The sequence below is a fragment of the Silene latifolia genome, chromosome 8 (assembly GCF_048544455.1).
Source record: "Silene latifolia isolate original U9 population chromosome 8, ASM4854445v1, whole genome shotgun sequence".
Lineage (NCBI taxonomy): Eukaryota > Viridiplantae > Streptophyta > Magnoliopsida > Caryophyllales > Caryophyllaceae > Silene > Silene latifolia.
The window spans coordinates 33,375,490-33,447,578 of NC_133533.1; the positions used below are offsets into that span (position 1 = coordinate 33,375,490).

The following is a 72,089-nucleotide window of genomic DNA, read 5'->3' on the forward strand; positions in this document are numbered from 1 at the left end:
CTCTTATAAAGACAATTTCTTTATTCTTAGATATCATTTCAAGCGATTATAAATTTGTATTGTTTTTTCCATTTTTGAGTTGGAATGTAAAATATGGTAACAATTATAGTTGTATCAGGATTTGCCTCTTTTTTATGTTATTAAATAGAAAATATATGGTTTCTAAAGTATTTCATTTTTTTTGTAAAAAATATCACACGTTTGTTTTAATAATATCACACTATTAGTTTAACAATATCACAGGATGTGATAAACAATACCACACAATTGGCTTAACAATATCAAAAGATGTGGTAAATAATATCACACTACTGGCTTAACAATATCACAAGATGTGGTAAACAATATCATAAAATAATATCCCCCTTATTGTCTTTCAAAAAAAATATCAAATGATATGGTAAATAATATCAAGTTATTGCGCTAATAATATCACACTATGCTATTAACAATATCATATATCTATTTTTATTTGCTAGTTTCCAAACAATTATAAGAAACAATATATATCTTCATAAGTATCACGTCATATTGTTCTAGAAGCATTACCGAACAATATCAAACTTCACGCATAACAGTATCACACTTTAGCCAAAACTATATCGCATTCACAAGGAATCTTTTTGCTATTGAGAAACAATATCACAAAGATATAAGATAAAATATCATTGCTGATTCTAAACAATATCAAAAAATTACAACCGCAATATTAATTTATAACGACTACAAAGTGATTACTATCCTTCCAAAATTACATCAATCAAAGTGCATATTCAATTAAAGTTAATCAACACGGTCTAAGTACACAGATTAGTTCCTTTCTCTTCCTCTACCTTTACCAATTTCTTTTTATTATCCATTTTGACATCTTTTTCCAGCACAATCTTCAACTTCTTGCTTGACGTTTGTTCAACCTCATCTTGTTTTAAACACTAGTACAACCGTTTCATACAACCATTTCACGACCATGACTTAATTTAATGCAGCCACCTGACTGACTATCTACTCAACTTTCCGGAACTCAATTACATCCAACCATTAGAACGACACCAATGAAGAATATCATGAGACTTCATATTCCCTTGGAAAGTAACACTGATTCTTAGCTTCATTTATGACTTGGTTTTATCCATTAGCTTCTCTGGACGCATCATGAGACTTCATATCCCCTTCAAAGTGGATCTGCCATTCCTAGTAAGCAAACATGTGAGAGATATACAAGGATCCAAAGTAAAGCTCATCAAGAGCAATGAACCATCTTGTCTTTGTGGCGTCTACTTCCACTTCATCGATGATCCATCTCAAAGAAAGAAAAGGTGTCCAACACATTTACTCCGCAGGATTCTTCACCTTTAAGCCGCTTAAACAACCTGGTTTACGCAACCAACAATCTAGTGGGACAAAGTTCAACCTATTATATCAATAGAAGAAAGTGGATTAATCAAAACTCGAATCCACAAATGAATTAAGAGCACTCACAGAAAATATGAGCAAGGCCACAACTGAAATTAGACAAATCCGGTCTAATTTTTTTCAATACCTGATGAAAACAATGGAATCAGAAAAACCAACAACAATATCTTAAAATTTATGTTGTGCTTGCTGCTCAACAAGATGAAATGGTGATGGTCAAACAAAATACCGCAACTCAATAACCAAGCAGAATGTAAATCATAAACATATGATGACAGCTCAACATCAAATCTATACCAAAACCAAACATACACCAAACTTGGAGACTCATTTGGTAGGTAAATTAAGCCTTAAACCCAAAGTTTTTTAGGCCAATTTGGACCAAGTCATATCTCTGTCCAATAGGCCGCTCAAAGCTAAACAACTTTCACGATCTGACAAAAAATAGCACAAAAAAAATACAATGTAAACAAACAAGTAATAATTGATTTCTGACAATCAAAGTAACAAGGATGTAATAAAACAATATCACACAGTCTGCTAAACAATATCACATAGTCTGCTAAACAATATCACACTGGATACTTTAGCAGCAAATACGTGATATTTATAAGATGTCAAACAATTTAGAACCTAAATCGACGAAATGTATACTACTACTAGCTAACAATAAAGAGTAACAATGTAAAACAGATGTAAATCAATCTGACACAAATTTAAAAAGATTTGAAACAAGATACTACACATGTAAATTAGGTTTACATGACAACAAAACTCGAACAAAGTGAAATAATTTAAAATCGCAATCAAATAACAAGACTATGAATCAATCTCATCAAAAGTATAAATCGAGAACAAAAAAATCATAACAACAATGAGTTGAACAAAAAATTATCAATATATAACAAATTCGTAACTTGTTCGAATTAAATTAACCTAGATGTATGAGAAAAAGACAAATAAATCATATGAAGTCCTCACAAATTAAACCTAATTTAGGAAAAAGAGATACAAAGCATTGAAATCACGATGAGTAGCTACAAAATCATAATAAACGCAGTAAGATGACTAGTAATTGCAAATATATGTAGCAAAACAACAATCACATGAAAATAAAACTGAAATTAAAAACTAAAGATAAAGTAGATGTACCTGACATCGCGATTTCGATTGAAATAGTATGATCGTTGATAAGAAATAGAAGAATGACAAATGATTGAGCTGAGATTAAATTCGAAACAAAATAATCACGAAAACAGGAAAATTAGGGATTGCGTTTAGATGATTGAAGGTAGAGAGAGAAAGGCTTTGGGTGAGAATGAATGAATTAGGTTTGTTTCGATGGAATAAGGAGTATATATACGAGTCCGTGAAATTACCATATTACCCTTACTTATCCGCACTAAATCATGGATGTTGGATTTCTTAGATCTGATAGCTAGTATTAATCCTCAATCCTCAAATATATGAGTCATACTCACATGATCCCATTCCTATATATATATATATATATATATATATATATATATATATATATATATATATATATATATATATATATATATATATATAGAAGAGATCAACTAAGGCCAACATATGTATTTGAGTCCATAAGTCCTTCTAAGGGCCATTGGATCAAGGCAATGGAAGGCTAGGATTTGATGTCAATATGTGGCTACAAATTAATCCCTCCACCTTTTCTCTAATTAACTCATCAATTCAATAAAACAACCTCACTAATCATTCATCATCTCATTATCACAACTCCTCCTCCTCTCTCTACATCTCACTTTTCTCTCCTCTCTAAAAAAAACCCCAAAATCCCAAAAAACCAAAATCCAAATAAATCACCCACTCCTCTCATCTTCATTCACCACCACCCACCACCACCCCACCCGACACCAACTCACCACCCACCACCCCCGCCGCCGCTGCCTCAGTTTTTTTTTTCGTTTGGTGTTAATTTGTATGTTTTGAGTTGTTTTTTCCATTCATATTTGTTGTTGTCTTTTATTTTATTTTAATTGTCTTTTATTTAGTTAGTTCTCATTTTTTATTCATTTTCTCAAATCTCTTCTTGTTATACGTTTTTTTTAAAGATTTCGGGTTTTAAATCTCGTTTTTTTTTTGTGAGATACTTTTTTTTTCATCTAAGATCTACTAAAATATTTTTCATAAAATTTATTGTTTTAATCTTAGCTATATAAAAATTCTTATAATTTGTTGATTTTAATCTTATATTTGACATTTTTATATAAAAATGATATAAAATGACTAAAGTTATACAGAAAAGGACTAAAGTTATACAAAACTTGACTAAAACTATACAAATATGGACTAAAGTTATACAAATAAGGACTAAAGTTACACAAAAATGGACTAAAGTTACACAAAAATGGACTAAAGTTATACAAATAAGGACTAAAGTTACACAAAAATGGACTAAAGTTATACAAATATGGACTAAAGTTATACAAATAAGGACTAAAGTTATACAAAAATGGACTAAAGTTATACAAAAATGGACTAACGTTATACAAAGAAGGACTAAAGTTATACAAAAATTGACTAAAGTTATACAGAAAAGGACTAAAGTTATACAAAACTTGACTAAAATTATACAAATATGGACTAAAGTTATACAAATAAGGACTAAAGTTATACAAAAATGGACTAAAGTTATACAAATATGGACTAAAGTTATACAAGTTTAGTCAATTTTTGTATAACTTTAGTCCATATTTGTATAACTTTAGTCCATTTTTGTATAACTTTAGCCCATTTTTGTATAAATTTAGTCAGTTTTTGTATAATTTTAGTCCTTATTTGTATAACTTTAGTTCATATTTGTATAATTTTAGTCCATTTTTGTATAACTTTAGTCCTTATTTGTAACTTTAGTCAGTTTTTGTATAACTTTAGTCCTTGTTTGAATAACTTTAATCCTTATTTGTATAACTTCAGTCATTTTTTGTATAACTTTAGTCCAAATTTGTGTAATTTTAGTCCAAATTTGTATAACTTTATTACATAAGAGTATAACTTTAATCATTTTTTGTATAATTGTAGTCAAAATTTGTAAAACTTTAATCCAAAATTGTATAACTTTAATCCTTATTTGTATAACTTTAGTCCTTATTTGTATAACTTCAGTCCAAATTTGTGTAATTTTAGTCCAAAATTGTATAACTTTATTCCATAAGAGTACAACTTCAGTCATTTTTTGTATAACTTTAGTCCAAATTTGTATAACTTTAGTTCAAAATTGTATAACTTTAGTCGCAAATAGTGAATTTTTATATAAAAAAAAACAAAAACAAGTCAAAAATAAACCCTTAAAAAACAACTCTTAACTAAAAAACAAAAAAAAATAGAAAAAACAAAAAAACAAAAACCAAAAACAATATATACAAAATCTGAAATAAATGATCACTGAAGTTGCACATAAGGGCATTGAAGTTGTACAAAATGACCACTGAAGTTGTACGAAATCTGAAATAACAAAAAAATTTATATATCGTGTGTATAACTTTAATGCACGCAGTGTATAACTTTAATAGACAAGATGTATAACTTTAGTTCAAAATTTGTGTAACTTCAATTTATATAATGTATAACTTTTAGACATTAACAGTATAACTCTATTTTGATTGTTGTATAACTTTAGCCCAAAATATGAAACTTAAAAAAAACTTGAAAAATAACAAATAACCAAATAACCAAATACCAAATTCCAAATTCCAAATACCAATAATAAAAACCATATAACAAAAACAAAAATGTAACAATATCTAAAAACAAAAAAATTATGTAACAATAACAAAACCAAATTAGACCAAAAAAATTAAAAATGTTATCTATTAAGAAAAATTCACCCATAAATAATAAAACAATTAAATAACAATGAAATAACAATACAAATAAAAAAAATTAACAATGAAATAACAATACAAATAAAAAAAAAAAAAAAAAAAAAAACAAACGAACACAGCAACAACACGATACAAACACAGCAACAACAATCCAACACCAACTGACGACAACAATGAAAAACAAAAACCAAAAACAATGAAAAACAAAAACCCAAAAATCTAAAAAAAGCAACACATCAACGAATCTGAAAAAAGCAAACGAAATCTGAAAAAAAAAATTCAAAAACGAAAATGGTGGTGGTGAGTGTTGGTGCGTGCGGTTCAGAGGAGGTGGGCGGTCGTTGCGGCAGCAGGAGGTGGGTGGTTGCGCCCAGATCTTGTGTTAGGCGATGTGTGTGGGTGGTTGCGAGATGCGGTGGTGGTGTTTGGTGTCGGGATGGCGCGGCAGGGTGGTGTATGGCGGCTATTTCGAGGCTAGCGGGGTTGTTTGGTGATGGTGGTGTTGGAGGAGCCGAGAAGGAAGGAGGAAAAGGGAGGCGGTGACGGGATGGTGACGGGATGAGGAAGGAGGGTGGCCGGTTTAGCCGTGGGTGAGGAGGAGGAGGAGGTTGAGCCATGGGTGACGGGATGGTGGAGGATGGAGGATTTTTTGGTTTTTGGTTTTTGGTTTTTTTTAGTTTGGTTTTATTTGGTTTTTTTTTTGTTTTGAGAGAATGAGAGGAAAATGAGAGAGAAAGAGGGATGAGAGAAGTGTGAGAGAATGGATAATGATTGAGTGAGTTGGGAGAATTAGAATGAGGAAGGAGTTATACAAATTAGGAAGGAGTTATACATGATTAGTGAGGGAGATTTGTAGCCCTCCATTGAGATGTAATCTCATCCCTCCATCCCTTCCATCCTAAGGTCCTTATAAGGACTTAGGGACTCATAAGATGTAAGGGCCTTATGAGAACCCTTCTCTCTCTCTCTATATATATATATATGTAGTGAAGTTCAAATGAATCCTTCATATAATTTGTGTCCATGAGTCCTTTCCACAACCCTTGGATTATGCATGGTGGAAGGTTGAGATTGAAAGCAAGAAACACACTTAACACTAATTCATTCACTTCTCTCTCTAGTTTTAGTAATACATTCACTAATTCATTATCATACACAATTAACACCATCTTTTGTCTTATACTTCAAAGTTTATGAAAATTTTGTTAACATTTTTCCTGTTTCGGTTTTTTCGTTTTTTTTTTTCGAGACAGGTTTTCGACATTTTAGGATTTTACGAGTGTAATTCTAACTCAAAAAGTTTAATTTTAAGGAATGTTTACGAGAATTTTGTGTTTTACAAGTTTAACTTCAGTCTTTTTCGAGTGATTTTGACGAATAATATTTTGAATTTTTGTAATTTTATCACAAGTTATTGTAATTTTAGCATTTTACGAGTGTTATTTTAACGATAAAAAATGTTATTTTAGTTCAGGTAAGTGTAATTTCAGTCCAATAAGATTGTTATTTTAGTCGAGGAGAATGTAATTTTAGTCCAGGAAAGTGTAATTTTAGTCCACGTAAGTGTAATTTCAATCCAATGAGATTATTATTTTAGTCCAGGAGAATGTAATTTTAGTCTAGGAAAGTGAAATTTAGTCCAGGAAAGTATAATTTTAGTCCACTGAGAATGTAATTTTAGTCCATTGAGAATATAATCAGGTCCATTGAGAGTGTAACATTAGTCCAATAGAAGTAAGTGTAATTCCAGCAGAAAAAATGTAATTTTAGCAGAAAAAAGAGTAATTCTATCAGAAAAAAAAGAGTAATTTTAGCAGAAAAAAGACTAATCCTAGCAGAAAGTGTAATTTCAGCAGAAAAAAGAGTAATTCTAGCAGGAAAAAGAGTAATTTTAGCAGAAAGTGTAATTTCAGCAGAAAAAAGAGTAATTCTAGCAGGAAAAAGAGTAATTCTAGCAGAAAAAGGACTAATTCTAGCAGCACAAAGAGTAATTCTAGCAGAAAAAAGAGTAATTCTAGCAGAAAAAGTATAATTATTGCAAAAAAAAGTGTAATTTCAGCAGAAAAAAGAGTAATTGTAGCCGAAAAAAAAGTAATTGTAATTCTAGTAGAAAAAAGTGTAATTTTAAGATGAAAAAAAATGTAATTCTAACAAAAAAGAGTAACTCTAGCAGAAAAAAGAGTAATTTTAGGAGGAAAAAAATGCCCATCTAAGATGAAAATCAACAAATAACCTTAGATCTATTTATTATATCTAAGACTAAAATAAAACGATCTAATATAACAACAATTGAAGAAAAATGAGAAGACGACATTTTAAATATATCTAAGATTAAAATTAACAAATTATATGAGATGTACTTAGTAAATGTAAGAATAAAATAAAAAAATTCACAAAATAAAACAAGATCTAAAATATTTACTCAAGTAAACAAATTAATATACCTAATGTCATAATTTTTCGTGTAGACTTGTAGATCTAGGTTTCTGTAATTTTAGTAGATAAAAGTGTAATTTTAATAATAGAGAAAAATGTAACTTTAACCGAAAAAAATGTAACTTTAATAAAAAAAATATAACTTTAATAAAAAAAAAGTGTAACTTTAATAAAGATGAATATAAGTGTAATCTTAACTTTACTAGAAATAAAAATCAACAAAAAAGAAGTGTAATTTTAGTAGATAAAAATGCATGTAACAACACAATAAAATACAAATCTGAGAAAAATAAAAAAGCGAGAACAACAAATAAAAAAAATTAAAACGAGATCTAATAAAACACTAAAAGAAAACGAGAACCAAAAAACAAAATTGAATAAATGAAATCTGGAAAAATGAGTTTTGGATTCACAGACCAAAAAAAATAGAAAATAGAAATATGCAAAAAAAAAAAAACCACACAACCGAGATGAAAAATAAAATTAAAAAATAAAATAAAGCAGCCACCATTTTGATACATAAAACCGAAAAAAAAACAAAAAAAGAAGAAAAGAAAATACTCCCTCCACTTTTTTTTGTTCACCCCGTTTCTTTCTACACGCATATTAAGAAAAATTATTAAAGAATGAAAAAGTAATAAAAAAGTTGTAAATGGGGTAAAAAGAATGATTAAAGAATGAAAAAGTAATAATAGATATGTAAGTGGGGTGAAAAGAAATATTAAAGAATGAAAAATGTAGTCCAAATAAGGAAAGAATAGAAATGGGTTGATAATAGATAATTTGCCAAAAAGGGGAAATGGGGTGAAAATAGGAAAGTGAAGGGAGTATCAAACACAAACAGATCTGGAAAAACCAAAAAAAAAAGAGAGAAATAGAAGATGGGGTGGCAGCGTTTCTCAATAAAAAACAAATAAGAGACTAAATTAAAAAAGAAATCTGAACAAAAAAAAAACGAGAACAAATAAAAAAATGCATGTAACGAAATGTGGAATAACGAGACTAAATTAAAATCTGAAAAAACGAAATCAAAAACGAAAATAAGAACACGAGATCTCAGAAATTAAAAGAAAACAAGATTAGAAATAAAAAATGAGATCTCAAAATTAAAAGAAGAGAAGAAGAGCAGAGGACGGAAGTCGTGGTGCGTGGTGGAAGGCGGGAGTGGCAAAAAGAGGAGAGGAGGAGAGTGGTGGTTGCAGAGGTGTCGGGGTGGTGTGAGGTAGTGAGGAGGAGAGGTGTCGGGGGTGGTCTGAGGCAGTGAGGAGGAGAGGTTGAGGGAGGGAGGAAGCAGGCGACAGCGGCAGATCTGGGGTGGTTTCGGTGTGGTGGTGGGTGGGTGTGTGGTAGTCTCGGTGAGGGTGTGGGTCGTGAGTGGTGGGGTGGTGGCAGATCTGGGGTGAGGGTAGGCAGTAAGGGTGGGTGGTGGGGGAGGCGCCGTGAGGAGGTAGGGTGGGTGGTAGGTCTCGGTGGTGGTAAGAAAGAAGTGAGGAGGGTAATTTTTTTTTTTGGGTTTGTAAGTTTTAGAGAGAGGGGAGGAGGTATGAAATTGTGAGATAGAGAGAGAGAGAGAGAAACTGTTGAAAGAAAAACTATCATCAACATCAATATCAATATCAATATCAATATATATACTTAAAAGAGGAACTTTTCGTGCGATATTAGTGAATTCTGCTTTTGTTTAATTTCGAGTGATATTAATAGCTATTACTATTATTTAATAAATAATGTGTATTTAAAAATATACCACGGTTCTAAATAAGATAAAAATTTTAAAGATAAAAAAGATAAAAAATTACCTCATATGATATTATTAATTAAATAATAATAAGAATTACATATTAGCAAAAGACCTCTTTCCCATTGAATTTGTTTAGAATTAAAACACTAATTACAAAAGGTATATATAAACAAACGGATAAATATCACAATTGTAGTCAATTATAATGCAATTTCCTCCTTAGTTTTCATTATTTCAGTTTACAAACCATATGCTTCTAAGCTTCTTTGTTTTTTATGATCCAATTTTCTTATTAGCTTTACAAAATTTAGATTGTTAGTTTCCATATTTATTAGGTTTAATTTGCATTTAGTGCCTAACGAGTATTTCAAATTGTCATTATTATTACTAATGCAAACTCATTATTATTACTAATGCATGATACTCCGTATGCTTATTAGGTTTACAAACTCATTATTATTACTAATGCATGATACTCCGTATGTTTTTGTTTGTGTTCAGGTTATCAAAGTAATAAGATTTTCAACCCACGCCATATTAGCACAGTCTCCTTTAAAACTCTTATGGTCTCTGCGTATGCCGCATTACCATACTTTTGACTCCTCCCTTATGTCTAATTATGCTGTGGAGTATTGTTTAATAACATTAATTATGATGTATTATTGTTTGGTATGTATTTGATTTGTATCATCTACGTCCACGAAACTATACAATATGGGTTACGCAGCTAATTACCAAACATAATATTTTGGGGGTCGGCAATATTGGCAATTGGCTGATATTAACTAAGATTGACAATTAGTACCTTAAGATGGTTATTTCTATTTTGTAGGGTAAAACGGGTTAAAGATTGCTCTATATAAATATATGGGATAAAATTTTGTCATTTCTAGGCATTATTTTTTTTTTCTTTTTTGTGATCCATCCATTTATTTGACGCGTTTTATTATTTAAGACCTATATGTTCCTTACTATTTTGGAATAATTTAAGAAAAAGTGATGAATTAAATTAAAGAAGAGTTAACATATAAACAAGTGGTCAGGAATCAAATTCCTAACTCTTGCAAATGAAAAGGCCATGAGTTTTCTTCAGTATCCCGAAGGAGATTGTCCCAACTGTTAGTAGGGATACTCCGTGTCACCACCAAAAAAACTATTATATAGTGGCCGGTTATAGTGTTAGTCAGCTATATAAAGGCAATATTGAATAATTAAAGTTTTTAAATCTGAAGATAAAATGGACATTATAAAAGTCAAATAGAGCAATAAATTTAAAATTAAAAAATTAAGCTGAAGAGAGAAAGTTTACAAACATTAAAAGGTGAATATGTTAGGACACTATGCAACTGAAAATTCTAAACTAGAGATAACCACCGTCTTAACTGGCTTGCTAATAAAGGAGTGAATTCCAGTCTAAATCCTACACTCTTGGACCATCCACCTGTTGGATTAAGTGTCCTCCAACAATAATGCGATCACAACTGTTGATTATGATGATCATATGTTTAAATCTCATTTTTAAGAATACATGTGGGATGTAATATTTTACAGTCAACTGGTCCACACATATCGGTAATGATTGGCTGACTAGAGTTTGACATTATCGTAGTGCGGCGGTGGTGATCATTGATCCCCTTAGGTCATACCTATAGGGAAATACTCTTAATTGATTATTTAATTAATCGTATGCCGATACGAGTTAATTAAATTGCTTAAAATTGACGGATGATTTTGTGAGTAAAATTAACGTGTCTTATTGTAATTCGATTATATTAGATACGGTCTAAGTAATTGAATTGTTTTATTACTTGGATAAAATTATTGTTTACGAAACAATTGAATTTGAAATTGAATGAATAATTTATTATAAATACAAGACGTTGTATTTATAATTTGATAAGCCGTTTTGGTACAAATAATTACGAATTACTAGTCGATTTTGTAAATGACATATTTTATGAGTATGTTGATTTTTAATATGTTAAAAATACATTACAAATTCACATGTCAAGTAACATGTCACATATGTCACAATTGACAAATGACAAAATAAAATGGACCTTCCATTTTATTTTGTATGTACCGAAAATTGGAGGGAGTATTAGTGGAAAAATTATATTGATTATTTTAATAAGAGAAAACATAATTATTAAAGCCTAATCTCTAGCCATGCAACCCTACAAGCTTTTGTGACGAGCATCTTTTGCATGGATTGGCTCCCCAATAACCCTCCCTCTATAACCGGTTTTTCCACTAGGAAATAACCATGTTTTTCCTCTACAATTTTATTCACAACTTCAACAATATTTTTCTAGTGTAAGAAAAATTATTCTCTACACATCTTATGAAAATTCTAGAGAAATAAAAACCACAAAATCTCCTCCTCTTGGACCGAAATATTTTCAAGAGAACAAATAAATATTTTGTGTCAAATTTTAAGTAAAGACTTTTATTATTACTAGATCATAATAATATTAGTTATTAAGAGGTTTCCTTGGGTATTCACTTTTGGGAGAGATTCTATACTTGAATCTTTGTTCATCCATTATTTGGAATGCTCAAGAACTAACAAGAAGGAGATCTTGTTGGTGCCCATAAAACCGAAATCATTTAGTAAGGTTGATGATTTCTTCTCTACTTTTATTTATGTTTACATGCATAAGATTTGTAATTATTTTATGACTAAATAATTTCTCACATATATGAATATGTAAATTAATGAGATTAATGAATTCTAACAAGCGGTATCATGAGCGTTAGGTTGTTTGCATGTAAATCGGTTATTGTTTTTCCGAGTTATACGATTAACAAACAAAACTTATAAATTTGTGTTTATTATGATATATCACGAAATTTATTATGCATGTTGAAGTTTCTGGTCCTAAAATGTATTTAGGATATTTTGGTTAATTTATGGATTTTTATTGTTCATTTTATATGATAATGGCATTAAAAATGTGATTTTATGATAAAAATGTCATTTTTGGACTAAAATTAGCTAAACTTCGTTTTTTCCAGTGATTTTTGGATATGTTTTCACATATATTATTTTTAGATGACCTGTAAATTTTCATAATTTTATGAGTTATTATGCTCGAAATATGGATTTTTCATTATAAAATCGAATTTAAATGATAAAATAGGTTAATATGATAATTATTTCGAATCTGGTCATAGAAATTTAGTTTGTGGTCACATGAAATTTTACAAGATGTGTCTAAAATAATAGGCTATAATGAAGTGTTTATGCATGATTTATGAATTTTTGATGAAAAAATAACATAAATAGTGACTTTAATTAGTATATTTGCTAAAACATACTTCATGACTAAGAAAAAACGTCACATGTTGCATTTTATTACCTATTTAAGATCTCAAATTGAAAAGTTAATAAATATAATTTTTCTCATATTTTTATGATAATATTTGATAAATCCGATAAACCGCAACAATGTTTTTCCCGATAAATTTCGAAATTTTAACCTAAGTTTTTTGAACATTATGAGTGTCATGGTATTTTTCCAAAATGTTCATGAGTTTAAAATTTTAAATTTTGAATTTATTTGAAATTTTATGATTTATTTGAAGTTTATGGCTTTATTTTGTAATTTTGGGTCCATTAATGAACAATTTTAAGAAATATAAGTTAATTATTGTCAATATGTTAGTGGAGACTAATTTTGAGTCCTAAGTTGGTTAGGGTAATTAACTTGTGCATAAATATGATTTTATGTAATTTATTGTGATTTTAAAAGGTTAAATCACGCAAATCCGTAAAAACTGATTAATATACGATATTGGCTCCTTAAAGGCGATTTAGCATAAAATTGGGCATGTTCATACATATTATAATGCTGCATTTTATTTATGATTGTCATAATTTTATTTTATGTAATTTTTGAATTATGTAATTTTACTTAGTATGGCCTTAGTTTTTTAAATTGGTATTGCCCGAAATGTATGGAAATATCGATTCGGTTGTAATTTATTGTGATCTCGTATCACCGTTTTGTAATTTAATATATTTATTTTATTTTAATTACAAATGTATAATAGAAAATTATGTAATTTGTTATGTAATTTATTTATTCCAGAGATCCTTGAAGACGGTGCCACTCGAGAAGGCGATCCATCAAAGAATGTTGCCTTGAAATACGTGCCAAGACCGAAGTTCAAGGGACTAAAGGAGTTGGTTTCCGAATTTGTAATAGTTTATTAGATTTACTATTTTAGGAAGGCCATACTAGGATTTTATTTTTATGCTTTGCATTTTATTTATATGTTGCATGCATCGCTAAATCGCCATAACTAAACATGCATTTTAATCGAGTTTATCGACCGTGTCAATTACAATTATCGTAGTTCACCGCTTTAGTTCACTTAAAACGTGATAGATAATAAATTGACATGACCTCTCGCTAAAATAAACAATTGAGACTTAGCCTTACCAAAAAGTAGAAACAATGAAAACCTATTTCATGAGGGAGTGCGCTCGGGCCTACCGGGGTACAAACCTTGTTACGTAGGGGATGTGGGTGATAAATGTCTATCCACCGAATTCATGTTGATAAGGGATGAATCGGCCCTACCGTGCCCAAGTTGATGTGGATTTGGATCATGGACACATTTATTCGAAATTTGGATTGAGCGCAACGGAAGTATTCGTGACCATAGTCGCATGTGTTCTGGGCTAAAGATAAATATTAATATAATTTTATCGACCAAGAGTTCTAAAAGTAGAATCGATTAAAGAGTTAATCCACCGAGTTATATTGATAAGGGATGAATCGGCCCTACCGTGCCCAAGTTAATATGAATTTGGATCTTGGAATCATTTATCATAGTTGGGTAGAGGTCACTATATAAATGCTTTACTTGTTATTTACAAGTATTAATAAAACGACAAATGTTAAGTTTTCCACTATTCCGTTATCATATTGTTCTATTTCTTTACCTCAATTTGTACGATATCATTTCGATTTTAGTTCAAATCTCCATTAAAACATCGTAACTAAAGACAAATTTGAATTTTCTTCTAAAAAACCTCGTAATATCCATTATAAGGATCTCCTGTGAAGAGTATAGATTAAAGTTATTCATTATCAAACAGGCTTTTGATTCTTGACTAACACATCTACTTACAATGGATTGTTTCTCACATGCTTAATTGAATTAAGTACTTTGAAACGTTACATCATTTTGGTAACTAGATTTGTTTGAAATCAAAATTGACCAAAATACCGCAACCACTTCAATGAAAGTTTTAAGACTAAACAAATGAATTGAAGAGTAGTCTTCATGAAATTCAATTTTGCTTCTCTAAGCAAAGTGATGCGGGAGCATTGGAAGATAGCGAAAATGAAGTGCTCATTAGTCGAAATGTAACTCAAATTACAAAAGGTTTCAAAATGGGGTCGAGTTATGTGACGATGTTGAAATGGGAGAGCAATGAAGATGGCGGAGCTGGAAACACGCTTCCCTAAGCCGTGTAGGAGCACGGAATTCCAGCCATGTTAGGAGACACGATTTCCTAAATTGTGTTGGATTAGCTATTAGTTTATTTTACTGTTTTCAAATAAAATTAGGAAACTCTATATTTCCTAATCCAAATAAAATTAGGAAACTCTATATTTCCTAATCCTAGTTTTATTTAGCTTCCACAAATCTGATTTTTATTAGTTAATAATTATATAATAAGTTTCCTAGTTAGTTTAGGAAAAATAGCTTGGAAGATAAGTTGAGGAATTAGATCTCGAGTCAGATTGTGACATCGAGTAGGACTATAAATAAGGACCGATTGTGGCCTTATTTTTCAGAATATATTTTCAGAAATACAATAAAGTTTACAGTTCGTAAAACTTGTGTCAATCTTGCTAGATTAGATTAGGACTCTTCCTTGTGAGGCTGAGTTATAGCAAATCGAGCTATAACCTTGCGAGGTTAGAACAAGATTCGCTAATCTATCTTGTTCTTTGTTCCAAATTCACGTAATTACCAACAATATTTTCTTGTTTTCTGATCGTATACACGACATACTCAAACTAATCAATAATTCCGCTGCAATTTAATCTAACGTTACATTCTAACGAACGAATTCTACATCAAATTGGATACCAGAGCAAGGTTCAGATTTATTCCTTAATAGATCTGTCTTGGGAAGTTGTTAATTATGGTTAACGACAAAGATGGTACTCCAAACACATGGGAAGATGGTCATAACGAGTTAAAGACGGGGATGGCTCAGATGTCTTATGTTTTAAAGGAGATAGCAACTATGTTAAAGAATAAGGAGAAGAAAAAGAATTTGGACAGTCCGTCCGAATATGAAGAAGACGAGCAGCCAAAGGATAAAAAGAAAAACAAGAACGATGATGACAGAGGCCTTAAACTCGACATACCCGAGTTTAATGGAGATCTAGATGCTGAAAAGTTTCTGGATTGGATTCGTCAAGCAGAGAGGATTTTCGAATACAAAGACTACGATGAGCATAAGCAATTTAAGGTTGCTACATTAAAATTAACCAAGTACGCATCTTTATGGTACGAAAATCTGAAGAAGCAACGCAAGAAAGACAGAAAACCTAAGATTGAAACTTGGGAAAAGTTAAAAAAGCATCTTATGAAAAGGTTTTTTCCTAGAGACTACGAGCAAGATAATTACTTAAAGCTAACTTCTTTAACGCAGGAAAGCTTGAGTGTTGCTGATTATGTGAAAGAATTCGAGAAATTGAGCATTGTTTGCGATTTGGAAGAGAAGGAAGAATTGAGAACTGCGCGTTTTATTCGTGGCCTCAATTCGAGCCTAGCACAACGGGTGGAAATCCAGAATTATGATGGATTTAACGATGTTTGCAGGCTAGCTCTTAAATTCGAGAAGCAAGATAAAGGCAAGAAATCCTATGCTCGTGATTATTCGAGGAATTCGAGCACTTACTCGAAACCAGCAGCTACTACGACCAGTAGCAAGGATGTACGAAAGGAGGATCCAAAAGATAAGGGCAAGGGTACAATGGTTGAAACAAAGGATGCGAGATTGCGATGATGTTTCAAGTGCCAAGGATATGGGCACATTGCCAATGAATGTCCGCAAAATCGAGCTCTAACGATTCAAGAATTCGTTGATTTAGTTCCAAACTTTGTGCTTCCAGAACCTGAATCCAAATCTGATTTGCAAGAGGAAGAGAGTGGCGATGAGGTGATACACGTTGTTGAACCCTACAGCGACGAGGAGAAGGAGGTGTTGGTGCTTTGAAGCCTCCACACCGAGGCTGCTCACGTTGAAGATGAGCAAAGGGAACGATTATTTCATTCTCGTTGTAAGGTAAACAATCAGATTTGCACTCTTATTGTTGATAGCGGTTCTTGTACCAATGTCGTATCTAGAGACTTAGTTGATAATCTGAAGTTGCCAACTAAAAACCACCCTAAACCATACAAATTACATTGGCTTGACGGGAATAATGGGATATTAGTTAAGAAACAGGCCCTAGTATCGTTACAATTGGGACCGTATGAAGATAAGGTGTTGTGTGATGTAATCCCGATGAATACTTGTCATATTTTACTGGGTAGGCCGTGGCAATATGATCGAAAGGTAGAACATGACGGGAGGAGCAATGTTTATGTCGTGACTAAAGGAAAAGCTAAATATCATCTTAAACCGTTGTCACCAAGTAAACATAAGAAACCTGTTGCAAAGGAGAGTTTGTTTTTAGAAGCAAGTGAAGTAGAGGAGGTCCTTGCTCAAGGAAAACGAGCTTATGTGCTGGTTGTCCGAGACTTAGAGTCCGTTGGTGAGAGTAATCGCCGAGGAGTGCAGGGGTTACTTAATGAGTTCATGGATGTGTTTCCCGAGGAGTTACCATATGGGTTACCTCCCTTGCGGGGAATTGAACATCGCATTGACTTAATTCCCGGAGCTGCATTGCCTAATAAACCAGCTTATCGGTGTAATCCCGAGGAAGCTAAAGAATTACAGAGGCAAGTTCAGGAATTAATTGATTGAGGGTATGTACAAGAGAGCTTGAGTCCATGTGCAGTACCAGTGTTATTAGTGCCGAAAAAGGAGGGAACTTGGCAAATGTGTATTGACAGTAGAGCGGTGAACAACATTACAATCAAATACCGCTTTCCTATGCCAAGGCTTGACGATATGTTAGACGAACTTTCTGGTTCGTGTGTTTTCTCTAAACTTGAGTTACGGAGCGGTTATCATCAGATGAGAATTCGAGAGGGAGATGAGTGGAAGACCGTTTTTAAAACGAAACAGGGGTTATATGAATGGCTCGTGATGCCATTTGGTCTATGTAACGCTCCTAGCTCGTTTATGAGGCTTATGAATGAAGTGTTAAGGCCTTTCCTTAACAAGTTTGTGGTTGTATATCTCGATGATATTCTGATTTATAGCAAGAATGAAGAAGAGCACAAACAGCATTTAAGATCAGTGTTCGAAGTTATGCGAAAACAGAAGCTATTTGGCAAGCTTGAGAAGTGCACGTTTATGGTGCCGAGTGTAGTGTTTCTTGGTTACATTGTGGGCAAAGATGGCGTGAGTATGGACCCATCTAAAGTCGAAGCAATTCAGGCCTGGCCGGTTCCTAAATCGACTACGGAGGTGCGGAGTTTCCATGGGTTAGCATCATTTTATAGACGATTCATTCAAGGATTTAGTTCGATCATGGCTCCAATTACAGAGCTGACCAAGAAAGGGGTTTTCGTGTGGACTACTAGTGCTCAAAAGGCGTTTGAAGAAGTGAAGGGTAAGTTGTGTTCCGGACCTGTTTTAGCACTTCCTAATTTCGACAAGTTGTTTGAGGTCGAATGTGATGCGAGTGGTGTTGGAATTGGTGCCGTATTGATGCAAGAGAAGAGGCCTATTTCGTATTTCAGCGAGAAGCTAGGTGGCGCAAGGCTGAACTACTCAACTTACGATAAAGAATTCTATGCCATTGTGAGAGCATTAGACCATTGGAGTCACTATTTGCGACCAAAGCCATTTGTGTTACATTCTGATCACGAGGCTCTTAAGCATATACATGGGCAGCAAAAGTTAAATCAAAGGCACACTAAATGGGTCGAGTTTCTGCAATCTTTTACTTTCTCATCAAAGTATAAGACGGGAAGTTCGAATGTTGTAGCTGATGCACTTTCCAGGAGGCATTGTTTGTTGGTTGAGCTCGATGCAAGATTGTTGGGTTTCGAGCATATTAAGGAGTTGTACAAGACTGATCCGACTTTTGCTAAAGAGTTGATTGAGCCTACTGGAGCTTATACATTGCAAGATGGATTTTTATTCAAGGGAAATCGACTTTGTATTCCACAAAGTTCGATTCAGGAATTACTTATTCGCGAAGCTCATGGAGGAGCAATAGCTGGTCACTTTGGTTCTAATAAAACTTACGACATTGTAAGTGAACATTTTTATTGGCCAAAGATGATTAAGGATGTTCAAGAAATCGTGGCTAAGTGTGTCGTGTGTCAAAAGGCGAAGAGTTCATTTACTAAAGGGCTGTACACGCCGTTACCAATTCCGAAACAGCCTTGGAGCGAGGTTAGTATGGATTTTATACTCGGGTTGCCAAGAACTCAGCGTGGTAAAGACTCAATAATGGTTGTTGTTGATCGGTTTTCGAAGATGGCTCATTTCATTCCTTGTTATAAAACCGATGATGCTACTAATGTTGCTAATCTGTATTACAAAGAAGTGGTTCGTTTACATGGAATTCCACTTACCATTGTATCGGATCGAGATGTAAAGTTTCTTAGTTATTTCTGGAAAACGTTATGGCGTTTGATGGGAACTAAGTTACTATTTAGTACTTCACACCATCCACAAATAGATGGTCAGACGGAAGTAACTAATCGCACTCTTGGGAGTTTATTGAGAGGATTGGTTAGCAAGAGCACAAAGGATTGGGATGTTAAACTCGCACATGCCGAGTTTGCTTACAATCGAACTCCATCTCACATTACTTGGGAGAGCTCCATTCGAAATTGTGTACGGAGTCAATCCATTTCTGCCTATTGACTTGGTTCCAATCCCAAAGAAAGATCTCATGAGTTTCGAAGCAAAAGATAGACAAGCGACATTTCTTCGTACTTGTGAACAGGTGAAAGCTCAAATAGAGAAGGCAAATGCAAAATACAAGGAGAAAGCGAACAAGGATAGAAAACAGCCTATGTTTAAGGTAGGAGATCTTGTGTGGCTACACTTAAGGAAAGAACGATTTCCGTCTAAGCGCAAGAATAAACTAATGCCAAGAGCTGATGGTCCGTTCAAAGTCCTAGAATGTTATGGTTCGAGTGCTTACAAGCTGGATTTGCCAAGTGAATATGGAGGAGTGAGTGCAACTTTCAATGTGGGCGATCTATCACCGTATCTTGATGACGAAAATTTGAGGTCAAATTCTCAAAAAGAAGGAGGGAATGATGCGGGAGCATTGGAAGATAGCGAAAATGAAGTGCTCATTAGTCGAAATGTAACTCAAATTACAGAAGGTTTCAAAATGGGGTCGAGTTATGTGACGATGTTGAAATGGGAGAGCAATGAAGATGGCGGAGCTGGAAACACGCTTCCCTAAGCCGTGTAGGAGCACGGAATTCCAGCCATGTTAGGAGACACTATTTCCTAAATTGTGTTGGATTAGCTATTAGTTTATTTTACTGTTTTCAAATAAAATTAGGAAACTCTATATTTCCTAATCCAAATAAAATTAGGAAACTCTATATTTCCTAATCCTAGTTTTATTTAGCTTCCACAAATCTGATTTTTATTAGTTAATAATTATATAATAAGTTTCCTAGTTAGTTTAGGAAAAATAGCTTGGAAGATAAGTTGAGGAATTAGATCTCGAGTCAGATTGTGACATCGAGTAGGACTATAAATAAGGACCGATTGTGGCCTTATTTTTCAGAATACATTTTCAGAAATACAATAAAGTTTACAGTTCGTAAAACTTATGTCAATCTTGCGAGATTAGATTAGGACTCTTCCTTGTGAGGCTGAGTTATAGCAAATCGAGCTATAACTTTGCGAGGTTAGAACAAGATTCGCTAATCTATCCAGTTCTTTGTTCCAAATTCACGCAATTACCAACAATATTTCGTTATTTTCTGATCTTATACACGACATACTCAAACTAATCAATAATTCCGCTGCAATTTAATCTAACGTTACATTCTAACGAACGAATTCTACATCACAAAGACTTATTGAATTGAGTGGGAGCATTCTCTTAAACCGTTAAGAAAAGGGCGAAGTTCAAAGAAGTAAAATTAGAATGGAATTGATACAAGGTAATGTTAAAAGTGAAGTTATTGAGAATAACGATACTAAACCTATCAATCTCGACCGATAAAGTTTCCATTGTTTTAATTGTTGGACGCTAGAAAGGAAACTACCCCAAATTATTAAAGAATCAACAAGTTAGTTGTGGGACATCTAATGGGACCTTCTTCTTTAAATGTTTATTTGATTAACATAAATTTTGCTAGTACTACTTCGTCAATATTAGAAACCAGTGGAGGTTTTCATCATTGTATTCGACACATAAGATGATTAAAATATGACGACTAGCATCAAATAATGTCGAGAGATAGAGTCATTGTGTAATCAATCTAGTTTAGGGTTTATAGTTGTACTTAATTGTGACTATTAAGTGCATAAACTCTAAATAAGAATATAAACTTGTTAAGATATAAAAGAGGTCTCACTTTTGTGATCCTATACACCATGATTTGATGTATGGCTAGCCCATTATCAAGGTGTATATATATTCTAAACCAAACTAGAATGATACGTCATGAAGATGATGGAAGATTCAAATTGGTATCACAAGATTAAACCTTAGATTTTGGAATGATGAACGCAAAGAGTTATCAAGTACTCTTGAAACCATTAGATCTTATGGTATATGCGTATCTCGTATTCAAAGCAAGATGTCTCGTGCTTTTTGGTTGAAAAGGAGACCGAGGTTGTAAATCATTGATCCAAATTAGGTTGATCATTTTCTTTTACCAACGATTTAAGTTGACGCTAATGTGTTCACTTAATTAGGTAAATAGAGAAATCTTTGAAGAAGTTCAAAGAGTTCAAGGAATCACGATTTAGTCGTGATGAGATTATCAAAGTGAAGACTTTGATATAAGCCAAATGAAATGTGATATAGTATCACAAGTTAATCTCTCTTAACACACATTATGGGATAATGTGTGGTTGGATAAAGAAATCAAACGCTATTCGATATGGTTTGGACTTCGATCAAGTTACTTTGAGTTACTTGATCATTTTGGGAATTTTATCATTTTGTCTAAATTATTTTTCCACTAAATCTAAAGCGAAACATATGAAATATGAAATGGTAGGGTACCATGGTTGTAAGTTTTCAAAAGAAACAAATGCTCATTTTTCCTTATTATAATCACGAGTACAACGGGTTTGTGGCTTGTGAAGCTGTCTTTCTAAAATACAAGTTTATTTCTAGAAGATAGAGTGGGAGAAATTATTCAAGAGCCACAAAGAATGTTATGTCGCAAGAAACTATTCAAGAGCCACAAAGAATGTTATGTCGCAAGAAACTGGTCTTTCTTGGCTACATGAGACGTTTTGTGTAAGACGTTGTTTTTTCAAAACCTAGGAGGTTAAAGTCGTCACTTGTTGAAGATGATGAATTCATGTTACTTTTAAGAAAGTAAAGAGCTTACAACTTACAAAGAAATTATTTGATTCAAGTTGATTACTTCTGGAAAGTAATGAACATATGACTTACATGAGAGTGTTTAAGTCACAACTCAATACAAGGCTTAGAGCCATGAACATCCGAAATAAAAGGCTTGGTTAGTGACAAAGGGTTTTGCACTAATAAAGAGAGATTTCAAAGCTTGATTGTTTGCAAAGGGTTTTGCACTGGTTGAAATGCTTAAGTCTATTTGGATCTTCTTAGGGATTGTGTTCCATTATGATGATATACATATAGCAAGTGAATCTAAAACCCACTTCTTCAATTAGAAGGAATGTATTCAATACATGTCTTGAGTTTTGTAGATTCTTGCCATCCTAAGATAACGTGAAACTTAAGAGAGGATCTTAAGTAGGACATCAATGAGTTGGAATCAATGTTTTGATCATGTGATAAAACTTTTCTCAATAGGTTGAGAAGTTGTGTTTATACATGAAGTTTAGTGGGAGTTACGGTAATTTTAATAAGTCTTATATGTGGATGACATATTGATCGTTGGGAATGATTTAAGACTTTTGGAGTATTATAATACATCTTTAATATTCGGATTTATGGAGATAAATCTACTCGATATTAATGTCAAATAAGGAGTCTTATGTTGATAAGATTCATGACTAGTTCAATCAAGTTGAACATATTTGACTGATTCCATTTGCTTCCGCTGCCTGATCAATTAAATAAATAATGATGTATAAACACTTCATATACTTTGAGTATGATGAATTGTTTCAAAATCGAATTTAAGTAATCTTTACCAAGTAAGCCATAAAGATTACCCTTAAGTGCTTGCAGAAGCATTAAGGATGTAAAGCAAAGTGTTTTTGATGCAATTTTGTGTAAGGGTGTTACACAAATGACAATTGACAATTGAGAGTGCGCATGGTTTCCGACAAAACCATAATCAAAACACATTAGGATGGTGAAGATACCATTGTGGCTATGTTATATAAAAAAAACAGATTTTCTAGAATCGTTCTAGGCAATAAAGAACAATGAGAAATATTTACAATGGAAATTGAGTACACTTGCAATCATGAGATGTGCAAGAAGGATGAGTCCCGCACACTGTGAAAACAGTGGGAGCTATTCTAAGGCTAGAGGGCCTATGTCTTGATTGGATCTCGACACGTACTCAGAAAGTTTTGTAATGCAAATGTATACATTACAATTGAAAGCGAGTATGTAGTAAGGTTGAGTAAGGTACAAGAAGTTGATAAAACCTACTAACCAAAGCCTTCTCATAGGCTTAACATGATGAGTCATGTCATTTCAATTAAATTGAGATGAACAACTACATTCAAGATCAAACTGGATTATAGAATATGAAGTAGTAATCAGGCATTGACTATTCATATGTAATAATCGCATTTGTCGTTCGAGTTTTACTTTAAAACTCTTTTATTATACTTTGTTACATCCAAACGGGTTGTATGACAATATTGAACCCCGTTAAAGTGAACCCGGATTAACATAATATTCGCCCATAGTCACATGTATGAGGTGACGTCTCGAAGTGACTAAAGTGTGATGCGATTGATGGCAAGTTCAGTGCCATACAGTCATGTGAGATGACTAGTCGATCACATAGGCAGACTGTTAGGAACACCTTGTCGGGCCTTATGACCGCTTATAGAATTCTGGCAAATTTATATAGCCTGGTCGTGGCGAGAGCTACTATAGTATTCTAATAAGTCGATTCTTTTGATTAAAGACTGTTCGCGTAAGATGGCACAGTTTCAGATTAACTCTGATTTGTGTTACTACGACCTTCGTAAATGGGGTCAAATGGGCATATTTTGGGTTATGATGGCTGTGGCTAGTCAAAGGGAATAAGTGCAATAGGAATTGTCCACCCCTTGTCAAGGTTATAACAATATCTCAGGGCCACTCGAGGAGTAATGAACTGGAAATGCGTGGCCACGCTCGGAAGGTATCTATGGTAGATAACTCCGGTCAATCAGTTATTCTCCAGATCGAGGAAACCACTCTCGATATGTTCACTTGCAAGTACGACCTGAAAGACACCTTGCATTGAGTGGGAGATAGTAATAGGACAAGAGAATTGGTGACGCACACTTGTCGAGGACAAGTGGAAGATTATTGGATTAAGTGTTCTCCGACAATAATGCGATCACAACTGTTGATTATGATGATCACATGTTTAAATCTCATTTTTAAGAATACATGTGGGATGTAATATTTTATAGTCAACTGGTCCACACATATCGGTAATGATTGGCTGACTAGAGTTTGACATTACGTAGATGCGGCGGTGGTGATCGATTGATCCCCTTAGGTCATACCTATAGGGAAATACTCTTAATTGATTATTTAATTAATCGTATGCCGATACGAGTTAATTAAATTGCTTAAAATTGACGGATGATTTTGTGAGTAAAATTAACGTGTCTTATTGTAATTCGATTATATTAGATACGGTCTAAGTAATTGAATTGTTTTATTACTTGGATAAAATTATTGTTTACGAAACAATTGAATTTGAAATTGAATGAATAATTTATTATAAATACAAGACGTTGTAATTTATAATTTGATAAGCCGTTTTGGTACAAGTAATTACGAATTACTAGTCGATTTTGTAAATGACATATTTTATGAGTATGTTGATTTTTAATATGTTAAAAATACATTACAAATTCACATGTCAAGTAACATGTCACATATGTCACAATTGACAAATGACAAAATAAAATGGACCTTCTATTTTATTTTGTATGTACCGAAAATTGGAGGGAGTATTAGTGGAAAAATTATGTTGATTATTTTAATAAGAGAAAACATAATTATTAAAGCCTAATCTCTAGCCATGCGACCTTACAAGCTTTTGTGAAGAGCATCTTTTGCATGGATTGACTCCCCAATAACCCTCCCTCTATAACCGGTTTTTCCACTAGGAAATAACCATGTTTTTCCTCTACAATTTTATTCACAACTTCAACAATATTTTTCTAGTGTAAGAAAAATTATTCTCTACACATCTTATGAAAATTCTAGAGAAATAAAAACCACAAAATCTCCTCCTCTTCGACCGAAATATTTTCAAGAGAACAAATAAATATTTTGTGTCAAATTTTAGTAAAAACTTTTATTATTACTAGATCATAATAATATTAGTTATTAAGAGGTTTCCTTGGGTATTCACTTTTGGGAGATTCTATACTTGAATCTTTGTTCATCCATTATTTGGAATGCTCAAGAACTAACAAGAAGGAGATCTTTTTGGTGCCCATAAAGCCGAAATCATTTAGTAAGGTTGATGATTTCTTCTCTACTTTTATTTATGTTTGCATGCATAAGATTTGTAATTATTTTATGACTAAATAATTTCTCACATATATGAATATGTAAATTAATGAGATTAATGAATTCTAACACCACCATCGGAGCTAAGATTGATTATGCGTGAGGACATTATTGGGGTAGCTATTCCCCGTGTAATAGCTAATTAATATTCGGGGTTCGCCCCTCTTATGTACCAAAAACAAAAAAAACAAAAAAAAATGTTTGCAAATATGAGTTGGTTGGAAAGACGTCGCTATTTCATAAAACAATTATACTCTTTACCCGTCAATAAGCATAAATAATCTACGCTTCTGTTGTGATATTACCCGCGCAACGCCCGGACATGAAATTTTTAGTGGGCGGGGTCCACTGCAATTTCCCTTCTCTTCTTTTCATTTCCTCTTTTTCCATGACATAATCTTCTTGATTTCATTATTTTCCCGATATTTCTAATCAATCAATCAATATCAATCAATATATATACTTAAAAGAGAAACTTTTGAAGCGATTTTATTTGTTATTGCTTTGTAGCGATTTCATTGGCTATTGTTTTTTTGGCTACAGATTTTATTGAATAAATTATGCGTATAAATAGATATACATTAAACTTACATATATTTTTCAAATTGGAAATTAGATTAATTAGCCAACTAATTTAATTTGTTTAATAAATTACAGCTTTTATTGAATAATTGTCTATATAAAAAAATATATATTAAACTTACAACTTTTTTGATAGAAAAGATAGAAATTCATAAGAGTTTGAAAGCCAAAGTTTAATACAAATAAATGATACTATGTATCATTATAAATAGGTTTCGAGGGCTAAAGTTTTTAATGTAGAGTTTTCATGTTTTCCCTTTTATAGTTCCATGTCATGGTTTCTTTGTCACATGTAGTAATTAATTGTGTGCTTTTAACGTGTAGATGAATTTGATGTTTTTATTTTGTATTTTATTAAGATCTAAATCATGTTTTTTTATTCTATGCAGTTCAAGCCGGGATTTATTTTACAAGGATAGATCAAGGGCATTACTTGTGAATATTAGATTTGATAACGTATTTCAAGAGTGTTTATGAGAGAGACATCTCATATCATGAGGGTGGTTATTAATTTTGAGTTAGAGTTTCTTTTGATCCCATTAAAAGACATTCTTAAATTAAAAAAGCAAATAATTGACCGGGACAATTCAAAATAAAATAGATAAATAAATGACGGAAACGGAGGGAGTAATATGAAAGGTTAATATAACCCTTCGTCTAAGGAAGAAATTAACATATTGACACGAACTTATTACGATAAGTAATAAAAGTAAAATATTTGATTATGTTAGTTGATCCACTTAGTTTCTAAGAGGAAAATACTTGATTTTTACTTAAGATTTTTTGAATGCTATTTATCTGTAGTAGATAGGTTGGTAATTTAAAATACTTGAGTTGTATATGTGAGTTCTTTTTTGTTTGCTACATTTTTAATAATTTTTTTTCGTAATGAGACTATATTACAAAATAATAATAATAGTAGTAATATACAGGTAGTTGCTAATAATTTTGCTATATTTGAAACTTCACGCACTCAATTCAAAGAGTTTATACTACGATTGAAACTTACTTTGAGTGCATATAGTCAAAACTTCATTCGTTGATAAAATTGAATGAATATATATTGTGAATGATTAATAAAACCATAAAGAGTCATCAGTGTTGTGAATGAAAAACTATAAAAAGTCTTCAGTGTTGTGAATTGGTATTGACCATGGCATTTGTTATATAAAGAGCATAAAAGGCGCTTGATTTATAGAGAGCATAAAAGAAGAACATGTGTAAGTTTATAATAAAGCGTAGACGACTTGAGTAAATTTTTATCCTACAACTGTTCAGAAGGTGCCTGGTTTACCATACTAAGGTATCGAGCTTTAGGTTTAACTTTATAATAAAGCTTAGACTCACGATCACCGTATCATGCACATTATTGTTGCGGTAGAAATTGGTACAACATTTTCAAGTTACATTTTACTCTCCCATAGTCCCATTAATAAAACATACCATGCAGTGCACACTCAAAGAAAAGAATTGAAAAGAATGGTTAGAAAAAAATGAGTCTCAATTTTACTTTAAAAAGAGATTGCTAAAAATATACTCTAAAGGGTTCTACTATATAGAATATATGGTTGTAGATTAACTTATTCCAGGTTTACAACGACCTAATAATTTTAAATACTAAAATACCCCAACATTTGTGATACTTTCATAGTGATTTTATTAAAAGTCTATAAAATTGCAAATAAAATCGATAAATAAATAGTTGTGTACTATTTAATCAAAATACGAATTGTATTAAGACTCCTCTCCCTAAATCTATTTAATTAGGACTTGAAAAGTTGTAGATCAATAATACGCCGACTGGAATAAAATTTCAAAGATTTAAGTTTTTTTTTTTTCTTTTTTTTTTTTTTTTTTTTTTTTTTTTTTTTTTTTTACTTTTTCAAAGTTTTTTTATACCGCGATCTGCTAAGTTCAACTATACTTAAATCAACAATTATGAATGACTTTCGAGTTCTTATATTAAAAGTTGAATCTTCCAGCAATACTAGAAAAAAAATTGTAAAATAGTACAAATTTTACTTTATCTTTATCATAAAAGTTTCTAAAATAAAAATCTATCCAAGAGTTTGTATTTGAGTTGGAAAGAATAGTTGGTGACTATTAAGAGAAATTCAAGTGCTCATCAACATCTTTCTGCTGTTTTTCCCATTTTATATATCTATAATTTTCATAATATATACTACATAATCTAAAGAGCTTATTATATAGTATCGAATCAAGTGAGTTAATCCATTTCGCTAAACTTTTATTTAAGGATAACTTCGTGATAATTACTTTGAAATACTGTTTGATATGACCCGGGCAACGCCCGAGCATGAAATCTAGTATATATTAAATTAGAGATTGATTAAGTGGGTTAGTAATTAATTAGGTTGAATAGAGAGATAGGGGATTAATTAGGCTAATAATTATCATTTTTACCTTTTAATCTCAACCATCCATCTTCCTCATCCAATGGTTTGGATGAGGGCACACATTATATTAAAAAGCCATAAGAGGAAAGATTCTCTGGATAATTTCATTAAAGATGGCAATAATGAATTAATCTCTAAATTTATTATGAAATTATCCTGAGAATCTTTCCATTTATGGCTCCTTAATGTGTGCCCTTAGGCACACGCTAGAAAACCCTATATATATATATATATATATATATATATATATATATATATATATAAATATATATATATATATATATATATATATATATATATATATATATATATATTGAGAGAGAGAGAGAGAGAGAGAGAGACTTACCAGATGATGCCACATGTCCCTATATAATTCTAATAAACACACATTTCCTGTCATACTCAATCATTAACTCGTTCATTTACCATGTCCGCTTTCTCTCTCTTCAACCTTGAGCCGAGCTACATCTTCGCCATTATCAGAGAGCTTTTCGATCGCCATTGTCACAGAGCTTTTCGACCGCCATTATCATCTGAAAATTACGTATTTTCCATCAACTAATTTTAATTTCATTTCATCCCTCTTTCATTCCGTATTTTTCACACTAATTTTCATTCGACTTATTTAATTCGTTAAATTATCATGTTCTTATCCAGGTTTTGATCGTTTTCTGAGCATAATCGAGCGCAGTAGGAACGCATTAAATCAATTGAAGTCGATTTCTCTAAGCGAAGAAAATTCCATGGTAGATCGATTATCTCTCTATCAATCGTCGTTATAGCGCATTATTTTTCGATTTCTTGTTATTTTCCGCGTTTTCGCTCAGATTAGCAGGTGATTCTCTCCTTCCTTTGCTTTAATTTCGCAAATCTCGTCATTTTTACGACTTTGATTTGATTTTCGGTGTCAATTTATTTTAACTTCACATGCCTTTGTTGCTTTATTACGGATCGAACATTGTTTAGATTTGTTGCATTTAAGTTGTTGATTGTATTTTTATGATTTTATTTCTATTTTACTCACTGATTTACTTGATTTTGTGTGTTTTCGATCCGAGCTTGTTTTCTCTAGTTCCTTTTGCATAGTATCCTTGGACGACTTATCATTTTCAGTCTCTCTCATTCTCTTGTTTCTAAATTGTATGTTGATCATTACCTCTTCATTGCAACATTTGCTATCTTTTATGATTGACTGATTGAGATGTGACTTGGCTGCTTTCCAGTTTGTTCAGCTTGTGTATCACTACAAGTAGGTACTGGTAGTAGCCTGTGTATCACGACAATGTTGCGGTAACTGGTATAAGGAATGGATTTCTGTGTAACAATGGGTTTTAGGTAGAGTTGAAACTTGAAATGGAGTTGAAGATGATGATATAATTCTGTTTTTTCTCCTCACTTGGCTAATGTGTTATGTGCAGAACCCACGAGACTGGCAAGAAATTTTGACCTACTTCCGTGGGTCTGAGCTTCAAATTTATTTCACTCGCTTACTGCAAGATGGTGTGAAGGTGCTGTCTTTCTCTAAGTGATTTTTCTCCTGATTCTCTTTGTACTCTCTGTGTCCCCAATGCAATGTTTTTGTGTATGAGTGTGTGCGCGCGCGATTCCTTTGGCACCTGGCTCCTTGCCTCCTTGGGAACAATTGCTACTCTTTCTAAATTTGACAGGCGACCTGATATGCAAAGTCGCAAACTCAACCTGATCGCCCATTTCCCGTTTTAAGGGTAATGAGCCTGTAAAAAATTGACCCATGACCTGAATGATCCGCAATTTTACTGTTAGGGTTAGGGTTTAACCACAAATATATTGATCTGACTTGATGGACCCGATCATTTTGACGGTTTATCGTTGTCTTTGCATCATACTGATTTATTTTAATTAACAGGCAATCATCAAGCCTCAGTACGTGGATAATATTCCAAAGGCAGTCCAGGGTAATGTCGGAGAAGTGTTAGATCAGAAAAATGAGAGAGATGTGAAGGCTGAAATATTGTCTGATCTTGAACTTAACAAAGTAATGTTGTGGGTATTTCTACGGATAGGGTAGGCTTATTATCGGAGGTGTTTGCAGTCTTAGTTGACTTGAATTGCAGTGTGGTGGATGCCAAATTGTGGACGCACAATGGTTGAATTGCATCTCTTATATACATTAAGGATTGTGATTCCGGGTCCTAAATTGAGGATTCACATCGGATTAGGAAAATTGAGTCAAAATTGAGGTCAGTGCTTAAAGGGGACAATGACATTAGGAGTGCCAAGATGAGTGTTTCGATGGCTGTAACTCATACTAAACGAAGACTTCATCAAATGATGTTTGATGATCGCGATTATGAGAGAACGCCATCAATTAGCTCTTTAAAAGATAATCCTGAGGTCTCAGTTCAGAATTAGAATGAGAGGAGGTACTCGGTTGCCAATGTTCAGTGTAAAGATTGGCCTAAGCTCTTATTTGATGTTGTTTGCACCTTGACGGATATGGACTATGTCGTATTTCGTGCAACCGTTGATACTCGAGGAAGGCGTGCTTCTCTGGTATACTTTCACGAATTTTTGCTCATACTGTACGGAAGATTAATTGTATTTTTCGTTGGCTGTCAATTAGTCTTTAAGAGCTAGTGTCATATGGGTCAGTGTCATAATACAGTTTATCATGAAATGGTTTATATGACAGGCGTGTTAATATGCATTCTTATAATTCTGTTTCAGGAATTCTACACTAAACACTCAGACGGAACCCGAATTAGTTCAGACGCTGAAAGACAACGCGTTGTTCAATGCCTTCAAGCTGCAATTCAGAGAAGAGCATCTCGGGTATAAATTTTTTGTCATAATTAGTTTTACATTACATTATATTGGGACAGAAACTCAGGGTGGCTTTAGGCTATGTGTCTTTACTGATTCTCAGATTGTGGTGATGTTGGGTGAAAATGGGACGGGGAAGACCACATTTATTCGTATGTTGGTAACTGTCTCTCCTAACTTACTGTATGGTGATAGTATGTGAGTATAAATATACTGAAGTTTGCTTACAATGAAAACTGAGTCAATGTCGTCGTAATTGTCAAAATTCAGGCTGGTCTGCTAAAGCCTGACAATGTGGGAGACTCTGATGTGGAAATGCCGAGCTTCAATGTTCATACAAGCCCCAAAAGATCAGCCCAAAATATCCCCCACACTGTTAGATATCTGCTTCATCAGAAGATAAGAGAGTTCTATACGCAGCCTCAATTTGTCTCAGATGTCATGAAGCCTTTGCAAATAGAGCAGTTAATGGACCGAGAAGTTGTTAATCTATCTGATGGAGAGTTGCAGAGAGTTGCATTAACTTTTTGTTTGGGAAAGGTCTTTTGTCAATCTTTTCTTGCCCTCCCTCCCCCCTGCCTGTTTTTACTGTGTTGTTTGGGAGTAGTACAGTCTTTGACATTTACCTTTTTTGCTGATCTAGCTGGCAGATATTTATCTGATAGATGAACCAAGTGCATATCTCGACTCAGAGCAGCGTATTGTAGCCGCAAAGGTGATTAAGAGGCATACTCCATCGTCAGAAGACTGCCTTTGTTATTGAACATGATTTTATCATGGCAACATATCTGGCAGACAGAGTAATTATTTACGAAGGGTCATCGTCAGTGGATTGTACAACAAACTCCCCTCGCCCAGTTTCACAAAATTTGGTCCTAGATTTACAAAATTAAGTCCAGCATTCACAAGATAATCCCCAAGTCTAAAAATCAAGTCCAAGATTCACAAGACAAGGTCAAGGGTTCACAAAATTAGGTTCAGGATTCACAAGATTAGCTCCAAGATTGACAAGATTAGGTCCAAGATTCACAAAATTGGGTTTAAAGTTCATAAGATCAGGCCCGAGATTCACAAGATTAGGTCCAAGGTTCACAAAATAAGGTTCAAACATAGACTTTATTTTGTGAAATCCGGACTTGATTTTGTGAAGCTTGGAGTATATTATGTGAACTCCAGACTTGATTCTGTGAAACTTGATTTTGGCAAACATAGACCTGATTTTGTGAAACCTGGAGTTGATTTTGTGAAGCTTGGACTAGATTATGTGAACCATAGACCTGATTTTGTGAAACTTGATTTTGTCAAACTTAGGCTTGATTTTGTGAAATTTAGACTTGACTTTGTGAAGCTTGGACTCGATTATGTGAACTTAGGACTTAAATTGGTTAATTTTCTAGTAAGAAATAACTATATGAGGTTGATGAATCATGTTTCATGTGTTTGTTATTTTTTGATGCATTGTTTGTACTTATCATCTATTAGCTCAAAAGGTAGAGCATTGTGCTATTGCGCAAGGTGTGGGTTCGAGTCTCACATAGATGAACAAATATAAATATACGATTATAATATATTTATCAATGTTAATATATGTCCAATGTCACTTTTTTATGTGTTAGATTCACAAAATCGGGTCTAGGATTCACGAAATTAAGTCCAGGGTTCACAAAACCATGAAGTAATTTGGTGAGGCCGGCCACCTGGCCATAATTAACGGCCTCACCGGATCCGGACTATATATATATATATATATATATATATATATATATATATATATATATATATATATAGAAAGAAAGAGAAGAGAGAGAGAGAGAGAGAGAGAGAGAGAGAGAGAGAGAGAGAGAGAGAGAGAGAGAGAGAGAGAGAGAGAGAGAGGTGGGATCCGGTGAGAACGACTATTCGGTGAGAACGGTGAGAACGAACTAGATACATTAAAATAATATAAGTTAGATACTTTTTTTTTACCAAAACTTACATACACTTTATATACTTGTAGGCACACTTTTTTCATGAATTCTAGGTACACCTCATAACAATCCAAATGCATTTTTTTTTTCGAATTTGTTTACTGCTATTAGATGCATTAAAATACATGTTAGATACGATTTTTTTCATAAAATTCTAGATATATTATATGACGATGTAGATACATTTTTTTTCTATACTAGATACACTTTTTACATAAATTTAGATACGTTTTATAGCGATGTAGATGCATTTTTTCCCATTCCATATACACTTTTTCTAACATATCTAATACTCGTAGTATAACTATACCCAAAATTTATTAACAGGTACACAAAATTTATCACCACCTCACTAACAGCACACCTAACACTCTAACAGCACACCTACGACCACCAGAGTTGAGCTAAATAAGATCGTATACTATAATGGTGACGGAAAACATCTTGGTAGGCACCGGGATTTCACCTCCGTTAGAGCACCGTCGCCGCTTCATTTCACTCCCTGACCCGCACTTGTTCGTTCATATCCATTGAACGTCCTCTTCAAAACACACCCAACACAGCCACATTACCCATCAAGCAACTGCCATCATTAACAACCCCCAACAATATAGTCCATAAACCACCACTAACCGCTGAAATTGTCGACCTCCGACACTAACCCCTGACGGCCAGCCGCTCCACCACTACCGCCATTATCGACCTCCTCTGATGGCGCCTAATTCTTTATTGACCATATCCGACTACCAGATTACTCATAAGAATAATGAATCAATGCCATTTTATTGACCAACCGACATCAACACCATAACTACCACAGCACCACCACCAACACGCACCCCATCGCCAGAATCAACCATCGTCCAACTTACCCGAGTTACCACCGCCAACTAACACTCACCAATCACCTCCACTCTTGCGTCATTTCTGCCGGCAACATTACTGAAGCCCTTAGGCAGCACGCCACGTACATATTTCGCCGGAAAATCGAGATTTGAAGAAGGATAATTGAGTTCTGGAGGTCGTAAACTGGCGGTTTGAAATATTGAATGGATTCCATGGAGTTGCGTTCGACATTAGGGAAGTTCGCGCGTCGGAGTTTTTGGCGATCGTCGCCGGCGATAGGTGGCGACGAATTTGAAAGGTGGTTAGGGTTTGAGAAGGGATATGATTAGAATGGGGAAATTAAATTTGGGGAAAAGAATGTGGGTTATACGTATGAGGATATGTGGGTTGCGTGTATTAGGCTCAGTCGTTGGATTGTTTATAATCCAATGGTTATATATCGTTCTCACCATTCTTACCGAATGATCGTTCTCACCAGATCCTAAATATATATATATATATATGTTTTAGCAGGATTTTCCTGAAAGGATCCGGCTTAATTATAGAGTAGTCAGGGTATCTAGTTCTATAATTTTGGTATGTTGTAAATGAATAAAAAGGAAAGACTAGGAGAAAAGAATAGTGTTTATATTATTTTGATAAGCTGAATACAGATTTTGTTTAAGTAAGTGAATGCTAATAAAATGACGAGAAGATAAGTAATAGACTAATTTCGCACTAATGAATAATCAATGCCTTTGCCAATGCTAAAGTTACAGTATTTATAGCCATAAAAATGAACGTTGTACTGGTCTTCAACGTCCTTCTCTTTTGTCGGAGCTGTTACCGGATTAATAGGGCATATTCCCTATTAATCCGGTTGACTCGTTCTTATTTGATTGATCCTCTTCCTTTGCACGTCTAGGTTCATGAGCAATATGGTTTTACAAGTAGACTTAGTCTTCCTTGAAGATAGGACACGAATATATATCTTTATATAACCGTTTTGCTTCTTCTTGACTTAATTTAGCTTTGCTTTAATACTCTGCCAGGCTATTACATTGCTTACCACCAGGCTTCTCTTCCAGTATAAGGCAAGCTGATTGCAATAATAGCTAGAATTGTCCGGTCTTCGTCTTCTTTAGTCGACCTTGTAAAGTCGGGCCAGGTTATGGTCGGGCCAGGCTAATGGGCCTAACAATTGCCCCTTGACATTTTACCCGTCTTGAACCAGGCCGGGGTGAGATGTCAATTTTTACCGGGTTGAATAATAAAGAGAATTATACTTAATCAATGACTTTTAGACTCCTAGTTACCGTTGGACACTTTAACGGCTAGGTGATGTCATCTTTGAGAGTTTTGCAATTTCTAGGGTTTTCACGTCGTTGCTCATCTTCTATAAATACGGTATCTGGGACGAGATTATTCTCCACCAATTTTCCTCCACTTTCTTTGCTAAATTTTCTTCTCAAATTCTTCCCTACTTCTCGGCAATCTGTTACGCTAGTTTATACTCTTTAAATAATTTAACTTCATCATAATAAATCGACAATAAAAGACATGGGAGCCAACGTCCTCATCCCGAAAAGCTGCTGCTGCTGTTGAGCTGAACCCACGGACATCCAAGAGGAAGAGGTGAGGGAAATTGATCCTCTGCTCGTCTTTGTGGCTTTCAAGTATCGGGATTACATTTTTACTTGCTCTTCAATCTCTGGATTCTTCTTTCCCTGAGGAAAACTTGCTAAAAACAAACTATGACAAGATTCTAAGGAGAAGAAAATAATTCCCGAGTCAACGAGGTATGGATCCCCGAGTCTTGTCCGGTCAGGGCTAACTGGGTATCACCTGGCTGGTTCTGTATTTTTGAATGGGCGTTCAAAGCGGTACATAAGTTACCTTTTACTCCCTTAATGATTGACACCATTCGTGCTATGGAGGTATCCCCTTTTCAGATTATGCCAATGGTTTGGAAACTTGTCCATTCTATTGAAAATTTATGTGCTAAACACAATCTTGTAATTACTATTAATGATATCAAGGCAGTATATCATATGAAAAATTCTATTGATGGTCGCTTTAATTTGAGAATAAAATCGAAAATGTCTCCATTAATTACTAACCTGGACTCTGGAGATGATAAAAATTGGGCAAAGACTTTCCTGTTTGTCCGGACTGAGACTTTGGGATCAGGCTTTGATTATCTGAGATATCCTCCCTTGGAGAGTGGTAGGTTCCCTGTACTTTTTATTTTGCAATATACATTACATGAAATTAATGGATTTTGATTCTTACCTGTGTAATTTTGACGGTTTTTGCAGCTCCTGATTGGAGTTTTGATCCTCTTGATGAGGAAGCTATTTCCAGGATAGAGGCTTTTCTTGCTATTCCGAGGAGGAGAGGACCTGGCCACTAGTTTGGGCGGGGAGTTGTTGCCCCAGTATATGAAGACCAAGTGACCGGGGTCGAGTATCCAAAGGCAAGCCTAGTTCTACTGCTCTTTCCTGTACGTCTTCTGTATGTTTTTATGTTAGCCGTTATCTTCCTGTCGTTTTTTGTTTGATGCTCACGTATATTTTTTATATATTCAGTATTTAGGTCTTCTGCTAGGCTGGCCAGCTTTTCTGCAAAGGATTTGAAGGCTGGGGTGGCTAGGATTGCTGAACAGTCCAAGAGCCAAGAGGCTAGTGGGAGTGACAAAACGCTTGTGTGGACAGCGGGCCGCCCACGGGGGCGCTTGGTGAGAAGCGGGGAACAAGCGTTTGCATTTTGTAGGGAGTCGCCACCAATTTTTATGGGAAATTAGAACCGTTCGAATACCTCGTGTCATGTCAAGACACAAAGTAGTGACATGAACACTAAGCAATCGTTACCCTTAGCATTCTATGTCTAGAATGACTCTCGTGGATGCCAATGAACACGGATGCTCACGGAGATCTGGAGTAAGGGGTGAGGGTACGTATTAGGAAGCTCTTTTGATCGAACACCTAATCCCGCCCGCCTCGATAGCGGCCTCTACTAATGATTAGGGAAGTTATTTATACTTGATATATCGTCGGTTATATGCATGCAATGCAACATCCAAGTTTTAATCCTAGCATGTGAGAATTAACTAAGTCGGTGAAACACGTAGTTAGCATACAATTGGTCGAAGTAGGATTTAATGCTCATTTACATGTGAAAGCATACAAATGATAAAAGAAATACAATAACTATGAATTACAATAAATATAAATTACAATAATTACATTGGATTAGGCGATTTATGTCGAAAATACCGCTAAAACGGATGATTTGAGAAAAAGAAATAAAAGAATAGAAGAATAAATTAACGAACAGGAATTAGCGTGATATTACGGATAATAGTTAGTTAATACGTAGACTAATTAAACTAGGTCAAAGCAGAAAAGGAGTTCGGAGAGCGAACTCATCACTGAACAGCGCGCGAGAGGCTAGCCCTGCGGAAGAGGCGCGGCGATTCTTTGCGTCTGTTCCAAGGGTGAGTTCGGCCGTCTTGAACTATCGCAAATCGTTAGGACAATTTGGTAAATTAATGGATTGATTGATATAATTACTCGGATGAAAGTGATTTAACAGATTATTTGGCATATGAATTAGTCATAAAAAACATGAGAACATGAATGAGGCGGATGCAAACGGATTAATTACATGAAGGGGCGATGTTAATGAATGATTAATTAGTGACATCGGTGAATAGAACAAACTAAACATGATGAATTAATGACAAATTAATGACGAACACGTGAATGAACAGATGAAAACTATATCAATGACGAATTCCAGAAACTCAATATGAACAAATTGAATCTCTAAAATCCGGGTTTGAATTTAATGACGAAAACCCGCGAATATGAATTATTTGGGATTTAAGTCGGATTTATGATGATTAAAACAAGTTAATGATGATAAATAATATACATGAATTAATTATGCTATCATGTGAACGAATTAAAGACAAATATAAGAAATAAATAACAAAACACACGAATTACAGAGGACGAAGAAGAAGAAAAGAAGCAGGAACTGCGGCAGCCTTACGAAGAGGCGCAGCAGGAACTGCGCTCCTTCGAAGAGGCGCGCGGCGATTCTGCGTCTTTTCTCGATTGTCGATCTCACGGAAATCCGCAAAAACGAGTTTGAAAGACGGTTTTAGAAATCGATTTTAACGGTGTTTTCGACATAAATCTTACATGAGTGATACGATAATTAAAAGTACAAAAATACAATAAATAAAAGAGGATTATACACCCTCAGACTTACATGTTGACGAAACGAGATGAACTAAGAATCGACTAGTGAATGCTCGACGCGAATGAAAGGAAAGAGTGCCCTCGTAAGAGGAAAACGATTGATTAAATTAAGTTGATTGAGTGTAGTTGGTCAAATTGGTCGGTCATGCAACGGAGAGGCTGGTACCCGGAAAGATCCGAGCTTACGTGGTCGGAAGTCCAAGCACGTAGGCGCCAATTAGTAAGAACGAAGTCTAGAATGCAAAGGGAGAAGAGAAGGGCGGACACTCGCGTGAGAAATATGAGGAACGAAGGCTCCTATTTATACTAATCACGTGAAGGAATAGGGTTTCGGAGACTCTTTGGAAGTGAATCTCGGAAAGATATAAAAAGATACGTAAATCATGCAAAGAAGGGCACTGGGAAGAGGCGCGGCGATCAACTTGCGTCTCTTGGAAGAGGCGCACACTGACTGCGTCATTTCCCGAGAGGTTTCCTCTGGCAAGAAAGATTTCGCGTTTGAGTTATGGTAGGACGGAAATAATTCGATTACCTTATGAGTATTACGGGATATTATTTGCCAAAAGATAAAATTTATGAAATATGGAATAGAAATATCCGGAACATTCCGAACATTTCGACTCGGGATTTAACACTATCGAAAAATGGAGACGGTTTTTGACCCGGACTCCGAATGTACTCTAATTACTGCCAAAACGACCGTATCAGGGCGTAGATGACAACTAAGAGGTTGACATTAATATTTGAGCAAACACTTGACGATAATCTTACGAATTGTCACAAATCGTTCCGCGAATCAAACATGCGGCCCAATCATCATTGGGTGGTTTGCGGGAGGTGCGAAACGAGGTGTCTCTGAGCCCCCACTTTGACGAGGCTTGGACAAGGCGAAAGTCAAAGTATAGCCATCAGGTCAATCGAAGATTACAACCTGACGACTATGGCGACGCGAGGCGGCTCAAGGGTGCGAGCCAGGACACATGTCGTCGGGAACATTTTAGAGTCTGTCGACTATCGGGGAGGGTCGTTTAAAGTCCATTAGACTACGTAAAGAAGCTCGCCAGACCATAAGAAGAGATCATACCGAGGCTCGGTCGAACTTCGCGGGAAACAAGAAATATTGAAAGCGGCGGGACGTCGGTAGAAAGCTGGCCGAGGAATCCGCTTGCGTCGGTCTCAAACGAACTCTCGCGAAACTTGAGGTTGAATGCGCTTTGCGTCGGTCTCAAACAAACTCTTGCTGGGGAATATATTGACGACTAGGAACATCTTGATCGTCGTGAGAGGAATCTTGAGTGAGCAGTACTGCAAAATACTACTGCGCCGGGGACAGACGACTAGGAACATCTCGATCGTCGTGAAAGAAATCTTGAGTGAGCAGTACTGCGAAATACTACTGCGCCGGATAAAATGAGTTGAGCAATACTGCAAAATACTGCTGCGCGGGATAAAATGATCTGGGACAATACTGCAAAATACTGTCGCGCTGGATAAAATGCGGACCGGAACGAAAGAAAATCGTCGAAACGGACCAAAAGAACATAATAGCATTGAAGAAGAGGCGCACCCAAAGATGGGCCCACTAATAACGAACTCATAACGGATTTTTGAAAATTCGTATGGAGGGAACACAAGGAAGAGGCGCGGCAAGAGCTGCGTCTCTTGGAAGAGGCGCGGCGCTGCTTTGCGTCTTTTCCCAATTTGGCTATTTCCGCGTAAAAACGCGAAATCAGAAGGGTTATATTTCATTATTTCGAAACTCAATTCCTTCAATTTCTCTCTCAAATCTTCACCATTTCCGTCAAGGTTGGATTCAAAAGCTTGCATTAAACATGACTAATCGAGGTATGAGTCTTAATCTTGCATTAATCATCTACATTTGTCGAATTTTTGAGTCATGAGAATTAGGGTTTTCGACCCTTTTGATCGAAAATTTGGGGCTTTTCCCCCAAATGGATTTGTTTTGCCAAATTGATGTTAGAAATGGATAGTAGGCAATGTTAGGAACATAACCATGTATTTGCTTTGAATTTTCATCGAGTTTTGAGCCCTTGAGCGAATTTTGAGACGGTTTTACAGCTGAACTGTAAATTGCTTCGAAAATAGCCTTAGGATTGCCCATTGGCGATGAAATTTGATATTTGGGATCCTTGGATGATGGGTAAACTCCTTGCCATCTCAGAATTTTGGTTTGTGACAACTTTTTCGGGGCACCTTTCTAGGGCATAATCGCCGTTATAACGAAATGCTGCCGAATTTTCGACTTGAACCCGGAACTAGGCTTTGACTTGGACTTGACTGGACCCAATTTATCACATGAGTGATTGGGTTGGTGGGAATATGGCCAAAGATGGCATGGAAAGGGCGTTTTCAGGGCTCCGGAGGCTCGAAAACTCCTTAACAAAGGCTTGTCGTCATGTGACGCGGCCTAAATTTACTTTAATGTTGCAGGTGATGAGGCTTCTACTTCTGGGAGGACTCCCATGGAGGTAGACGCTGCTGTTGAGGAGGCCTTGGAGCAGGTCTTCACCGACGCGGTGATGGCCACTGGAGGCGAGGCTCATGAGGAGGAGGCCCCGAGACGGGCCAACGTGAGGCGAGGAGGTCGTCAGCTGAGGGGAGCTCCTGCGTGGGCTGAGACTTGGGAGAGTAGGCACCTCGTGTGGGCTGCAGAGGGTCACCTGTCCTACAGGACGGTGAAGAGCTTGGTAAATAAGAATTCACTACTCATTACCTATTCTCCCTCGTTCTTTTTGTCCAAACTTCTTGCAAATTTCATTCAAAACTAAAGATAGCTTTGTTTCAAATCATAATAGGAGGCCGGGAACATCAGGTCGTTCTCGGGTTACACGACAGCGATGGAGCACTATGAGCGGCTGTCGGCGGAGGAGAGGGCCATGATCGAGCGTGGAGCGTTTGGTCCTCTGGTTCAGGTTTGGAGGGATATCGTGAAGAGGAAGTTGCGGGCTAACCTTAGCCTGGTCCGTGCTTTCTTGGATCGATTCTGGGACACGACTTCCACGTTTCACCTGCCTTTTGGTGAGGTGGGAGTTACTCCGGAGGATTACGGCATGATTTACGTGCCGTGTGGGGCCGAGGAGATGGTGTGGGCTGGGGACCGCTTTGCTATGAGAGCGGATTCGGTCGAGGCGAGGAGGTTGATCGGCTGGAACTTATCGCCGAAGGTGTTGCGATCTTAGGGCTTGGTACCCGTACCTACGTCCGAGACTACTTTGCGGGAAGACCCGGAGGCCGGTGACGATCGATGGGAGGGAGACTGCTCCTCCTCCTTATCTGGTGAGCAAAGAGCTCAAATGTCGTGGCTTTGGTGGTTCTTGTCTTCGATTTACCTTGGAGACAAGGGCGAGAGGCTATCGACGAAGCTTCTTCCCTTTCTTTCGACACAGGTTCCCTAGGGCCTGGGGCCGGGTCACTGCTGGTTTTGCGGTCCTCATCCGCTTCATGAGGGCCATGGTTCGTCCGGAGTTGATGAAGAAGGGGACTTCTCCCGGCGCCTTGGACCGGACTACTTTTGGAGGTATGAACCTTCCTTTAGACCAAAGTAAATTCTTTTCTTTATCGAATCACGAAAGATCGTTATTGATTATTCTGTTTCATAGGCATGGGTGTACTCCTACTTCCCGAGTTTCGCGCCAAGAGGACGAGGCACTGGAGAAGGCCTATCCGTGGTGAGGGATTGGGTGATGTCTTGGACGAAGAGCAAGCGCTCTTCTCCCAATGTCTACCGGCGGGAAGTGAACGCCCTTCAGCTGAGCAGCGTAAGTATCCCACTCGTATTCACTTATATTTCTTGTCCTTTGCTTTTAATTGATCATAGGAATGATCTTTGCCTTATCTTGTCGCAGTGGGTGCCCAGACCTTGGGCGGAGTACGCTGGAGCGCCTCCTTTTGTTGCTGAGGTCCTTAGACCTAGGAGCCCGAGTTGGCTGCTGGTGTGGACGTCGATGGGTCATGTGTGGTATCTGGGCGAGCGCTTGGCTCGTCAGTACTCTCGGGGCGCGTTGACGGTTCCCGTCGATCCTCCCAGGACGATGTTTAGGGAGCCTTCTGAGGCTGAGAGGGAGCGGACTTGGGCTGGTGCCGGTGGCGACGACCTTCTTCCGCTTTGGCGAGGACTACTCGGCGTTCTGTACGGGAGGTTGGCGTCGGCCGGTAGTGGTGTGTATTTTTATGTTTCTTGATTTGATTTTGAGAATTATGATGAAAGATCATCGATTAACGAGAACCATTTGTCTTTGCGGGAGGTCGAGGCGGCGGGCATCGAGCCCCCGGTGTACCAGAGACCCTTGAGTACACAGCCGACGCGGGGAGGACGACGATCTCCGAGTTGCGTGACTTTGACGTAGGCTGTGACGGATCTTGGCCTGACGATGCGACATCGATTCGGAGAGGGTGAGCCTCCAGCTTATATACCTTTCGTGTAAGAACACATTTGATTCGAACTTGTTCACTTTGCTGAGAATTTCTTTTGACATGTAGGTCGCGCCATCTCGGTTCGTGGCACTATGGAGGGTGGCCAACCGGCTACGAGCTACCGCCATCGAGGCACTCGTCGGTGGTCGAGATCGTCAGGTATAGACCTCATTTGACTTCTCTTGATTTTTTTTTGGTTTTCAGTTTTGTTTGAGTTGATTGACAGGAGCCAATTTCTTGTTGTCCACAGGCTGGTCGTGAGCTGGAGCGAGAGTTGACCCGATCTCGGGAGGAGACGGCTCGCTTGTCGAGGAGCTCGAGTTTCGGGGACGCCGAGATTGCTGCTCTTATGGCGATGGTTCTTGAGTTGGAGGGTGCCCAGCGATAGTGTGCGTAGTTACGTAGGCTCGTACATTTGGTTTTGAACATTTTGGACTTTGTTTCGGGGTGCCACCCCCACTTACTGGACTTTGGAACTTTGTTGGGCGCAAGCCCCGGTTGCTTGTACATTTGTATATATGATGGCACGAGTGCCTTTCTTTCTTTGGGTTGTGTTGCTTGTACTGCGGGTTAGTTTTTGAACAGGTTTGGTAGACAACGGTTTACGCCGTCATGCTGCCGAAATTTACATAGAAATCACGCCAAAGCATACATTTTATACACATATGGCCTTAATTAGCGCCAAAAATGAGACTCAAAAGGACAAAAATGCAAAAAAAAATGCAAAAATTTGTCGGAAATGACCGGACAGTAGGGAGGGTTACCCCCTAAAAAAGAAAAAAATAGAAACCCGTAAGTGTAGAAATGGAAATCTTGAAATGAAAACAAAAGAAAATTATTTCCTGAAAAAAGTTTGCTTCCTAAAAATAAAATAGAAAGATAAAAGAAATAATAAAAAAAAAGAAATGAATAAATGAATTAAAATAAAAACAAAAGGAAGAATTAAGTGCGATGAAAAATGGCGAATGTGTCGACGTCGCCTCGAAATGCGTGCCCGCGAATTTAGGAAATAGAAAACATGGTAAATTGCTCGTATTTACCAAAATAAAATCCCGTAGGAATAGGAAATTATTCGTTATAGAATTAGGAAAGATCCAAACGCGGGAATCGCAGAAAGTTAGTCTGGGGAAGAGGCGCAGCATGAGCTGCGTCGCTTTGAATAGGCGCAGCAGAGCTGCGCTGTTCTAAAGCTTGTCTCTTACGCGGATTTTGGAAACAGCGATTAGTATAAATAGAAGCGTCGACGAAGCTTTAAACCACATAATTCTTCCGTCTCTTCTCCGTTAATCCTCATAAAAACTCCCAAAATAAATTTTCAAGAGAAAATTGTCATCATGAATACTTTGGAGATCCGCTTGAAGGAATGGACTAATGAATTCTCGAATATTGAGAAGCACGACATGGGTGCTCATAATCTTGGGTCTCTATTGAGTTTGAAACTCATCAAGGTTGTAAAATCGTTCCTGGATGCTTGTCTTGACTACTGGGACCCAAATTATCATGTTTTCGCGTTCCCAGGAGGTGATATTTGTCCTTTTCCGGAGGAAATTGCTGCTATTGGTGGGTGGGACCCCGAGCATTTACCTGCCATTCCTTCCACTTCACAAGGGTATAAGACAAAATTCAGAGACCTGCTCGGATTGACTAGACTTGAGGTGGATCGCTTGGTTACCCCGAAAGGCGTGAGAATGTTGGACTTTGTAGATCGATTCATCAACAGGGCTGACCCCACTGTTTCTTATGTTGCTAGGAGGAGAGCATTCGGCTTTTGTTTGCTGCATGTGTATGTCTTTCATGGGCACGTTGATGAAGATTTGCGAGGTGATCCCCGTCTTTTGGGTCTTATCGAGCAAATGGAACTGCGCAGGAGCCCGGCTTGCTTGTGCTTAGGGGAGATTATCTTGGGTTTGGATAATAGGAAATCCAACCGCGATCTTCCATTTTTGGGGAGTCCCGTCATCTTACAGGTAAAAGACACCTTTTCTTTTTTTCTTTTTTTTTTTTTTTTTTTTTTTTTTTTTTTTTTTTTTTTTTTTTTTTTTGTTTTTTTTTTTTGGGTGTCTAATACCTGCTTTTGGTAGGTTTGGCTTATGGAACGGCTCCGACTGCTCGAGCCCCCAGTTCATGCACTTTCCTATCATTCCCGTATGATTGCGATGAGGACGCGGTTGTACATGGTGGACTTCACTCGGGTCTGCGACTATTGGAAGAACAAGCTGAAGAATGATGATGGCCCGTTGATTAGGTGGGTCGTACCGTGGTGACACCTCAAGTCTGTTACTGGAGTGTCTTCTTTGGATCCTACTAGGTCCGTGCGCATTCCGGGATTGGAGTTCATGGTGTGCATCTTTCCGGAAAGGTTGATGAGGCAGGTTGGTTTGAAACAGACTATCCCGAGGCTTGATACCGTTCCATGAGACTGTAGCGCTTACCACCGAGAGCCGAAGAGAGTGGGCTATCAAATGGGCCCAAAGGAACATGTGGTTCTTGAGCTTCTCCGCCAATGCTTTGTGGGTGTCGGATTCCTATCGAGGTGGAGAAAGGCCAACTTCGGAAGAACGCGAGAGATCGAGGAAACGCGAGCACAGTTGACTACAAGGTGCGCGAGGGAGAGAAAGAGAAGGAGAAGCATCTGACAGAAGGAGAAGAAGAAGCTGGATTTCAGGTCATTCGTCCTTCGAAGAAAGCAAAGACTACTCCTGTTGCGGAAATGGTGGTTGGCAAGAATGGAAGAGTCAGGCCTCGAGAAAGACCGTTGGTGATTAGGTCTGAAGTGGTGCAAGAACGCCCGGCTCGAGGTCGTGACAAGAAATATGACAAGAATGACAAGGGCAAGGGGAAGATGGAGGAGTAGCCCGAGTCTTTATTTATTATTTGATTATTATTATTATTGTTGTAATAAAAAGGAGGGATTTTTAGAATCCTAGCCTATTCTATTTTTTTATTATGTATCGTACTATTATGAATGAAATAAAAAAGGTTAAATGGTTAAGAAACCGCTGTGATTTTCTTTTATTATTCTTGTCGAATTTCAAATGCAATGCAAATGTCCTTCTATTTACATTTTAGGTATATTGGGTTGAATCCGGTGAAGGATTGCCTACGTATTCACTTAAAAAAGCGAAATCAAACCCTTGCGCGTAGTTCGAGTAAATGTAAAAGAATAATTGTTCGAAGCAAGAGCTTGTAATGAACATAGAAAATAAGCATGAGCTTTTGCTTGTTCTCAAGGTGCGAATTCGGTTTATTTGATGATGTGAGGATAACAGTCTTGTCAAAATGCAAGAGCATAGTGACACTTAGCTTATTTCAGCTTGGCCAGGGGCCGTTTATTTAGTGCCACAAGAGCGACACATGGGTTTACGCGAGGCGCGTTTTTGTCCTATTCTAGGCATAGTATCGTTTCAGTTGGTCAAGGTTTGTGGGGTTTGAAAACTCATTCCCATCTAGGTCTGTGATTCTAACCGCACCCCCTGGGAGTATGGATTTGACTAGATATGGTCCGGCCCAATTAGGTTTGAATTTTTCCCCTTGGGTCGACAGGTAGAAGAGCTCTAACCGATTTGAGTACTAAGTCTCCTTCTTTGATGTTTCTTGGCCTAACTCTTTTGTTGAAAGCTCGTTTGATACGGGCTTGATATGTTTGGACATTATGTAAGGCACGTAGCCTACGTTCATCCAGGAGGATGAGTTCTTCATACCTATCCCTCTTCCAATCGGCTTCAGGGATTTGACTTTCTAGTAGAATACGCAAGGATGGTATTTCTAGCTCGACTGGTTGTACGGCTTCCATGCCGTAGGTCAAATAGAAAGGAGTAGCCCCATTGGGCGTCCTAACTGATGTACGATATCCCTATAAAGCAAAGGGTATCTTGCTTGGCCAATCTCTGTAGTTGTCAGTCATTTTCTTGAGAATTGTGACAACGTTCTTGTTTGCCGCCTCTACCGCGCCGTTAGTCTGTGGTCTGTAGGGCGAAGAGTGGTGATGCTTAATCTTGTATTTGGCTAGTAATTGCTCGGTTTCAGCTTGGAAGTGTGACCCATTGTCGCTGATGATCTCATGTGGGCAACCATATCGACAGATGATGTTGTTTTGTATGAATTTTGCCACATTTTTAGCCGTAAGAGCAGTGTAGGAAGCCGCTTCTACCCACTTGGTGAAATAGTCAATTGCTACTAGAATGAAACAGTGACCTCCTGTTCCGGCTGGGGTTATCTTCCCGATTATGTCAATTCCCATGCGGAGAATGGCCAAGGAGATGTCATCGTGTATAGCAACGAAGGAGGGACATGTTGCACATTCCCGAAGATTTGACAATTGTGGCAGTGTCTCACGTATTTGATGCAATCAGATTCCATGGTGGTCCAATAATACCCTAAGCGTGTGATTTTCTTTGCCATCATGGGCCCACTCATGTGAGGACCGCATTCTCCGTCGTGGACTTCTTCCATCACCTTTCGTGCCTGTGAATGATCAAGGCAACGTAGGACTACACCAAGAGGTGTTCTTTTGTACAACTCTCCTTGCATCAGGATGTATTGGGAAGCTAAAAGGCGTATAGCACGTTGTCCCCTTTTGTCCATATCCGGTGGATAGGTACCATTAAGCTTGAAATTCAGGATTGCTTGGAACCAGGGTTCTTGTGCGATTTCTTCTTCATTGGTTATTTGGTGGATATACGCCGGTTCTGATCGTCGTTCGATACACAAAGGCATTTCTATCATGTGGTCTGGCATATTTATTAGAGATGCAAGTTTTGCAAGAGCGTCTGCAAATTGATTTTCCTCTCGAGGTAGGTGTAAGTAGGTTACGTGATCAAAGAATTGAGCCACTTGGTCTATCCTAGCTTGATAGGGTGCGAGGCTTTCGCTTCGGATTTTCCAGGATCCTGTAACTTGGTTGATGATCAGTGATGAATCCCCATGTACTCGGAGGTTTTTGATGCCTAAGCTTACTGCCGCTTGTAGTCCAATGAGACAAGCTTCATACTCTGCGCGTTGTTTGTCACCTCGAAGTCGAGTTTGACAAAGAATCGGTGTATGCTCACCTTCGGGAGAAATGAGCAACACTCCTATTCCGAATCCTCTTAAATTTGATGCTCCATCAAAGTATAGATCCCAAGAGTCTATGTCTGTTTGAAGTATATCCTCGTCGGGAAATGACCAAGTGTCTATGGTTTGTGCGTCGTTGATAGGATTTTCTGCGAAGAATTCGGCGACGGCGCGACCTTTTATGACTTTTAGTGGTACATATTTGAGGTCGAATTCGAGAGCATCGAGTCCACCTTGCAAGACGTCCGTTGAGGACGGGTTTCTCGAAGAGGTATTTGACTGGATCCATTTTTGAATATATCTTGACGGAGTAGCTAAGCATGTAGTGACGTAGCTTCTTCGTTGCCCACACAAGAGCGAGGCATGTCTTTTCGAGTTGCGAGTATTTGCACTCATATTCCAAGAACTTCTTACTTAGATAGTAAATAGCTCTTTCTTCACTTCCTACGGTTTGAGCCAACATAGCACCCATGGCGATTTCGATTCTTGTGAGATATAAACCAAGAGGTTGATCTCGTTGCGGTGGTATGAGCACTGGTGGTTTAGCCAATATCTCCTTGATTCGGTCAAACGCCTTTTGACAATCATCATCCCACATGGTGTGGTCTGTTTTCTTGAGTTTCTTGAAGATAGGCTCGCAAATCATGGTAAGTTTCGATATGAATCGGCTTATATATTGTACCTTTCCCAGGAATCCTCTGACTTCTTTTTCTGTTTGAGGTTGTGGCATTTCGATCAGAGCTTTGATTTTTGAGGGATCTATTTCTATACCGCGTTGGCTGACGACATATCCCAGGAGTTTTCCGGATGTTACCCCAAATGTGCATTTCTGAGGATTGAGTCTCATGTTGTACTTTCGTAGCCTTGCGAAGAACTTGCGAAGGTTTGCAATGTGTCCCTCTCTTTCCTTGGATTTGACGATCATGTCATCTACATATACCTCCACTTCTTTGTGCATCATGTCATGTAGGAGCGTAGTTGCGGTGCGTTGGTATGTGGCTCCGGCGTTGATCAATCCGAATGGCATTACTGTATAGCAATATGTTCCCCATTGGGTGACGAATGCGGTTTTGTGCATATCTTCCATGGCCATCTTGATTTGGTTATAACCCGCATATCCATCCATGAAGGATAGTAATGCGTGGTCTGCAGTGTTGTCCACTAATATGTCAATGTGAGGTAAAGGGAAGTCATCTTTTGGACTTGCTTTGTTTAAGTCCCTGAAGTCAACACAAACACGGATTCTCTCATCCTTTTTGGGCACAGGTACTATGTTGGCTACCCAGTCAGAGTACTCGGAAACTTTGATGAACCCGGCTTTGAATTGCTTATCAACTTCTTCCTTAATCTTTAGAGCCCATTCTGTTCTCATTCGTCGAAGTTTCTGTTTCACAGGTTTGAAACCCGGCTTAATCGGAATCCTATGTTCGGCGATATTCCTGTCGATCCCTGGCATGTCTTTGTAGGACCAAGCGAAAACGTCTTTGAATTCATTTAGGAGGTTTATGAAATCGGCCCTTTCGGTAGAGCTCAAGGTAGTCCCTATCCTAAGTTCTTTGGGTTCTAATTCGGTTCCCACGTTGATGGGTTCGGTATCTTCTATTACTGGTCCCCCTTCCCCTTCTTGTAATATTTCTTTGGCTACGTAGGGAGGTATTTCGGTCAAGTCTGGGTCTTGGTCATCCTCAGTATCATCATAAACAGAATTGCACTCGAAAGAACACAGAGAGTAAGCAGAACCTAATTTATTCATATTAAGATTTGAGTAAAGTTGAAACAAATGAGCCAACTGATCCATGGTCAGTGGTGGCAAAGGGACAGCAATTGGGGCATTCCCCGAATTACCGTGACTACTCGAGGCTAAGCTAGGAGAAACGAAGGGAGTGGGGATGACAACAGGAGTAGACTCTCTAATGACTTCTCTAGACTCCGACTCTGACTCCGACTCCGACTCTGATTCGAACTCGTCGTCTTCTGGCTCTCCTTTGAACATCTCTCCTTCTCCAGTAGTGAGCTTGAAGAGCCTTCCTTGGTTGTTTGTCCACTTGATAGATTTTCTCCATCCTTTCTGCTGCTTTGTGTCGATTTCTGTGATCAATGCGGTGGGGTTGAAGCGATCGTCCTGAAGTATCATAGTAATGATCTCATCCTGCGCGGCCCTAATGAATCGGTCCTCTCCAAACAATAGGCTAACAGCTTGTTCGTCGAAGCAAGGTGCTTGACGGGTTTTGACGGTAGGAACCGTTTCGGGAGGAATGAAGTAGCAATCGTGAAAGATCTCGATTCCGGCTAACTTCCTCTCAAGATAATGCCAAGGTTCGGGAAATCCATGAAAGAGTTCTGAACTTCCTTCTTGAACGAAGTACCCATTTAAGGTGGGGAGATATGGTCTCATTTGGACTCCCACGTACTTGCGATTTTGGACTTGAGCGAGCATCTCGAGAACTTCTTCTTTTGTGGGTTTATACCCTAGCCCAAGTGGTATCCTTGTCGAGTTGCCTTTCTTGTAGGGTGCGAAGGTGTTCTTCCGAATTGGGTTCAAAGGCATTCCGGGGAAGTATCCCTGAGATTTGAGTATGTGGTTGACCACCAAGTTAGAGTAGGGATTATAGTATAAGGGTGCCAACTCACTTTCTATGACATTCACACTTTGGAAGCCCCCAAGTTCGTATATGGGATCCGCAAGGACTTGATTGTTTGATTGCTTCTCAATTATTGCCTTGATGGGTGACGAGGTGATCGTCACAACTTTGCCATTTAGTGGGATCTTGATCTTTTGATGAAGGGTGGATGTTACCGCTTTAGAAGCGTGAATTCAAGGCCTTCCCAGAAGTATGTTGAATGAAGCTTCGATGTCCACTATTTGGAAGTTAACTTTTCGTTCGATTGGTCCCGTGGCTATGGTTAGGCTAGCAAGTCCAACCACTTTTCGTCGTGTACCGTCATATGCACGTACACCTTGATTTGTGGGAGTCCAATCCGACTCCTTCATGCCTAGTTTGTATGCCGTTTTGAGGGGTATGACGTTGACTGCGGAGCCATCATCTACCAAAGTCATTGGCACGTTCTTCTTTAGACAAATGACAGTGATGTATAGAGCAAGGTTGTGACTAGCGCCAAAAGGTGGCAAGTCTTCATCTGAGAAAGTAATAGGATTACTTAGCCTCGGTGATTCTTGGAAGACCAAGTTGACTACATCTTCGGGAGTGGAGTTATGCGCTACATTCAATTTGGCCAAAGCTTGCAGTAAAGCTTGGCGATGCGGAAATGAACTTGCCACTAGTTGCGGTGAAAGATCACCTTGGTCTTTTGTAATTGCTTGAGCAAATGGTCAGTGGGGTCATCTTCGTTATCATTTGGTGTGATGACATTGGTTGGACCGTTTTGAGTAGTGCTTTGATATGGGCGACCCGAGTTAGGTGGTCCACATCTTGGTCTTCACCATTTTGGACTATTTCCTTGACCAAGGAATTTTCAATGAGGTATTCGTCTTCATCGTCATCGGCCCAAACCCCATTGATTGCAGCTAGTTCCTTCATTCTCATGATATCACTTTCTAGTCGTATGATTTGATCGACTAGCTTATCGACCACGGCGACTACTTCTTGCATAGTGGCATTTTGAGAGAAGATCAATGGTACACGTTCCTTAGGTATTGTATTGGGATGGCTCAAGGCCGTTACCATGTTTTCTAATTCCCACACTTGTCTATCTACACTCCTTGCCCATGCGATGAAGTCGGAAATGGTAGGGGAGATGGTAGAGTAGAGCCTTTCTTTCTCAATTGCATGAATTTCATTTTCGGTGGGAGAAATTAGGTGTGAGCAATCTAAGGTAGATTCGTCACTTGTAATCACTAGAACTCCAAGAGGATTCTGAGTGTTGTTGGGCTTACCCCCTGGTGGAATTGGAAGTCGACCATCTTCGATCATATTTTGAAGCACGTGTTTCAACTTATAGCATTTTTCTGTGTCGTGCCCCTTGCCCCTATGGTATTCACAGTAGGAGTTTTCATCCCAGAACTTGGACTTCTTTTCGGGTTCGGGAGTAGGTCCAATGGGTTGGAGTTTACCTTGCTTCATTAGCCTTTTTAGAGCGTTGGAGTACGTGTCCCCGAGGTTTGTGAACTTCCTTGGTGGGCTAGTTTTCTTGGATGGCTCGAGAAGGTTAACTTCGTCGGTCTTGCTAGTAGAGCCGTATGAACGACTTGTGGACCCTTGATATCCTCGACCTACCGTTTTGGACAAGAGTCCTTTACGGATGTCATCTTCAATTCGTGTCCCTAGTACGGTTAAGTCCTTGAAAGTCTTGATGTTTTGATATCTCAAGTGGCTGGCATATATGGGTTTGAGATTATCCACGAATTTTTCCACAAGAGTAGCCTCATCCGGGCGCTCAACTAGTTGAGTACTAGTCTTCCTCCACCTACTTAGGAAGTCGGTGAATCCTTCTTTGTCATTTTGGGTAAGAACCTCTAGAGTACGCATATTGACTTGGATCTCGGCATTATCCGCGTATTGTTTTGAGAACTCGATTGCGGCGTCTTCCCAAGTAGCGACCTTTTTGTGATCTAAAGTGTAGAACCATTGCTTCGGGATGGTGTCGAGAGATGAAGGATAGATCCTTAAGAACATCTCGGGTTTGATGCCTTTGATAGACATGTAGTCCTTGAAGGCGCGGATGTGGTTCAAAGGGTTCTCATGTCCTTTAAACTTAGGGATACCCGTCATGCTAAAGTTAGTAGGTAATTTGGAATTGACGGCCTCATACTTGCGATTGTTTTCCCTGTAAATGTCATCCCCCTTAAGGTACATCAATTGCTCCTCTAGGTATTGGAGTCTCTTCTCAGCTGCGGTTGCCCCTAGGGCAGGATTCTCATCTTTAGACTCGTCATCGGAAAATTGTAGTACTTCACCTTTAAGGGGAGGCAACCTTCCCTCTACATCAAAGATACGGCCTTCAATAAGTTCAAGGCGGTCATAGGTTTGTTCTTGAGTGATTTGCATTTGGGTTATCGCGACTAGGATTCGATCATTACTTTCTTGAATTTGCTGAAGGTTTGTTTCATCACTTGACCCAGGCATGTTGGAAACTGGATAAGAGATCGGCGACGAATCAAAACACGATCGACCATTCTATCACACTTGCTAAAAGAGGAAAAGCTTTGACTCGTGAAGTGGGTGTGTGCCACTTGTGTTGAGTGAGTTTTGAAGAAAGACAAGGTCTTTGAAAATGTGTGTCCTAGCCAACTGTAGTGTAGTTGTAGGAGTGGACTCGAAGTGAGGTTTTGAAATGGGCTTGTGGCCCGAATTTTGACGCGACAAACGGACAGAGTCTTGACCGGATTTTGCGCTAATTAAAGGCCTATTTTTTTTTTCGAAATTTTTGTTTGAAAGTGAGGATTTTGATTTTTTGAAAATTCGTCATGGTTTTGTTTAGAAATGGTGATCAAGCAAGGTTTACACATTTATACAGGCATTATAACGGGATGCTGAGTGCATTTAAAAGGGATTTGGTTTAAAAGGTGGGTTGCCATACCGAACCATCAAACCCGAAGTCTGTGGAGATGCTCGTGCCAAACAAGAGTAAGGCCGATTCCTAGTCCATTTCCTCAAGTAGTGAAGGCCCTTGATACAACAAGAGTAAGCATCATGGTATGGATGACGTCAATCGCTATCCATCCTTAGGCCCAAATAAGAATTAGGACCGTTTAGACGGGACGATTGGTCGAATGGGTTGGGTTGGGCCTAGGAAGGCCGAATAAACGGTCTAGGAAGACCGAGTTATGAAAACCAACAATTGTCTTGTACAAATTTATTCCCTAACCTTGTTCAAGTTTCACCCTTGCTACACGTAAGTGTAATATCCCCAGAGTCGCCAAACTGTGACGGCGCCGCACGGGCGCTTGGTGAGAAGCGGGGAACAAGCGTTTGCATTTTGTAGGGAGTCGCCACCAATTTTTATGGGAAATTGGAACCGTTCGAATACCTCGTGTCATGTCAAGACACAAAGTAGTGACATGAACACTAAGCAATCGTTACCCTTAGCATTCTATGTCTAGAATGACTCTCGTGGATGCCAATGAACACGGATGCTCACGGAGATCTGGAGTAAGGGGTGAGGGTACGTATTAGGAAGCTCTTTTGATCGAACACCTAATCCCGCCCGCCTCGATAGCGGCCTCTACTAATGATTAGGGAAGTTATTCGTACTTGATATATCGTCGGTTATATGCATGCAATGCAACATCCAAGTTTTAATCCTAGCATGTGAGAATTAACTAAGTCGGTGAAACACGTAGTTAGCATACAATTGGTCGAAGTAGGATTTAATGCTCATTTACATGTGAAAGCATACAAATGATAAAAGAAATACAATAACTATGAATTACAATAAATATAAATTACAATAATTACATTGGATTAGGCGATTTATGTCGAAAATACCGCTAAAACGGATGATTTGAGAAAAAGAAATAAAAGAATAGAAGAATAAATTAACGAACAGGAATTAGCGTGATATTACGGATAATAGTTAGTTAATACGTAGACTAATTAAACTAGGTCAAAGCAGAAAAGGAGTTCAGAGACAGAACTCATCCTGGAACAGTAGCGGCAGATTCTTCGCGTCTTTCCAAGGGTGAGTTCTGGTGTGAAGCTTTGAACAAAATCGTTAGGACAATTTGGTAAATTAATGGATTGATTGATATAATTACTCGGATGAAAGTGATTTAACAGATTATTTGGCATATGAATTAGTCATAAAAAACAGTAGAACATGAATGAGGCGGATGCAAACGGATTAATTACATGAAGGGGCGATGTTAATGAATGATTAATTAGTGACATCGGTGAATAGAACAAACTAAACATGATGAATTAATGACAAATTAATGACGAACACGTGAATGAACAGATGAAAACTATATCAATGACTAATTCCAGAAACTCAATATGAACAAATTGAATCTCTAAAATCCGGGTTTGAATTTAATGACGAAAACCCGCGAATATGAATTATTTGGGATTTAAGTCGGATTTATGATGATTAAAACAAGTTAATGATGATAAATAATATACATGAATTAATTATGCTATCATGTGAACGAATTAAAGACAAATATAAGAAATAAATAACAAAACACACGAATTACAGAGGACGAAGAAGAAGAAAAGAAGCGAGAATCTGCGCGGCCTTACGAAGAGGCGCGCGAGAATCTGCGCTCCTTCGAAGAGGCGCGGCGATTCTTGCGTCTTTTCTCGATCGTCGATCTCACGAAATCCGCAAAACAGGTTTGAAAGACGGTTTTAGAAATCGATTTTAACGGTGTTTTCGACATAAATCTTACATGAGTGATACGGTAATTAAAAGTACAAAAATACAATAAATAAAAGAGGATTATACACCCTCAGACTTACATGTTGACGAAACGAGATGAACTAAGAATCGACTAGTGAATGCTCGACGCGAATGCAAGGAAAGAGTGCCCTCGTAAGAGGAAAACGATTGATTAAATTAAGTTGATTGAGTGTAGTTGGTCAAATTGGTCGGTCATGCAACGGAGAGGCTGGTACCCGGAAAGATCCGAGCTTACGTGGTCGGAAGTCCAAGCACGTAGGCGCCAATTAGTAAGAACGAAGTCTAGAATGCAAAGGGAGAAGAGAAGGGCGGACACTCGCGTGAGAAATATGAGGAACGAAGGCTCCTATTTATACTAATCACGTGAAGTAATAGGGTTTCGGAGACTCTTTGGAAGTGAATCTCGGAAAGATATAAAAAAGATACGTAAATCATGCAAAGAAGGGCTGAGAAGAGGCGCAGCGATCACTGCGTCTCTTGGAAGAGGCGCAAAGACTCTTTGCGTCTGTTCCCGTGGAGGTTTCCTCCTCTTTGAAGAAAGATTTCCGCGTTTGAGTTATGGTAGGACGGAAATAATTCGATTACCTTATGAGTATTACGGGATATTATTTGCCAAAAGATAAAATTTATGAAATATGGAATAGAAATATCCGGAACATTCCAGAACATTCTGACTCGGGATTTAACAAATATCGAAAAATGGAGACGGTTTTTGACCGGACTCGAATGTACTCTAATTACTGCCAAAACGACCGTATCAGGACGTAGATGACAACTAAGAGGTTGACATTAATATTTGAGCAAACACTTGACGATAATCTTACGAATTGTCACAAATCGTTCCGCGAATCAAACATGCGGCCCAATCATCACTGGGTGGTTTGCGGGAGGTGCAGAAACGAGGTGTCTACAGCTTGATATCCTGGTTTCTGATATCCAGCCTTCTCAAGATCCACCCAGGATAGCGTCACCGGAGGTCGTCCAGGCTCAAAAAAGGAAGAGGGAAGATGTTATCCTGGAAGGGGAGGAGGGAGAGAGAGAGCCTATCCAGGCTCAGCCAATCAGGAGTATAAGGCAAGTGTCTACTAGGGTTGATGACATGGATGATGCCCGGGCACGGATAGATGAGTTTTCTGCAAAAATGAGCGGCCAGCTAATGTCTGCTAGTACTCTTGAGTCGTCTACCAGAGTGGTTTCTATTCTGACTTCTCTTGTGACAAAGGCTGCTGAACTTGCTTCCCAGGCTAGGGAGGTTAGTTGTAAAGGGATATTTTTAATTGTTCATGTGCTTTTTGTTTTGCCTTGTATTTGGCTGATTGATTTTATATATATGTAGGGATTGGATGCCGGGTTGGCTACTGCTTGTCAGCTTAGGGATGCCCAGGCCAGGGTTTCTAGTTTGGAGGAAAAACTGGATAAACTTAACCGTGACCTGCACACATCCAGGGGTAATGAAGTAGTGCTTCAATCTCAGTTGGGGACAGCTAGGGAGTCAACCAGGGCTGCTATAGTTTGTGAGGTGGCTGCAAAAAATGCTGAGAAGGCTGTTAGGCAAGAGTTGGAGGCTGAGAAGCAGGCAATGCAGGATCAGTTGAGAAAAAATGAGGAGCTTGCTGCTGAAAAGGAATTGGTGGAGGCGAGGTTGGCTGATGCTGCTCAATACTTCTTCGGGAAAGGCCGGGTTGATGCTATGAGGGATCCGGAATCTGACCGGGCTAATTGGAATCCGGACCGGGATGAGATAGCTTTGGACGCTCAGTATCCTGATTTGGCCAATATGGGTCAAGAAGAAGAGGTGGATTCTCCTCCTTCCAAGGCGAAGTCTGATGACCAGGAAATGGCGGATGGTTGTGAGTCGGTCACTGGCTCAAAGATAGCTTAGTTTTGTTTTTCTTTTAGGTTTTGGTCTATCCAGGGGGAATGTCCCTGGAATGAATATTTAGAAACGTTTTTTGGCCCATCCAGGGGGGATGTCCCTGGAACGGATGGTTATTAGGTGTGTGGTGAGGCCAATTATTTTGGATGAATAAATATTTGGTCTTTGTTTGTTTCTTTTTGTGTTTTGATAAGGTACTTTTGAAATGTTGGATGTGTACTGGATCTGATCATTTTTTTTTTTAACTGGATCGGGCCAGTTTTTGTGCTGGATCTGGCCAGTCCTTATTTTTATTGTATGTTATGGGTGGGGTTGTTGCCTGTCTGGAGGGCTTACGTCCCCTGCCTGTCTGGAGGGCTTATGACCCATCTGTGTTATACAAGTCAGGAAGAAGTTTTCCAGCTTTGTATGTTTAAGTGGAGCTCAATATTTAAAGGCCTGTTTTGCAACTGAAATTTGGATATCAGTTGGATATTTGGTGGGGGTGGCCCCCAATCTTTAAGATTTGTTTTAAAAATGCAATATGTAAAACAAGTATTGAAGATTTCGCTAAGTAAATATGAGAACATAGATAAGTACTTGGGCACATAATTTGAAGAAATCATATACGGCATTTATTCATATAGTTGCAAGTATCATACATGTAGTTTCCAGGCAAGAGATGTCAAGGTGAAAAGTTGTACCTGGATTGAGAGATATATTTTATATGTGAAATAGTTTTAAATGTGCAATATTCCAAGCTCTTGGGATCATTTCGCCGTCCAGGGTTTGTAATCTATAAGCTCCCTGGCCGACTATTGAATCAATCAGATAGGGACCTTCCCAGGTTGGGGCCAATTTGCCAGCATTCTTTTCTTTTGTGTTTTGGAAGACTTTCCTGAGGACAAGGTCTCCTACCCTGAATACCCTGGCTTTGACAGTCTTGTTGTAGCTTTTCGCAACCCTTTGCTGGTATGCTGCTAATCTGATGCTGGCTGCATCTCTTAGCTCTTCTGTTAAGTCTAGGCTGTCCTCCATTAGAGGTATATTGCTTGTTATTGTGTTTAGGCTGCATCTGGCTGATGGAATGTCCACCTCAGCCGGGATTACTGCTTCACATCCATAGACCAAGGAGTAGGGGGTTTGGCCTGTGGAAGTTTTAGGCGTGGTTCTGTCAGCCCAAAGGACCAGGGGGAGTTCTTCAGCCCATCTGCCTTTTCTTCTTTCCAGCTTTTTCTTTATGCAGCTGATTACCACCTTATTACTTTGGATTCTCGCCGACCGTTGGCTTTTGGATATCCCGGTGTGGATGTTACCGTTTGATGTTCCATTGAGCACGAGAAGGTCATTGTTCTTTTCCCACAAATTGTGTGCCATTGTCGCATACTATTTCGGAGGGGATGCCATATCTACATATGATGTTATGTTTGATGAATGCTATGACATCCTTCTCCTTGACTTACCCGTATGATTCACTTCTATCCACTTGGAGAAGTAATCGATCATTGCTAGCATGAAAACTTTCCGTCCGGGTGCTTGAGGTAGTTTTCCTACTATATCCATGCCCCACTTCATAAATGGCCAGGGTGCGGATATGGAATGTAGTTCCTCGATGGTGATGGATATATGGTCCGTGAATCTGGCAAGCTTTGCATTTAGAGCTAAAATCCAGGCAATCGGCTCTCAGGGTAGGCCAATAATAACCTGTTCTGAGTACTTTGCTTGCCAGGCTTCTTCCACCTTTATGATTTCCACAGTATCCTTCATGGATTTCTGATAATATCTGCTCAGCTTCTTGTGGTTCCAGGCATCTGAGGTACGGCCCGGCCTGCGATTTCTTAAAAAGCACGTTGTCAATAATAGTATATGAAGCAACTTTTATTTTTAGTGCTTTGGCATCTTGCTTATTTAGGGGAAGGATTCCTTGTTGTAGCCAGTCATAGTAGGGTTTTGTCCAAGAATTGGCAATATAAATTGGGAAGCTTTCATTTTGTTTGTTTATTGCAGGTTCTAATAAATGTACGATGGGTATTTTGTCGAAGTCTAGGGGACTGAAGTTGGATCCTAGGCCGGCTAGAGCATCGGCCTGGGTATTCAAGTCCCTGGGAATTTGGTCAATATTAAAATTGCGAAATTTTGATTTTAAGATTTGAACAACATCTAAATAAAGCATCATCTTTGAGTCTTTAGCTGTATATATCCCATTTACTTGGTTTGAAATAAGGAGGGAGTCAGTACGTACCTTTAGGTTTTGTACACCAAGGTCAATACATACCTTTAACCCAGCTATTAGGGCTTCGTATTCTGCTTCATTGTTGGTGGCTTCAAATGCACAGCTTATAGCATGTACTATCTTATCCCCCTGTGGCGATTTTAGTACTACTCCGAGGCCTGTGCCTCTCGTGTTGGCTGCACCATCGACAAATAGGGTCCATTCTAGGTCTGTTTGGTCGCTGGTCAGTTTATTTACTTCTTTTTATTAGGTCGGGTTCTAGGGTCGGACTAAAATCAGCCACAAAGTCTGCTAGTGCTTGTGACTTAATTGTTGTCCTTGGTTCAAATGTTATATTGTATGTGCTTAGCTGTACTGACCATTTACACATTCGTCCGGATAATTCTGGCTTTCTAAGTACAGATTTGATAGGAAGATTGGTTCTGACTATTATAGGGTGGCTTTCAAAGTATGGTCTTAATTTTGTGCAACTCATAATTAAAGCTAAAACATATTTTTCAAGAAGGCCATACCTGATCTCTGCGTCCAGTAGACTTTTACTTACATAATAGACGGGGTGCTGTTGTCCGTCATCTTCTTTGACCAAGACTGCACTGACAGCAGTTTCTGTGACTGACAGGTATACTGTCAGGGGCTCATCTTTGATTGGTTTTGCCAGCAGGGGAGGAGAGGATAGATATATCTTTAGGTCTTCAAAGGCGGTCGATGATCGTGGGTCCATTGAAAGTCCTTGTTCTTCCTTAACAAGTTATAAAATGATTTGCACCTTTCTGATGATCTTGAAATGAACCTGTTTAGGGCCGCTATTCTTCCAGTCAGCTTTTGTATGTCTTTGACTGTCTTTGGTGGTTCTAGCTCCAGAATAGCTTTGATCTGTTCAGGGCTGGCTTCTATTCCTCTTTTTGTCACCATGTAGCCCAGAATTTACCCGCCGAGACTCAAAGTGGCATTTTTGTGGGTTGAGCTTCATATTGAATTTCTCCGTATTTGAAAGGCTACTTCCAAGTCTTTGATGTGGTCTTCTGCCTTTTTTGACTTGACTACCATGTCGTCTATATAGACTTCCATGGTGTCTCCTATCTGGTCTTTGAACATCATGTTGACTAGCCTTTGGTAGGTTGCACCCGCATTTTTAATCCAAAGGGCATAGCAAAGTATAACAATATATACCTCTTTCGATGATGAAAGCCGTGCTTTCCCGGTCTCGCCGGATGCATTTTTATCTGATTGAATCCGCTGGAGGCATCCATGAATGTTAACATTTCGTGGTCTGCAGTGGCATCTACCATTGCATCGATGTGTGGCAGGGGAAATGGATCTTTTGGGCAGACTTTGTTTAAGTCGGTGTAGTCTACGCAGACTCTCCATTTGCCATTTTTCTTTTGGACGACTACCACGTTTGCAAGCGGTCGGGGTACATTACTTCCCTGATCATCCCCATGTCCAGTAGCTTGTCAACTTCTTGGTTGATGATTTCATGCCTTTCTGCAGCGAATTTTTTTCTCTTTTGCTGTACATGCTTAAAGGATTTGTCAATGTTCAACTTATGAGTAATAACATCAGCATCTATACCAGTCATATCAAAATGTGACCAAGCAAAACAAGACATTTTAGTTTTGAGAAAGCTGACCAGATTTGGTCTGATTGAGTCGGGTATATCTGACCCTACGAGTACTTTCCTGTCAGGGAATTCTGGATCTAATATGACTTCTCCTGTTTCCATCTGTGATTGTGCTACATACTCTTCCCTGACAGGTGACTTTAATTGCTATGCGAGGGACTTACCTGACTTTGAGGGTTTCAAAGCCTGAGTGTAACATTCCTGAGCCGTCCTTTGTTCTCCTCTGATGGTGGTTATCCCCCATTCTGTTGGAATTTTCACGCATTGATGGTATGTTGATGGGATTGCTTTGACATTGTGGGTCCATGGTCTGCCCAGGATTACATTATATGAGGATAGGCAATCCATTACTCCAAATCTTTCATATGAAGCCACGCCTTCTACATAGGTAGGCAGGCTGATTTCTCCCAAGGTGTTCTTTGTTTCTCCACTGAATCCCACCAGGACGCTGGATTTCTTGATGATCTTCCCTTCGTCTATCTTCATAGCTTTAAGGACGTCAAGCATCGGCCTGGTTGATTGAACTGCCTCCGTCTATCAGGATTCTTGATACCTTTGCTGTGCCGATTTGCATGGTGATTACCAGGCTGTCATGATGTAGATCTGATATTCCTTGCAGGTCCGAGTCATCAAAGGTAATAGCAGGCAATGACTTGGGCCTGGAAGGAGGTTGAAGTCTGGATTCCCTGGATATTCTTTTGGCGGTGAGTGGTCGGACCACGATTTCGATCCTCCATTTATGAATTTGACTTCATAGATGGGGGAGGAGGAGGAGGGTCTCTGCTTCCCCGGATCTCTCTTGTTTTGTTCTTCATTTTTGTTCTTTGGCTGCTGGATTAAGTCTTTCAAGTAGCCTTTCTTTAGAAGATATGCCACCTGTTTCCTGAGTTGGATGCATTCTTCTGTGGTGTGTCCGATGTCCTGATGGAAGTCACACCATCTTGTTGGATCTTTCCTGGGGTTGTCGGATTTCTTTGGCCATCTGACCGTATCTCCCAGGTTTTCCAGGCGTTTGATTAATCCTGCGGTATTAATAGAGAAGTTATATTCAGGAATAGTTGGAAGGCTAGAAAGGTTACCTTTATGTTCTTGTGCCATATTGACTTGGTCGTTCGTTCGGCCTGGAATAGGGTGCTGATCTGGGATTGCCTCCTTTCTGGTAGGAGCTTTTCCTGTTAGTGTGTCCATAGCCTTGCTTTCCTCCGGATGAGTTCGTCCTGAAGTTGAGGTCTTCTTCCAATCTGACATGCTCTAAAGCGATGGATTGAACAGTGGCAAAGGTCGGGCAAGCTTTTTTAGTCAGGTCTGCATAGATGTCACTGTCAAGCAGGACTCCTTGCCTGAAGGCTTCCACCGCTGTTTCTTCATCACACCTGGGAATGGCCACCTTTTCTTTGACAAATCTGGCCAGAAATTCTTTGAGAGATTCTTCAGGAAGTTGCTTTACCCTGAACAGGTTACTGGGTCTCTTGGCCATATCTCTGCTGCTTGCGAATTGTTGATTGAAGGCATTGATCAATTCTGCAAAATTCTTGATACCTCCATTTGGGAGATTGATGAACCATTGTAATGCTGCTCCAGTCAGGGTTGCGTGTATTAGGCTCAGTCGTTGGATTGTTTATAATCCAATGGTTATATATCGTTCTCACCATTCTTACCGAATGATCGTTCTCACCGGATCCTAAATATATATATATATATATATATATATATATATATATATATATATATATATATATATATATATATATATATATATATATATATATATATATATATATATATATATATATATATATATATTTTTAGCAGGATATTCTTGAAAGGATCCTACTTAATTATAGAGTAGTCGTGGTATCTAGTTCTATAATTTTGGTATGTTGTAAATGAATAAAAAGGAAAGACTAGGAGAAAAGAATAGTGTTTATATTATTTTGATAAGCTGAATACAGATTTTGTTTAAGTAAGTGAATGCTAATAAAATGACGAGAAGATAAGTAATAGACTAATTTCGCACTAATGAATAATCAATGCCTTTGCCAATGCTAAAGTTACAGTATTTATAGCTATAAAAATGAACGTTGTACTGGTCTTCAACGTCCTTCTCTTTTGTCGGAGCTGTTACCGGATTAATAAGGCATATTCCCTATTAATCCGGTTGACTCGTTCTTATTTGATTGATCCTCTTCCTTTGCACGTCTAGGTTCATGAGCAATATGGTTTTACAAGTAGACTTAGTCTTCCTTGAAGATAGGACACGAATATATATCTTTATATAACCGTTTTGCTTCTTCTTGACTTAATTTAGCTTTGCTTTAATACTCGCCAGGCTATTCTCATTCTCTTACCACCAGGCTTCTCTTCCAAAGATAAGGCAAGCCGATTGCAATAATAGCTAGAATTGTCCGGTCTTCGTCTTCTTTAGTCACCTTGTAAAGTCAGGCCAGGTTATGGTCGTGCCAGGCTAATCTGGGCCTAACAATATATATATATATATATATATATATATATATATATATATATATATATATATATATATATATATATATATATATATATATATATATATATATATATATATATATATATATATAAAACCGCATCCTGTGAGTCCATGTATCTTAAGTGAGTCCGTCCCGTGAATCTCCACCATTCGATCTACCACAAGTCAACGATTGATCGAGATTTAATTCTAACTTAGGTGTATAACTCAACAAACTGAAACAAACATCGCATATTCATTTTTTCACTTCCCCCCTCTCTCTCTCTATTATACTCTGCTCCCTTGCTAATTCTCTACTAATCAAGCTAATGAATTCAAAAATAGCGTTTAGCCACAAGATTATGGATCTCGCTAAGCAGAAATGCGAGTCTGCAACATTTATTTAAAGATTGAAATCGTCATAATACTACAGTCGGATCATATATGATATACCTATACATATTTTTTGGAGATTTGGCGAGATTTGCAATACAAACAGGAAGGTTTTTTTGAATACTGATTTATAATTTCAATAAATCAAATCATTATAAATAACTCGATGGATTTAAATTTTCAATTGATATGAATTTTGTTAGGTAAAAAAAATAGTTTTTATTCCCGTGAAAATCACGGGACGACGTAAGTTAGCGTAGCATTAGTTTCCACTCCAAATTCGATCTGTTGTTTACTTTCAGGATTGTCTTTGTGTTAATTAGAAGAGGTTGCACACAAATCATGGAAACGAAAAGTATAAAGGGTTTTTCTAATGTGTGCCTTAAGGGAACACATTAAGAATCTAAATATAGAAAGAATTAATATATCATGAGAAATGTAAGAATCAACTCATTTATTCCATATTTGGTGAAATATTCCTTTGTGTTAATAATCTCAATCCCTAATTTGGGATGATGGTTGTTATTCATATATATATATATATATATATATGTGTGTGTGTGTGTGTGTGTGTGTGTGTGTGTGTGTGTGTGTGTGTGTGTGTGTGTGTGTGTGTGTGTGTGTGTGTGTGTGTGTGTGTGTGTGTGTGTGTGTGTGTGTCTATATTTATATAATTACATAGTCAAATATACAAAGATGCTAGGCTACAATTAGGGGATTGATATCCTAAATTAGTGGAACTATTATCCTTTTTATAGGTTCATTAGGATTCGTATTGGTTGGAATTTCTAGTTATCTCGGTAGGAATTTTATATCCTTATTTCCCCCCCAGCAAATTCTTTTTTTTCCACAAGGGATCGTGATGTCTTTCTATGGAATCGCCGGCCTCTTTATTAGCTCCTATTTGTGGTGTACAATTTCATTGAATGTAGGTAGTGGTTATGATTTTTTCGATAAAAAAGAAGGAATAGTATGTATTTTTCGTTGGGGATTTCCTGGAAAAAACCGTCGCATCTGTCTCCGATTTCTTATAAAAGATATTCAGTCTATTATAGACATAATATTTACAATATATGGTATGACAAATATCCAAGATATTCGTCTAACACACCCCCGCAGTTGGAGCGGCAGAGGAACGGATGCTCAAGCTGGCTTTAAACCGAGTAAATAAGTGGCGAGGGAGTCCTTTGGTGAAGATATCTACATACTGATATTCGGAAGGCACATGGAGCACACGAACTTCACCAAGTTGTACTTTATCGCGAACAAAATGTATATCAATTTCAACGTGTTTGGTTTGCTGATGTTGGACCGGGTTGCCGGAGAGATATATGACAGATATGTTGTCACAATAAACGAGGGTCGAACGTGTAATTGGCACATGAAGCTCAAGAAGTAAATTGCGTAACCAACTCGTTTCTGCGACGGCATTTGCTGCACCCCGGTATTCGGCCTCGGCACTAAACCGAGAAGTGGTAGGTGACGTTTAGACGACCAGGATACCAAATTGTTTCCGAGAAATACACAATACCCGGAAGTGGAACGTCGAGAATCAGGACATCCGCCCCAATCGGCATCGGAGTATGCAGTGAGAGTGTGTGACCGAGAGGGGTAAAGACATAGTCCATTATCCGTGGTGCCTTGTATGTATCGAATAATTCGTTTCAAAAATTGGAAATGAGAGGCACGAGGGTCATGCATGAAGAGACATACCTGCTGAATGGCATATGCAATGTCGGGCCGAGTGATAGTGAGGTATTGAAGCGCACCGGCGAGACTTTTATAGAGAGCAGGGTCGTCAACTTTTGGGCCATTGTCTGCGCTTAATTTAGCTCCTGTTTCGACTGGTGTATTACACGGTTTGCAAGAGCCCATTTTAGCACGACAGATAATATCTTTTGCATAATGTTGTTGAGACAAAAATAAGCCCTGTTTCATACGAGTAACCGAAATTCCCAATAAATGATGAAGATTACCGATGTCAATCATAGCAAATTCGTGGGAGAGCCGTTTAATTATAGACTGTAGGAGAACAGTGCTAGATGCCGTGAGAACGATGTCATCAACATATAGGAGAAGGTAGGCCGTGTCTTTAGGCGTCATTATAAACGAACAAAGAAGAATCACATCTGATACCTGTAAAGCCGTGCGATAAAATTAATGTGGCAAAGCGGTGGTACCAAGCGCGAGGTGCTTGTTTAAGATCATATAAAGACTTACGGAGCTTGCACACGTGATGTGGAGTGGCAGGGTCAACAAAACCCGGAGGTTGGTGCATGTAGACCGTTTCTTCCAAGTTGCCATGTAAAAAAGCGTTTTTAACATCCAATTGATGGATAGGCTATGCCCTGGAGACGGCTAGACTGAGCACAATCCGAATGGTAGTAGGCTTGACTACGGGACTGAACGTTTCGTCACAATCTATCCCTACCTGTTGTGTCTTACCATTAACGACAAGGCATGCTTTATAGCGTTGAAGGGTACCATCAGCATGATATTTGTGACGAAAAAGCCACATAAAACGTATAACAGAGGCATTAGGGGGTCGAGGGACTAAGTCCCAAGTATGATTTTCCATTAAAGCAGTAAATTCGTCCGTCATTGCGCGGTTCCAGTTTTGGTCCTGTAAGGCAAGGTGGGGGGATTTGGGGAGAGGGGAGATGGTGGATGTGGCGGTATAGGCAGTACCATCCAGGTTGCGTGGTTTAAAGATGCCATTCTTTGCGCGAGTCGTCATGGTGTGGGTTGGTAAGGGTGGCGGTGGAGGGGGCGTTGGTGGTGAGTTGTGGGGAGTTGAGTGGGCGGAAGCTGGTGATGGAATGGGGTTAGTTGTGGGATTGTTAGGCTGTGGGGTTGCTGTTAGCGTGGATGCAGGGGACGAAAGTGGGGTGGAGGCAGTGGAAGTAGGTGGTGATTGGATTGGGCTGGTGTTGGGTGTCTCGGGTGGGGTCGGTTGGGGTTGATGGGCTCGCTGGGTTTAGGTTAGGGCGTCATAGAGGAGGGGATTGGGGTGTCGAGGTTCGGGTTTAGGAAGTTGTAAGATGAAGGGTTGGGTGTGGTCAATTCTGTGAAGGGGAACACGGTTTTATAAAAAATGACATGGCGAGACACGTATATACGACCTGTGTTTAAGTCAAGACAACGATAACCACGCTGACTCGGGGGATAGCCTAGAAAGACACACTTGACGGAGTGCGGGGCAAGTTTATGAGGACGGGTGGATGACGTATTTGGGTAGCAAGCACACCCGAAGGTGCGGAGGTGGTCGTAGGATGGTGTTTTGAGGTAAAGAACCGATGTGGGAGACCGGAATTAGAGGGTGGAAGTGGGTAATATGTTGTGAAGATGGGTGGCAACGTGAAGGGCATCGACGCAATAGTGAGAAGGGACCGAGCCATGATGGAGGAGGACGAGAAAAATTTCATTTAGTCGTTGGATCATGCGTTCGGCTTTGCCATTTTGTGGAGATGTATGAGGACACGAGAACCGACAAACGAGGCCATTTTGAAGGGCGAAATTATGGAATGTGGCATTGTCAAATTCACGGCCCATGTCACATTGGAATGCTTTAATTTTTCGATTAAATTATGTTGCAATAAAAGTGCTAAATTGGCGAAATTTATCGAAAACTTTGGATTTGAATTTGAGCGCATATATCCAAACAAATTGTGTGAAATTATCAATAAGGACCATATAATATTTGTGGCCTTGTTTACTTAAAATCGGGGAGGTCCAAAGGTCACAATGAATAATGTCGAATGGAGCAATAGTCGTAGAGCAAGAATAAAAAAAAGGAAGTCTTTTATTTTTGCTAATTTGGCATGAAATATAAAGACGAGAGTTATGAGTTTTATTACAAGCAATACGACTCTGTGACCGTAACAAACTTGAAATGGAAGACCCGGGATGCCCGAGACAAGAGTGCCACACGTTTGGACCGTGTGTGAAAAGGGCTTGTGGCTGACTCGGGGAGGGGCGACGGAGACTCGATGTAGGGACGGTGGACACAGGGTAGAGCTTGCCGTCACTGTCACTCTGTAAAATCGTTGTCCCAGTCGGAATATCCTTCACAGAAAAGCCAAACGGGTCAAATTCAATAGTGACATTATTGTGTTTGGTGAATTGGCGTACAGATATGAGATTTTTAATTATATTTGGTGTGTGAAGAACATTATGAAGGTGTAGGGTTCGGCTATTTGTATGTAAATTGGATGTGCCCGAGCCCAAAACTGGAATGCTATTGCCATTACCGACATAAATAGAACGAATTTTACTAGAGTTAAGTGGAGTAGTAATCATACCTGGGTCAACCGTTAAATGTGACGATGCTCCTGTATTCATAAACCATGGTTCCACATAATTTTGCAACGATAAAGCTTGGAACGATTGGCTTAAATCAGTAGGTTGCGGAGTTTCAGATTCGAGAACATAGGCTTGTCCCTGAGTTGGGGTTCGAGTGTTTTGCCCACGATAGGAGGGTGGACGAGGCTGGTTAGCCCCTTGTGGGGACCATGGGGAGGACCAACCGAGGTAGGTAGGGTAAGGGCATGGTGGAGGGGTCCAAGGGGAAGGCCAGGCTGGTTGCGTAGGCCACGGGTAAGGCTGGTTTGGATTTGGTTGGGAGGGTTGTCGCTGCTGGTTGTTACGGTTATTGTTATTGTGATGACGGTTGGATCGATTGGAACTATTTTGATTGGGGTTATAGTTTAGTGGTCGTGGGGTACCTGTTTGGGTGGCCTTAGGAGGGGGTTCAACCCACGGCTCAACAGTAGGGGCGGCAGGAGCCGCAAGAGCAGTAGCAGCAGGCTCATCGCGACCAGAGGTGCGATGTTGCTCAAGTTCAAGCATGCTTCGCGCCGTCTTGAAATTAGGTAGGGTTTGATTTATATAATATGCGACAGTGTCATATTCACTAGGAAGGCCACGTACCAATTGAATGACAAGGCGGCAGTCGGTGACGGCGGCGTCAACATCTTTAAGCATCCCAGCTATCTCGCGGAGGTGTTGGCAATAAGCCTCGAGTGATGGCATATTCGCGAGACGGAGTGTTGAAAATTCCTGCTCAAGAGCAGCAGCGCGGGCTCCTTTATTGTTGTTGAAAATATTCTCGACTCGGGCCCAAGCCTCACGAGCCGTAGACTCATCTTCAAGAACACAAGGAAGGAGATCGTCACTCAAAGTCCCATAAATCCATTGCAACACATGTGCATCGACTTCAAGCCATGAGTCATATGAGGCATCGGTTTTGGGTGGTGCGGGTGTGCCATCGATATGCGCCAAAACCTTGTACCCTCCAGCGTGAAGATTAAAGAGACGGACCCATGATACATACGTGACCTTGGTGCCATCAAGAACATGTACTTTGTGTTGAATGTTTGAGACGGTGAACACTGGGTGCAAATCGGGTTTTGAAGAAGAATAAGGAATATCATTTGTCATGATTGATTTGGTGGGGTGAGAGCAATTCGAAAATTGCGAGACACAGGCAGGCTCGAGAAGAGGTCGAAATCCCTTCTAAGCACTAGATACCATGTTAATAATCTCAATCCCAAATTTGGGATGGTTGTTATTGATATATATAGCATAATTACATAGTCAAATATACAAAGATGCTAGGCTATAATTAGGGGATTGATATCCTAAATTAGTGGAACTAATAACAACTATTATAGACATAATATTTACAATATATGGTATGACAAATATCCAAGATATTCGACTAACACTTTGATTCTTTCTATATTTAGACTCTTAATGTGTGCCCTTAGAAAAACCCAAGTATAAATTGTAGATTTAATGGTAACATTCTTCGTGTCTCCTCCGTCGACATACCCGTAAATCTTTCAATTTTGACACATGAACATGTCATTTTAAATAGTACAATTAGACCATATAAATATTTCTTTTTTGTCATTCTAGGTATAAGAGAACAGTACTTCGACTTTATTTTCAAGAAACGTAATAGATTTTTTCCCGTAACTAATAATGTTCGATTGGACTTTAACTCTTGGAATAACAAATGTAAAAATTTATATACTTCTTCAAAGCGCGAAACTTTTCTCCATAAAATCGCATAAAATGTAAGAATTCATAAAAATTTTTTTGTTCATTTAACATTGTTGCCTTGATTGTTAGCATTATCCACTTTAATCGATAAAAGTGTTGTTTGGCCAAGCTTCAAAAGTACTTTTGTAATTGAAAAAGTAGTAGCTTGGCAAAACACGATAAATTAGAGAGTTTTAAAAGTGTTTTTGAAAAGTGAAAAACTAATTATTCACCCGCAAAAGTAGAAGTAGATATTTACTACTTCTACTTCTACTTTTCTCATAAAGAACCAAAAAAACAAACAAAAGTTGTATTAAAGTAGTTAGGCCAAACATATAACTTTTATGAGAAATCGCTTTTACTAGAGTACGGCCAAACAACCAAAAGTTTTGCTAAAAGTAACTTGTGAATAAACTCCTTCTAAAAAGAAAAAAATCATTTTACATAAGTAAGGCCAAAAAGCACCATAGGATGGTGTATTACACAACATAAATATAATAAACGATAATATGGCTAGTTGGTATGATAAATCAAATATTACTCGTACCTATTCTATATATTATAACTCAATGTATATATTTGGAAAAATTGATAATGGGCCTTCAACAAAGGAAATCAATGCACCTTAATTCGTCATGATTTGCTTACTCCATCAGTTAAGAATTGGACCACTGGCCCTAGTCCTTAACTCCTATAAAAGTTTATACTTGAAATAACTGTAGCTATGAATAGTACTACCTCAAGCTTCCCCTCTGCCATTGGATTTTCACCTTCTGATCACAGCCCTCCATTTCTCTTTTACTTCCTAACCACTCCTTTACGACATACCACTCTCATCCACTACTTTCCAGCTTACTCCTCCTCACTCCTCAATAATTCATCAATGCCTCTGGCTCTTGATCGTTCCTTTTATGATGGTAACAACTCTAGCAAGGAGATCTCTCCATGGAGTTTCTCACCAGAGATATTTGCTTCTTCATATCTTATTCTTATTATGAGATGTGCGTTGCTTTTTTGTTGTTGTTTCGATTTGATGTCGGCATTGTTAGGTATCATGATTTCATTGGTTTCGATTCGGGTTTATGATCAGCTTTGTCTTTGAAGGTATGTTTTCTAATTATGTTCTGATTGATTTGAACGATGATTTAGATATTATACTTATCATATTTTATATTGCTAATTATGTTGTGATCTGGTTTGAACATCAAGTTAGTTGTTTATTTGTCTATTTCATTTCATTTACTGTATTGATTTGTGCTTTCTTTTCATTTAGGGTGATTTTATTTTTTGATTTTAAATTTTGTAGTGTGCTTGGACTTCTGAGGATGTGACCACCTGGGTTGGGATGTGGATGATAGATCACGGGTCCCATCGTTCTGACCTCCTCTAAAAGGTTATTGGCAGGTACGGCAACAGGCTTGTTGATATTTGGTGATAACGGCTGTACATTGGGGTTAATGTGATTTTTATATTGTTGGGTACTTACAGGCTCGGATTGTTGGTTTGGTGGTTCTCACCCTACCTCTCCTTGAAGGCGCCTTCTTTGTTATTGTTTTCATGCAAACATTAGATAAGGTATATTTTTTATTGATGTTTCTATTTGCTTTCACCATTGAACTGCGTGTATATTGGGTCCTTTCAATTCATAGTTCATGTGTTTTTGTTCATTGTATAATTTAATTACGTTGACAGAGTGACAAGTTGTTTTTTTTCCTTTTATGATTTAAATGTGCTTTGAATTACTAGGAGTCTACAAACTAGGCTTGGATTCTTAAACGCGAGTTGGCTCTGCGGTTGATTTCACCCTCCTCTTAAAGGTTATTAGTGGTTCCGCTAACAACTTTGTTGATGTTTTTACCTATGCTTGCTGTGTTCCATGACTAATGTGATTGTTGTAATTGTTGGCAATTTTCAGGGCTCACCTTTTAGTCGGCCATATTCAAACATGCCTCTCCTTGAAGGTGATTTACGCTTACCCTCCCTGATTTGGGTTTTGGCGTAACTGCTTTCCTACCTATTGATGTTTGGTATGGTACAGGTCCATCGTTTGTGTGGTTGTTGTTTTCTGAAGCCTCCAGTTGTTTGGCCTGTCTGCTTACTGGTCTATGCATGCAGTTGTTTTTCTTTTGTCAGAAAGGTTCTTTATGGTAGCAACAGCGTCTTCGTTTGTGGTTTCCTTTGGACTATTAGGTACGTGTTCAATTGTACAATTAAACCTAGGGCTCATGTTG

The 72,089-nt window shown here is 38.0% G+C and overlaps 1 protein-coding gene and 1 pseudogene across 1 annotated transcript; one reads left to right on the plus strand and one right to left on the minus strand.

Annotated features, from left to right (window-relative positions):
- Positions 1-29,828: 29,828 nt before the first annotated feature.
- Positions 29,829-57,260, plus strand: LOC141595009 (uncharacterized; annotated as a pseudogene).
- Positions 57,261-67,843: 10,583 nt separating this feature from the next.
- Positions 67,844-69,252, minus strand: LOC141595010 (uncharacterized). Its single transcript, XM_074414985.1, has 2 exons — positions 68,538-69,252; positions 67,844-67,878 (listed from the first exon to the last, which is right to left on the minus strand). The coding sequence occupies exons 1-2, from the start codon at positions 69,250-69,252 to the stop codon at positions 67,844-67,846; spliced, it is 750 nt and encodes a 249-aa protein (XP_074271086.1).
- Positions 69,253-72,089: the final 2,837 nt, after the last annotated feature.

Excerpts from the sequence above, each read along its gene's own strand:
- LOC141595010 (XM_074414985.1), bottom strand. The coding sequence starts at position 69,252 with ATGACAAATGATATTCCTTATTCTTCTTCAAAACCCGATTTGCACCCA. Across the intron at positions 67,879-68,537 it reads TCCTAAGGCCACCCAAACAG|GATATTCCGACTGGGACAAC; the intron begins GTACCCCACGAC and ends TTTTCTGTGAAG.